This window comes from Micromesistius poutassou (genome assembly GCF_964030765.1).
Source record: "Micromesistius poutassou genome assembly, chromosome: 17".
NCBI classification, from domain to species: domain Eukaryota; kingdom Metazoa; phylum Chordata; class Actinopteri; order Gadiformes; family Gadidae; genus Micromesistius; species Micromesistius poutassou.
Window position 1 is genome coordinate 9613275 of NC_140287.1, and position 70710 is coordinate 9683984.

The 70710-nt window shown below is 47.1% G+C and overlaps 8 protein-coding genes across 9 annotated transcripts in view; 4 read left to right on the plus strand and 4 right to left on the minus strand.

Moving 5' to 3' along the window:
* The window catches only part of LOC311361935 (basal body-orientation factor 1-like), a gene marked incomplete at both ends in the record, with an annotated part of 6645 nt that extends 6280 nt beyond the window's left edge, over positions 1-365 (minus strand). Inside the window, one exon of the mRNA XM_084481728.1 lies at positions 322-365. Within this exon, the coding sequence (XP_084337854.1) occupies positions 322-365 (44 nt within the window). The remainder of the gene's footprint in view (positions 1-321) is intronic.
* A 4373-nt stretch (positions 366-4738) lies between these two features.
* entpd5a (ectonucleoside triphosphate diphosphohydrolase 5a) lies at positions 4739-11086 on the plus strand (the record flags this gene model as incomplete). The annotated part of the gene is made up of 13 exons (XM_084482562.1): positions 4739-5141; positions 5512-5591; positions 5945-6088; positions 6463-6538; positions 7172-7207; positions 7625-7713; positions 7866-7945; positions 8121-8182; positions 8272-8373; positions 9103-9246; positions 9354-9410; positions 10402-10517; positions 11003-11086. The coding sequence occupies 13 exons, from the start codon at positions 4739-4741 to the stop codon at positions 11084-11086; spliced, it is 1473 nt and encodes a 490-aa protein (XP_084338688.1).
* A 1806-nt stretch (positions 11087-12892) lies between these two features.
* coq6 (coenzyme Q6 monooxygenase) lies at positions 12893-24058 on the minus strand. Its single transcript, XM_084482568.1, has 12 exons — positions 23713-24058; positions 23359-23493; positions 22203-22261; positions 19880-20006; positions 18278-18408; positions 17611-17718; positions 16881-16943; positions 16573-16680; positions 15179-15381; positions 14700-14815; positions 13918-14084; positions 12893-13249 (listed from the first exon to the last, which is right to left on the minus strand). Exons 1-12 carry the CDS (start codon positions 23894-23896, stop codon positions 13220-13222), a joined length of 1431 nt encoding a protein of 476 aa, XP_084338694.1. The 5' UTR covers positions 23897-24058; the 3' UTR covers positions 12893-13219.
* A 701-nt stretch (positions 24059-24759) lies between these two features.
* fam161b (FAM161 centrosomal protein B) lies at positions 24760-30458 on the plus strand (the record flags this gene model as incomplete). Its single annotated transcript, XM_084481729.1, has 10 exons — positions 24760-25007; positions 25236-25762; positions 26029-26375; positions 26576-26697; positions 26806-26973; positions 27063-27162; positions 27447-27518; positions 27549-27627; positions 27942-28012; positions 30432-30458. The coding sequence occupies 10 exons, from the start codon at positions 24760-24762 to the stop codon at positions 30456-30458; spliced, it is 1761 nt and encodes a 586-aa protein (XP_084337855.1).
* A 948-nt stretch (positions 30459-31406) lies between these two features.
* ngb (neuroglobin) lies at positions 31407-33202 on the plus strand (the record flags this gene model as incomplete). Its single annotated transcript, XM_084481924.1, has 4 exons — positions 31407-31504; positions 31984-32092; positions 32479-32598; positions 33050-33202. 4 exons carry the CDS (start codon positions 31407-31409, stop codon positions 33200-33202), a joined length of 480 nt encoding a protein of 159 aa, XP_084338050.1.
* A 7895-nt stretch (positions 33203-41097) lies between these two features.
* tmem63c (transmembrane protein 63C) lies at positions 41098-57285 on the minus strand (the record flags this gene model as incomplete). Its single annotated transcript, XM_084481730.1, has 23 exons — positions 41098-41343; positions 41729-41803; positions 41908-42020; positions 42180-42347; positions 43300-43405; positions 43800-43962; positions 44073-44138; positions 44430-44516; positions 46145-46251; positions 46614-46763; positions 47575-47701; positions 48040-48173; positions 48352-48472; positions 48586-48666; positions 48764-48833; positions 49169-49281; positions 49433-49484; positions 50274-50416; positions 51489-51526; positions 52141-52228; positions 53084-53163; positions 55360-55618; positions 57272-57285. 23 exons carry the CDS (start codon positions 57283-57285, stop codon positions 41098-41100), a joined length of 2601 nt encoding a protein of 866 aa, XP_084337856.1.
* A 7984-nt stretch (positions 57286-65269) lies between these two features.
* Positions 65270-66364, plus strand: zdhhc22 (zDHHC palmitoyltransferase 22; the record flags this gene model as incomplete). Its single annotated transcript, XM_084481731.1, has 2 exons — positions 65270-65834; positions 66081-66364. 2 exons carry the CDS (start codon positions 65270-65272, stop codon positions 66362-66364), a joined length of 849 nt encoding a protein of 282 aa, XP_084337857.1.
* A 1288-nt stretch (positions 66365-67652) lies between these two features.
* Positions 67653-70710, minus strand: part of cipca (CLOCK-interacting pacemaker a) — a 3849-nt gene continuing 791 nt past the window's right edge. For both annotated transcript variants that reach the window (XM_084482225.1, XM_084482224.1), the window contains exons 2-4: positions 70457-70568; positions 69929-70086; positions 67653-69151 (exon numbers count right to left, since the gene is read on the minus strand). In XM_084482225.1, coding sequence (XP_084338351.1) covers positions 68342-69151; positions 69929-70086; positions 70457-70562 — 1074 coding nt within the window. In that variant the 5' untranslated portion in view covers positions 70563-70568 and the 3' untranslated portion in view covers positions 67653-68341. The remainder of the gene's footprint in view (positions 69152-69928; positions 70087-70456; positions 70569-70710) is intronic.

Consider the following 70710-nt stretch of genomic DNA (forward strand, 5'->3'; position numbering starts at 1 on the left):
TCTGCTAGGAATAGCAGATGTTATATGGACACTATATGCAAACTGTAGAATCGAACTGATTCTCTTTTTTTGGACGGAATCATAATTTAAAAAATATATAATTCTGAAAATAAATAAAATCGAAATAAAATTATTGATTCATTCAGAAAAGAGCCGTGTGATCATGTGCTGAGAGCTGTCATCAGCGCGAAATAAACCACTTCGGGAGCGCTTCGCCCGTGCCTAAAACCGCCACTGACTGCAACTTACATAACCCCTCACTCAGTCATTGTCCCATACGTAAGTAGCCTACATACTTTATATTAACTGTTACTTACTCACCTGCCTTTTCCTTTCTTCCCCTTACCGGGCTTTTTATTGGGCATCGCTGCGGTGAACGGGTGACGACCAACAATAAGCAATGATTGAGCTGGTTACCCACTTTGAGGTTGACCCCGCATCAGCACCGCCTGCTCGTGTAGGGCATTATTTTGTTTTGAATGTTGTTGTTGCCATAGAAACACTGACACTACAACAGCCTTGCTGGTGTCACTTACTGATGCAGACGGCTCCTGCTGTCCTGAGTAGTTATGGTGGTAGTAGTAGTAGTAGTAGCACTAGCAGCATGGTGGTAGTAGTAGTAGTAGTAGTAGTAGTAGTAGTAGTAGTAGTAGTAGTAGAAGTAGCTGTTGTAGTAGTATTAGTATTATTAGTAATAGTAGTAAATAAGAAGTAAAATAAAGCAATAGTCAATCTTACAGCCACTTCTGTCTTCCTTCTATAAGTTCATATTATATGAAACAACATGTGTGAATGTTATACTGTGAGATAATGAACCACACCGCTACAACATGGAAATATATACGCTTGGCACGCTGGATACTGACGGCAGACTCTACTGTGTAATTATGGTTTTTACTTGTTTGGCTCTATCAAACAAGATGTGTTTGCACGTGATCTCCCACGATATGGCATCTTTCTTGTCAGCAGTTTTGTGTGAGCTGCTCAATTACTTTTCCCCCTATATAGGACCCAGGCCTCGCCCATTCCTTATCTCTTCTCATTAGGCCTCTGTAGCAAAGCTGTTCCAATCAGAAACAACATTTATAAATGTACAAGCTGCACATCCAAAAGAAACAATGTTGAGTAAGCGTGTAGGTCATAATTTCCTCTGTGTCCTGTGTCATTTCGTACAGTTTACAGGAGGAAGCGGAGAGCTTACAAAAGGAGCTCTCCAAATGTCAGGGTGAGGGTACTGTAAAGGCATCATATAGACGTAGGCTGCGCTGGCACGCGCAGAGTTTGAAGACTAAATTTAAAGGTAATTGCTGTGACAGCAAGAAGAGAAAACTGAAATAACTCCTTAAGTTTTCCAAGCTGTCATTATCATTGGCATTGTAATGACAAGGTTTGGGTCTCTTCAATGGACTTTTCAGGGCAGGACACCCACAAACATGGTATTCCTGAGGCAGCGTTGCAGCGTATTAATAATAGATTGCACTGTTTAGATTACAAAGCTGGGGTCCCGTTTCATGCGTTCCCGCATTCTGCTTGCTTTAACAAAACCCCAAAATGATACACATGATACCGCGTCTTGGGAAATGATGTTTGTGACACGCTGTGTCATAATATACAGGACCACCAAACACGAACATGCTTACTCATGGATCAAATCTAGGATCTAATCCCCTCTATGATACAATTATAATACAAATAAGTATATACATTTATGTTATGAATGTAAATCAGAAAATGTACGTATATCAACAGCGATTCCAGTTTACTTAGAAAATTGACATGCATTAAACGGCAATAGGCCTACATGGCAATGGTATCCACTACACATATTGTGTTAGCGTTATCCTAGAGAGTAGAGAGAGAGACTTCAGAGAGTGGTCAGATGTCCCTTCTCCAGCAGCTGGGGTCTTCTGCAAATGTTTCCTGAGTGCATCTGGAGAGTTATAGAGTAGATAAGGTTAGCCTATTGCAAGCAAAAGCATGTAATTATAGAGAGCTATATAGATATAAATCCTAAAAGTGTTTTCTTATTCTGGTGGCCCCCACACACACATATTGAATGTTAGTAACACACACAAACACACACACAAACTGCACGTTAGTAACACACACACACACACACACACACACACACACACACATACCTCTACATGTATGTGGGATGCAGCATATGGAAATGGTTAATGATAAGTTATGTTATGTTAAGATATGTTAAGATCATTTCGAATATTAGATATAGTTTATTGTATGGCTGTTTGACGTCCATACGACTGTTATTTGATTTTACTCAACTACTACTGACTCAACTGTGCCAAAGCTGGGATGTAAGTTTGGAAGAGAGCGAAATAAATCACCTCTGACCGCAGTGTGACACTGCAGTGTGACAGAACAACAGATTGAAAGAATAGGCTTTAGATAGGCTGCAGCGTTTATCGAAAAGAAAAATAAATTGTCTTCTTATTGTTGGACATTTATTTCACGTGAATGTTTGCATTTTAATTAGTAGAGTACTTCTCTTTAAATTTTGAAAATATCAAATTAATTGAATGTCAAATATAACAGGAGCAGGACATTCATGATGTTCTTGTGCCATGGTGGGGAAAACTGATCAGCCATAGTAAGTTAATGTATCTATCTCTATCTATTGCCAATGGCTCACTGATGAAAGCTGCTTATTATGAATACTTTAAATACCATACAAACTTGGTGTCGGTGACAAAACTGCTTGAATCATGGGAAAAATGAACGCTGAACACCAAAACTGACGCCAAAGAGACTTGCTTCCCTTTGACCCAGAAGATGACGCGCCCTAGGCCACCGCCTATATGGCCTATTTCTTTAGCCGGCCCTGATCCAAAACGACCTCTTGGGGGTCATTTTGACCGACCCTTTCCCCTGAGCCTCTCAACAGAGTCCAGATGATCACACTTTCAAACCATGTTGGCGTGAGGCCACGGAAGGTCCAGAGCATGCATGCTTTGATAGGGGTAGAAGACCATTCTGGTGAGCCACAGGATTGGAGAAAGAAAGTAGCCACGGTATTTAGAAAAGAGGAAGGAGAAAGAAAGTCCAATATTTTTAGTCCAAATTACAGTGTTGGAACAGTGCTTTGCACAGTGGAGTGTCCTGGGATCGGAATGGCATGACTGGTGGATGCCGGTGCCAAGCCCCACCCTCCCCACATTGTCCCTTCTGTGGCCCTGTGCTCCGCACTGCCTCGTGCCCATCGGTAGGACCTCCGCCCCCCTTTGCTTCTCAGCCTGACAGCTCATTTACGCCCTCCCCCCCCCCCCCCCCACCCTGCTGGTCAAGGTGAAACGGCTCCACTGATAGACTTGCCACCGGGCAGTGTGGGAACTGAACAACGGTGTGTGACTGAGCTGAGAAACGAGTTAGCTGGTGATAATCACAGCCTGATCCGTTTATAATTGCTACTGCATTTGAGTCTTTAGGTTCACATGACTGTCTTCTGTTCTGAATTAACTTACTTTTTAGTGTGTCTGATTGCCTGTTTGAAGAGCTGTGCCAGCCTCCAGCCTAAACCAAATAAATATTATCTACTCATGCTTTTCACGCATTTGCCCGTGCTCACTTGCCGCTCAATTGCGCTCCTCCCCGAGGCAAGCCTGTGGTTAGTAGTAGAGAAATGTGTGGGAGGGAGATGATTGCTAACATTCTTTCAACTTCTCATGCCCAGTTAAAGTGCAAATCCCCATCGGTGCATCTTTCTGAAAGGTACAGTAGTTTAAAAGAGCACTGCAGTCAGCTTGGTCAGTGATTATACTACACCTCTCTAAGTCATGTAGCATGCCAAGTCAATTATCAGGCAACTTTTTACGATCTTCACTTTAGGATTTGTAACGGCAATCCCTCTTAACGAACCACCAAATGACGGAGCCATGGTGAACTGAACATTAAACAACATAAAAATCACAAACCCGTGCAATGTGAAGCAGCGATGACGCCATTTAACCTCCAAGCGTGCCTTTCACAAGGACCTTTTTTTCCCTCCGTGCATAAAAAAAGAAAGCTTCTAATTAACAAGTCATCAACGGTGAAATAGAAAGTTTTGTTGCATCACTCCTAACTTAAGAGAAATGCCAAAATTGGATTATAAGCACTTGTGTGAGTTAAAGAGTGCAGGCAAACAACTCTCCAACTCTTAATTAAATACACTCATAAAAGTTATTTTTAGAGCATTGCTTGAAGTTTGAGTGTGAGCCATTCATTTTGATGTCCTGACAACTACCCTTTAACCAGTTTAAGGGCACGGGCTCCATGTGACCCGCTGGGATTTGAGGAGGTTACAAAGAAAAAAGAAGCACCAAGCATAAAAAAACATGATGTTAGAAAAAAAAAAAAAAAACGAGGAGGAGGAAAAAAGCTGTTGGTAAGCAGGTACTCCAACCCGCGGAGGAGGGGGTGCCCTCAGGAGCAGAGCAGGGATGGAACGCCTTGGGATTGGCCGAGGGCTGCTGCCGGCGTGGCCACGTGCCATCTCCTTATGTCTTTATATACTGTAAGCGGATGAGCAGACCGTCCTGAGTTTGCATGCTGCCTCTCCCTCCCTAGTGCTCCTCACCCCTCTCAGCAGGCTCTCCCAGCTGTGGTCCTCGGCGCCTCTCTGCAACCATCCGCACCCCCTCTCCGAGAAGGCTCCGTTTTAACAAGAACCTCCACCAAGGCTTCTCCTTCGCTTTTGCTAAAAGTTATCAGCTGTCTCCATCTCTGAGTGAAAACCATGGCTACACTGAGGCTGCTGCTGACCCTCGCCATGTGGTTCCTGGCTGCAGTCCTCGAAGCTGACGCCACATACTACCGCCATCACCGCTTCGTCCCCCACTACCGCTACCGCGAGCACTCGGCCAACACAGAGAACCTGCTGCCCGAGGCCGCACAGCCCGCCGCGCCCACCTACCCCGTGATTCCGGAGGTCTTCCACCCCGCGCCCGAGTCCCTGCGACCGGACCCTGAGGTGCAGCACCCGGCCCAGGAGCCTGACCAGTTCCCCGAGATGGCCCCGGCGGCGGTGGTCCACGCCCTGGCGCCTCTCAGCAGGGGCAAGGTCTTCTACGGGGTGATGTTCGACGCCGGGAGCACGGGCACCAGAATCCATATCTACAAGTTCATCCAGAAGGACCCAGGTAAGGCGTCTCCCCTCGCTGTCTCTCCCCCCTCGCTCTCTGGCTGGCTCTCTCCCTGCGAACGGCTCCCAGAGTGTGTGTGTGTGCTGCTGTTAGGTCATTCGCTGTGTAGTGTTAAGGCAAACATGTGCCTGCAGAGTGGGGAGAGAGAGAGAGAGAGAGAGCATGGGCAAGCCAGAAAGCCTAAAAGTAGCTGTGTTCCATTTCCATGTCTGCCTCCACATTGAAATTGCTAGGCTGCTCACGAAAGCCCATGATACATACTATGTGTGGCTGTCTGTCTAAGATAATAAACATTTGGCAGATGTGCTATGGGTTGACTTGTGCATGGTGTGATTGATATTCTGACCGTCTTTTCTTTATCTTGTAGTTGAGCTGCCGGTTTTGGACAATGAATTGTACCATGCAGTGAAGCCTGGTTTGTCTGCATACAAAGACACACCTGAAGAGGTAATATTACCCTGCCATGCAATCACTTAACGTTCTAAGAACTAAAACAGAATGTACCGTCAGCTACCCACCACAAATATTGTGGGCTATTTCGGGCAGTATAATCATCCATATAATGACTTTTTAATCATATCTAGATCAGTTTCAATATCTGCCTCTCATCTGTGTATTTATATAATCAGTCAACTCTCATGCTCTCTCTCTCTCTCTTCTCTCTCTCCATCTTTCTCCCGCTCATTCCCTGCTCTGTTTCTTCCCTCTCTCTCTCTCTCACTCCCTCTCTCTGGTAATTGCTATGCGGCCACGCACGCTGAAATATGCCGGTTGGTAACCGATTGTTGTCTTGCCTTCAGGGTGGCAACACGGTCAGACAGCTGCTGAACCTCGCTCAGAAGACGGTCCCTGAGGAGGAGTGGAAGCAGACCCCAGTGGTCCTGAAGGCCACCGCGGGTCTGCGTCTTCTGCCCGAAGACAAAGCCAATGCTCTTCTGGATGAGGTGAGGCACGTTCTGTCCCCGGCCACAGACAGTTTGGCAGAGGCCCCACCCGTCCAAGAAACCGCTAAGTGCTTACAAGTATGCCTGAGAAAAAAAAGGCCAGCCTGCCCATTTGGTGGCCGTCATGTGAAAAAAAACAGCTGTTCTGGGGTTCTGTGGAGAAGCATTATATATCATTTGAATTATCAAATCCACACTACTCTTCCACCATAAATGTGGCGGGGAGCACTGTCATTCAGGCGGGAACGCAGCCTGTCTGCCGGGGGGCAGATAGAGGACACGCGCCAATCCGCAGACCAATGTTGGTTTGGTTAAATAAATAGTGATGGTAAAATATTAGCAGTGTTAAAATGTTTTTGTTGGTTTTCTCTCAGGTGAGGGAAGTGTTCGCAGAGTCCCCCTTCTTCATCCCAAAGAACAGTGTTTCCATCATGAATGGCACCAACGAAGGTATGTCGGTCAGCCCGTAAATATCTCTATATTTGTCAGCCCGTTGATATCTCTACACTTGTCAGCCCGTTAATATCTCTACATCTGTCAGAGCAATGGTTTAATGGACCCAGATGCTCTCCTGCAGGTTACTGCCTACACTGTATTCATCCAAGTTGTATCTCATCGACACACACACATGCATGGTGAAACTCTCCTAACAAGAGGTTTTGTCCACACCTCAACCCTAAGAATTAAATAAGCTGGTCGAACACCCAGTAATTTAAAGATATCCTCCACAGTGCTCCTTAAGACACCCTGACCCAGTCATTTCTCATCACATGATATGTGTCGCATAATATCCACGTTTTACGGGTGCAATACCGTGACACGTGTGAGAGAGAGCTGTAATTACCTGGGCTCGCCCTGCGAGTCAGGCAGCCAGTGCTCATTAAACTGCAGACCTAATGAGAGAAAAGGCAAGACGAAACTCAAGTCATCGTTTACAGCGAGCGCTGCCTTCCCTTTGCCCACACATAAATAATTGAGTGCGTGTGATGTCACTGGTAATGAAGTTGAAACAGAGAGAGTTGTTAGGGGGAATTTCTTGATATTTAAATGCTCATGCTCTGCTCCCTGCCTGTGTTGCCGTAGGGATCCTGGCCTGGGTCACGGTCAACTTCCTGACAGGTAAGACATGATTGACTTTGTGTGTTGCTATGGTTATGCTAATGCTGAGCAGACTCACATCTGGGGGCACCTCTGTGCAGAGGAAGACTCCGGTCTCCTGTCTGACACATCGTGCACCTTCCTCCCGCCATCCCCCCCCCATCCCCCACCACCACCTCTGCCAAGCTGGCTGCAATAATATTAGATGCTTCACTCCTGTTACACACTAGGCTCAGTGTTAACTGCATTTAAAATAAACGACTCCAATAGGGTTTTTTGTCCGCGGTGGCGAGGTTAAAACAAACAGCCTGCGAACAGAACAGTATTTTGACCGGGAATGACTGCTAAAAGCAGCCCGTGACTCAGGCAGCTGGGCTGCTGTTTACAGGCTGTTGATAGCAGGCAGGTTGAGTGTATTTACGTCTTTGTTGTCTTTAGGTCACTTGTATTCCAATACAAAGAAGACGGTGGGCATCCTGGATTTAGGCGGAGGCTCCACCCAGATCACATTCCTCCCCAAGTCTCAGGTATGCAAAACATCTCAATTGATGAGTAAGTGTGTTTGGGAGAGCACACACACACACACACACACACACACACACACACACACATGCGTGGGCGAGTGAGTCGACCCTTTTGAGTCACTAACACTAAGCAACATCTGTCTCCGGTCCAACAGAAAACAGTGGTTTCAGCTCCGCCCAGCTACATCGCCAGATTCAACATGTTCAACCACACCTACCAGGTCTACACACACAGGTATGCCTCACTTTCTTTGGGACATCGATACACCCTGAAATTACCCCGGCGTAATGGCTCGCCTGTAAGTGGTCCGATGTAAACATAGAAACGACACATAAAAAAGAACACATAAATCCATGCATTTCCATGAATAACCTTTTCCAACGCTTCCTTTTCCCCGCGCCCACAACAGCTACCTTGGAAACGGGCTATATGCAGCCCGGCTGGCGACACTGGGAGCGCTCAGAGCTGACGGTAAAATACCCACACTCTTCACTCTCCTCCGGTTCAGAAGGTAGATGGGTCAGAGCGAGGCCTTCCACTAAACGACTGTTATTCCTCAGGTCTAGACTGGAAGGTGTTCACCAGCTCGTGCCTGCCCAAGAAGTTTCGAGAGGATGTGACTTTTGGAGGGATCACCTACAAAGTCAGCGGGATTCCTGATGGTAAGATTCAGGCGCTTTGAGGTTGGCTGGCGCCGTCCCCAGTGCTCCCAGTGGACCTGTTGATCGGTGCATTCTCGGCCCGCATGCGGAGACAATAGACTGCAGTGAACCACAGTGAAGTACAGTTTCCCATAACAATCCGTGGGATCCTTGGCGCCAAACCCGTGTTGTCATCCTCTTAACCCGTCCTCCCTCTTAAACAATTACGCTGCAGCCAGCCTGCATTGTGTTTAAGAGAAAGAGAAAGAATGTGAGACTCCCATTACCACAGTGGAGTAGCCCGGGAGAGGCAGCGTTCAAACCCCCCCAGCTGATATTCTTCAGTACAACAAGCGGCTGGATCCTGACCGCTCACAATTATGTGGTAAAAATAGACAGTCCGACAGGCCGTGTTTAGTGTCAGCACATGGTTTCCACAGCCCGTCCCCTGGGTCTGTGTGAAAGTGGACGTTCCGGGGCTTCCCTTGTTAAACTAAACCAGCACGTCCCCGTCCTGAACCCCCTTTTCCGCGTGACCTCAGACGGTGGTGCTTTCCTGACCGACCGCCTGTTGTGCACACTCGCAAGTGCGGGCCACGCGGGTCCCCATCCCTCGCCCGCAATCCTGTGTTTACAGTTCCCTCCACGATGTAGAATTGTTATTGCTGACTACACAACCCCCCACTGCAACCGACTGTCCATCTTCTTCTTCTTCTTCCCTTGCTGCCGTGGCGACTGCCTCTCCTTCAGGCTACGCAGGCTACAAGCTCTGCTACTTCGAGGTGATGAAAGTCATCAAGGGCATCGTGCACCAGCCCTTCGAGGTGAAGGGGAGCAGCGTCTTCTATGCCTTCTCCTACTACTTCGACCGAGCCGTGGAGTCCGGCCTCATCGGTGAGCGAGGAGAACCCCTCTCATTCCGGGCGACACACATCTGTCCGTTAAGTGACCGCTCACTGCAGAGAGAAGGTGTTTATGTGTTTTTTTCCACATTACGTCAGATGGCAGTCGTGGCGGTATGGTTGAAGTGAGGGACTTCAAGAAGAGAGCCAAAGAAGGTGAGATGTTTTCTCCGGGGCCGTACAAAGAGGGCTTGATTCAAGATGTACAGAACCAAAACTCCAGGGAACACACTGTTTGTTTACATGCCCGACAAACGACTATCTTGGAGACTTTGTTTACCTTTGTCTGTATCGTAACAACAAACCCTTTGGGCAAACACGCACACTGGCACTGACTCTCAGGATAAGTGTGTGTTTCACTCAACGGCTCTTTAGAAAAACATGCAAGCCCACATTATTCTGGCATTCTTATGCACAAGGTCTGGAGTTACCAAATGATTTACACAGCGATTTAACAATTGGAAATTCAACACACACATACACATTCACACAACATTCAGACATTTGTGAAACATTGACATTAACACTGTGGTTTCAATTTCATAATTCCACACTCAGCACTCAACACGTTTAGTTATTTTCGTTTACGCAAGTGATTCTATATGGCAACAACAACTCTTTAGTCACATGACCCTGCGTGGACTGGGCTGGCAGAGTCGCAGGGCCAGGATGTCTGTCGGCTCCGGCCAAGGCAGGACGGCACCTGACAGCCAGGCACCAGCCGCGGGTTAACACCTACCGAGACACACCGAGTCTGTTCAGCGCCGCCGCCGCCGCCGCCGCCCACCCACAGCCTCTCACTGACCCGCAGGCAGCTACCTGGCACCCTGCTGCCCGCCCACAAGCCCCACACACACACACACTAGCCCCTATCTCAGCCACCCGGCTCCTCTCTGCCACGTGAAGCAGCAAGAAAACACCTGAAATCAAAACAAAACACAAACATTGCCCTCCTGCAGCTATGTCGCACGCAGGGTAGAAAACGTGTTTTAATATTATAAACACCACGAGACACATGACTCCTGGCGAGCGTTTATGCATCCCAAACGCTCTTTCCTCTCTGTCGCTGTTCTGCTAAAGAGGTGTGTGTGTGTGTGTGTGAACGTCATCCAGTGTGTGACAGCGTGTGACTTGCTTGTGCTCACAGTGTGCAACCAGATGACCAAGTTCCGTGCCATCAGCCCCTTCCTCTGCATGGACATGACCTACATCACCTGCCTGCTGAAGGAAGGCTTCGGCTTCAAGGACAACACAGTGCTGCAGGTGAGAGGCAGCAAGAGCCGGGGTCAACACCGGGTTAATCTCCACATGGGATGGTGGGAAATAGGGCTGCGACAAAATATCCATACGGCGATATATTGTCGCCCTCCGAGAATAAAATACGGCGCTCTAAACAGATTTCCCTGCTCCCAGCATTGTTATTTCATGGCACCTTAAGGAGGCGCTCAACACATGAATGAGGGAAACTTGAACGGAAGTTAACTAGCCAAAGAAGAGTTACTGAAAAACTCAAATTTGGGCCATGAATAAAGACAGAAATGCAGCACTTAACCTTTTCACGGTCATTTTTTTTTTTTTATTCATAGTTATGTATATATATCGTGCTGTACCGTTATAGGATTGTTTAACAATATATTGATTATCGCAGAATCGCTGTATCGAGATATTATCGTACATTGTATGTACGTATGTATCGGTTTGCATGCTGTGGGGCCGAATGCTGACGACTCTTGTGTTCTGGTCCACAGCTGGCCAAGAAGGTGAACAACGTGGAGACGAGCTGGGCGCTGGGCGCCACCTTCGACCACTTCCGTAACCTCAACATCCACTAGGGCGGAGACAACGCACGCAGACACGGGCGTGACGACGCCACGATGACGGACGACGAGGGACAGCACGTGGCAGAGCGTGTCTCCCTGGACACCACAGACAGACCCGACCCTAGAGGAGAATTCTGTCCCATCTATCCCAATCTCTCTTTAACCTCAGCAACCCTGAAATCTCTTTGGGGGGAAAACTACAAAAACAACTTATTTTTGATAAGGCCATTCTTTTTCTACTGTATGTCCAGCCCCCACGTCCAAGTGGTTGGCTCTATTTTTGTAAGCAAAGGTGTTTACATTTTTTTGCTACCTTATGGGTGTCTGTTCTTGGAATTGCTGTTGTATACACCCAGCTTTAAGTGTGAGTGGAGAGTTCCTACAAAGCTACTTATGGAGTCATGGTATTTAGGGAATTACAGGTGCTTGACTGGTCCTGGTGCACACTGTTAAACACAGTGGGATTGGATTGCAATCTTAGGTTGTTTTCCAGATACTTAGAACTCCTTTCCTTTAATTATTATTTACTTTTTGACCTAACATATGAATTATTAGACAGGAAAGATTTGGTTGACATTAGACAATGCACAAGCGTGACAATCTGTTTCAAAATATAATAGTTTGCTTCAACCTTTTTGCACACGTTTGAACACTTTAATGGCAGATATTGTTGCTGCTTGGGTGTCTTACACAGGCTTGTACATAGTTATCTAAGGAGCATTGCATTTGCTGTGACTCAGGGGAACTAGGAAATTGAGTAGGAGAGTTAATTCTCGCTAAAGTGTGTGCTGCATGATGGCCAAATGTGGTGGAGTGTGTGGGATGTAAATGCCTGTAGTTTAGCCGAGTATACTTGTACGGTCTGCTGTTGAATAGTACCTAAGCATGGCTAAGTTGCAGTTACCGTCAGTCTATAACGATATTATAGGCTTGAAGCGATGACTGATCCCTCATCATAGTTTTATACACACACATCTACAGACAAAACTAATTGTTCAAACTCTATCTGCCCAGCGCCTGATTTGTCAACACAGCCAGTATGAGCAATTTGTTAGCAATTTTTTTCTCGTGAATTGTACAAATATTTAAAAAGGAAAGATGATCTAATTATACAGTATTTTAATAAGTGTACTTGTGCTTCATATAACTCCAAATATGTCTGTAACTGCTCTCCTAACCGTGCCTTTTTTTCCAATATTCCAAATATTCAATAACTACTGTTGTAAATATCATGTAAAACTGTATTTGTGAAACACTTTTACTTAAATGCTTTTACATTCCAAATATTGCTCAGAAAGGCCTTCTTGTTAATCAGATGAATCACCTGATGACATACCTATGTACATTCTGTATGTGTGTGTGTGTGTATGTGTGTGTGTCTATGAAACATCTAAATATGTGTGTGCATCAGTGAACTATGTGTATACTATAAATATATGTTTTAATAAAAACACTAAAATGTGCATTGTGTAAATCCGAACTTATTTTCCTTATTAACTTTATGCTTATGAACAAGTGTTTGTGTTTACCCTGGTCAATACAACACGATCACGCTTCAGATTGTGTATCAAACTCGACAAATATTGGACTGAATCATATTTACCTGACGGTATAAAGAGGAGGCCTCCTATGGTTATTAATTGAAATATGGTTAATATTGCTACTACAATAAAGTGTGATATTCATTTAATATCCATTAATTACTACTTTGTAAGTAAGTGTACTAATGTAAGGGGGACAATACCGCCTTATTCATCTAAAGATAAGATAAGATAAGATAGTCCTTTATTAATCCCCCTTAGGAGAAATTCACCAGTGACCAGCAGTACAGTGGGAAAAGAGAGTGCAAAACAAGAGTATATATACAAATAAATTTACCAATTGAAATAAAATATAATAAAAAACTATTTGAATAAGATAAACATACTTTATACATGTAACTGTCTGTTTGTAGGTGACTTGTGCATTAAAAAATAAATATGACTATACTATGACTAAGTATGTGCCAATGTGCAGGGTTCCTGAGGTAACCTCTGCTCCCCTGAAGTAAGAAAGGCTCAGTTTGTGAGTAAAATAACATTTTATTTACACCTTTACATTCCACTCGCAAAGAGAAAAGTCCACTGGGAGTCCGGCATTCGTTCTTCACTTGCTCGCAAAAGATATGATCTGCTCCTGTAACGAGAAAAACAAACAAACGCAATCAACAGTCGTTGACCTTAACAAGCATATCCGCACCGCGTTCACACTAGCTCCCTGTCCCTGTACAGTTTAACCACCGTTTCTGTGGAGTCACTTTATCTAGTGAAAACGATCCAAGGTTGGGCTACAACACCATCAACCTGGCAGCGAATCGCCTCTGGACCAATCAAAGTCCTTCTGCTTCTGCATCACTTCGCTGGGAACGAAGCCATTTCCCATGGAGTGGTCGGTAATAAAAGGGGTGTGAAAACACGAGCCAACACCACTGTCCGCTGCCCCGAGGGCCAGCCCTGCACAACCCCACCCACAACCTTTCGCTAACACCAAATTTGGGGGCTAAACTTAGACACCGTAGTAGTAGGTTCGGAGCCCTTGGAAATTATAGATGTCGCTGCAGTAAGCTCCATGTAATCAGGGCCGCTAGTGGGAGCAGGGTGGGGTATCACTGGTACGGGGGGGGGGGGGGGGAGGGGGTGAAGAGGTGGGGCTTTTGCGTTTGACAGGTGGCCGATGCTGGTGCTGAGGGGTGCACTTTTGCGGACAAGGAACATGATGAGAGGGCCGGGCGCCTGGCTCTTGAGGTCGGCATGGCGACAACGAGGGGGGAAGGAGGGGGGGGGGGGGGAAGGACGAGGGCTCACTTTAAGTGGTGGCAGCATGTTGGTGGCCTGCAGGCCGAAGGTACGCAGGAGGACGGCGGGGGCGGCGTTGGTGGAGTACAGGCGCTTCATGAGGTCGATGGCGGCCATCATGGGCAGGTTGTGGCGCTGGCGCTCCGTCTCGTACTCCAACAGGTGCTGCATCGCTCCTGGAGGGGAGACGGACAGGATCAGCATTACATGGTCAATGGACTGCATTTATATAATGCTTTTCTAACCAGTGGCCACTCAAGGTGCTGTACAATATTGCCTCATTCACACACCGACCACGGTGTCAACCATGCAAGGCGAGAGCCAGCTCGTCAGAAGCAGTTAGGGTTAGAGGTGTCCTTGAGCAAGACACACTAGGAGGAGCCAGGGGTCAAACTAGCAACCTTCTGGTTACCAGCCAACCCGCTCTACCTCCTGAGCCACATGCCCCCCAAGGAGCGGGCTCTGTCGAGACAGAGGCGTCTGCCGCCCATTTTGCTTAGATTTTTTAGCAGGATAATGACATCAATCAATACATTTACGGATGTCAAGTACATTTACGGATGATGTTTCCCCGGAACAACCAGGTTTTTATGTGTTTTTGAAGCACTAGGCCACAGAGCACTGGGCGCACACACACACACACACACACAACATCAAACCCCTTGTTTACTTAAACCAGCCTCAACCCTGTGCACTGTTGCACTCAGGGCTCCGGCAGTGGCCAGCTCTCCTGGCTCTGGCTGCAGCGGCTCCGGCTGCAGCCCAGTGAACTGTTTACAGTGCTCACTGACCCAGGTCCTTCCCGTCGAAGGCTGCGCTGCCCAGGACCTGCGACAGCAGCGCCACGTCCCCAAAGCCCAGGTTGGCTCCCTGTCCCGCCAGGGGGTGCACGCGGTGGGCCGCGTCCCTGCAACACACGACAGAACCCTCAGCGGGACATGGAGGAATGATGGAATACCAGAATTATTACATTAAAGTTGGAGTCTGACCGAGCTCGGGAATCCAATCAAAAACAGATATTCTAACCTCATCTGTCGTATTCCTATAGCTCGCCTGCACGCTGTCCATTTGTCTATTTAGGAAGTTGGTCAAAACCTGGCAGCAGCTTTGCAGTCGCTCCGATTTTTGGATTGCATGCTTTGATTATTCTCGGCCGCACGCCGAAGCTGCTTCGGATGGCAGTTTCTGCTAGAGCCGGCTATCATTTACTCACAACGAGAGCCTTTAACAGCACACCAGATTAACCCCTGCGCCGCACCACCCAGCTCACCCGATGAGGGCCACCCGGTGCCTGATGTACTCGGCGGCGTGACCCACGCCCAGGGGGAACGTGAGCCGGCTCTTGGGCCCAATCCCCGCCACACTGGGGGGCAGCTGGCGCGGCGAGCCGGCAGATGGCATCAGCACCGAGAGGGCGTTGCGGAACAGAGAGCCGGCCGTCTCCACCAGCTCCGACTGGTTCTCGTTACTCCACTGGGGACGGAGGGCCAGGAGGATGGAAAGAGAGGGAGATGTAGGTGGAGAGAGGGAGGGAGAGATGCAGGTGGCGAGATTGGGGGAGAGAGGGGGAGAGAGATAGAGATAGGGGTAGAGATAGGGGTAGAGATAGAGACAGAGAGAGACACATGACTGAGTAGCTGAGTTGAGTTACAGGAAACAAGGACCAACTATAGAGATTGTTCTCCCTCCCAAGTGGACCAAAAAGGATTAGCTGACAAGAGGAGAAAAGCCATTGTGTGCAGGCCAGAGTACTTTTCCTTTCCCCTCCGTATGGTTTGGCAGTGGCCGGGCAGCAGCGCTAATTAAAAGAAGACGCTGGCCGGGCCTTGCAGTTGAATTAGCTCCGTTTGAAAACATTCCATGCAGTAATGGTCGACACTGGCCGGCCACAGGTTTAATTAGCAGACCAGGCCCGAAACCGAGCGTGACTCAGCCCGGCTGACCCCGTCCACTAGCAGGGCCCATAAAAATAGCCTGCTTGGGAAAAGAAGGAGTTTCTCCCCACGGAGGACGAAAGCGTAAGGTACACTGTATTGTTTGAGAACAACACATCAGCATTGTGTTGTGAGGGGGAGAAACCGAGAAACCGTACACGGTTCTAGTTAAAACGATATATTGGTTTTATGGGTCGTATTACGAGGTACATTTGGTGAATGTAAATTTGTATCGTCAGACCGTGCCTTTCCACCCGTCTTAAATGTGGTGCGCCATGTGTTTTTTTACTGCTTTGTTCAAAATGACATGTCCTCACTGTTCTGCTTAACACAGCGAATGAGGCCAATGGAGAGAGACGCTTTGGTGTCTCAGTAGTTTGCATGACTTTGAACAAAAGTCAGAGCTGCAGAAAAACAAATGACAGCGCAGGTTTAAACGAAAGAACATGACATCACCAAAGTCATTCATATTTTCGTATGTCTGGGGCCGAGCTTTAATCAACCTTGAATAAGATAAGATGTGCTTAAGATAAGATGTGCTTCATTAATCCCAGACAGGAGATTAATTCAATCAGTATTATAAAGTTCCCTACCGTGAGTTTGACCCCTTTAAAAAACAAAAACAAATTCCCATTCATTCCGTCTATCGCGGTATAAGCGTGTACGGGTTCAGTACGAGTCATTCTCCCTCATGCTCATCCCTGAGGTGAGCAGACGCCAGGCTCCTTACAAAGGCAGAGTTGACGGCGTCCACGAAACTCTCGTCATCCAGCGCCAGAAGATCCTCTGCCTGCCGGTGGCTGGTGGACCACACCAGGGAGCTCTGAGTGTCCGACAGCTGAAACACACACACACACACACACACACACACACACACACACACACACACACACACACACACACACACACACACACACACACACACACACACACACACACACACAGAAGTCACGATCACACCCCCCCTCCCACAAGGACACAACAATGGCTGCCATTGTGGGACAGGGATGTTATTCTGGGGGTTGGGGGGGGGTTTACCGGTAACATGGCGATGGGTCCGGTGGGGAGGAACCTCTGCCATGCCACATTGTTCTCTGTGGGCTGGAGGAGCAGGACCAAACAGAAGGAGAACACGATGGTGAGTAATTACACGCCGGGCTGGGCTGAATAGTCCAGGGCTCCTCCTGCGGCTCCCAGGGAGGAGCGTCTGCCTGCTAGGCTACACTACATTGTTCTCTGTGGGATGAAGGAATAGCGCGCGGGGAGCGGAATCGCTGCGTCCCAAATTACAGCTTGTGTGATTGTCCTCCTGCAATCAAAATACACATGGACGGGAGGAGCAATTTGTCTTGTTTTGGTGTGTGTGTGTGTGTGTGTGTGTATGTGTGTGTGTGCGGGTGTGTATGCGTATGTGTGTGTGTATGCGTGTGTTATGTGTATGTGTATGTGTATGCATGAATGTGTGTGTGTGTGTGTGTGTGTGTGTGTGTGTGTGTGTGTGTGTGTGTGTGTGTGTGTGTGTGTGTGTTCCCCATTCAAGGTCCTCCTGGGGTCAACTTTCAGGAACCCAAACCCTAAAACCCAACCTTATTCCTAAAACCAAACCCTCTCAATAAAACCTAACCATGAGACCACACCCTGTGATTGTGGTGTGTGAATGTGTGTGCGTTTGTGTTTGTGGGCGTGTATGTGTGGGCGTGTCGCTGTGCGTGTGTGTGTGTGTGTGCATGCATGTGTGTGCTGAACGGGGTCATCGCCGGAGCTTCACCTCTGACAGGTGCAGCACGGCGACCACGGCCGACTGGTCGTAGTTCCACTTGACGGTGGGTATTCCTGAGTCCCGTCTCACCATGGAGTTGGGCCCGTCCGCCCCGATCTGAGGAAACAACATCAGCTGAGGACGAGACAAATCCATACTCTGCATGCCTGCCATCTCCTGCAGGAGATGGGAGGCAGAATACACTGTTGTGCTTCTACTACACCCTACCACTACTATACCCACCAGGAGTCTGGTGTGGTGCCACTACACTACTATACCCACCAGGAGTCTGGTGTGGTGCCACTACACTACTATACCCACCAGGAGTCTGGTGTGGTGCCACTACACTACTATACCCACCAGGAGTCTGGTGTGGTGCCACTACACTACTTTACCCACCAGAAGTCTGGTGTAGTGCTACTACACTACTATACCCACTAGAAGTCTGGTGTAGTACCACTACTATACCCACTAGAAGTCTGGTGTAGTATCACTACTAAACCCACTAGAAGTCTGGTGTAGTACCACTACTATACCCACTAGAAGTCTGGTGTAGTACCACTACTATACCCACTAGAAGTCTTGTGTAGTACCACTACTAAACCCACTAGAAGTCTGGTGTAGTACCACTACTATACCCACTAGAAGTCTGGTGTAGTATCACTACTATACCCACTAGAAGTCTGGTGTTGAGGGTCTCCCCGCTGGCCAGGGTGACCTGGACCCAGGGGACGCCGTTGACGGACTGATAGGGTGTGGGCCAGGTGTACTGGACCACCCTGGATCTGTACTTGACCTTCACATTGTCTGGGGAAAGAACCAGGAAACAAAGGTGGGAACTGGTGAGAACAGAATATATACATTTACATTTAGGGCCTTTAGCAGATGCTTTTATTCAAAGCGACTTACAAAAAGTACATTTGTCAGAAGAAAGAGAAACAATATATCGCGGTCGGTACAGTCAGGATGTTCATAGAACAAAGTGCCAAGCACAAAAAATTGTTAGGTTAACCCATTCAAGTACTATTTTTAAATGCAAGGTCATACAACATACAATAAGTGCATACATTACGTGCCAGGACGTACAACATACAATAAATGCGTAAGAGGGGTGTGGGGGGGGGGTGTTGGGGGGGTAATAAGGAGTCTGTGTGAAACAAAAGCACCAGAGCTCAACTGGTTACCAATCACGGTTTCTGAAACCATAATTCTGTGTCACATCCTGGTCACACTTCGCTATTTGTTTCCCTCTTAAGAAAAGAAAACGTGAACAGAGCTCAGGGAAAAAGATTGCTAGACGTTGGCCCGTAACGTAGGCTGTGGAAGATCTATAAACTACCTCGTAAAACACCATTGGTTTTCTTTGCTGGCAGAGCGCAGGCCTTCCTAATGACCTTGGCCTGCCGCACTGCATTGACTAATAGTGTTTATCCACTGACACGCCGGGCCACACTCGACACTCACTGCCAGCTCCTTTGGGGTTTTTCTGTGCGCTAAATTACGCCCCGGTCTTGCCGGCTTGGAGCGACGCCTGTCCGCAGATCGACTACCGGTTCCCCAAACACGAGGGGCAAATACTGGCTAGCGAGTGACTTGAGCTCTGCATGTTCCTGGCTTCACGACGGGACGTGCGCCACGTGAGGCCAGGTCGGTTGCGCACATCTGTTGTTTGGAGAAAGTACAGCAGAAAAAATATTCTGTTCTCAAACGCCTGTTTATAAATATGCCGGTTCCACTGTCAAGCACGTGGCTTGGAGGCAATTATTTGTTTATTTTTAAGGTTGGGTTTCTGACCGCGTAAAAGGTGGCTTGATTGAAAGTACAATACAGTGTGGCGCACACAAACAAACACACACACACACACACACACACACACACACACATACACACAGACAGGGCTTCCAAGGTGACAGAGCGGGGAAGCACATGGCGTCTTTAAATAAGTCCCCAGACCGCAGCAGCACGTGCGCTCCTGTGGGGATGCCAGGTCACCGAAGGCCCTTTGAAACGGCTAGGAAGAAATGATGTGCCTGATTGAAATAGCAGGGAAAACAGAGAGGGCTCCAAGAGCTGCTCCAGCCCTTCAAAACAGACACTTTGTGGGAAAAGCATAAAATAAACAAATTTCCTTTCGGGAGACAGGATGGGAGGAAGCGGCTGAAGTTGGCTTCTCTGGAGGACTCTGCCCATTAAACCTTAATGGATAAATCAAAAGGGAGGACTCCTCTCCATTACAAGTGCTGGGGGCCCGGGGGGGCAGAAAGGAGGCTTTGCTTACCGGGGAGGCTGTCCAACTGCCTGGTGAGTGCGGCCACAACTACGTCGTTCTCCACGATGTATGCCATCTCATCCTGCAGGTCCTCCTTATCGAAAGTAATCAGGGCATCCGAGCAGGCATCCCAAACCTAAATGAGAGGCCAATTATCCCTGCGGTTCCACAACTCTATCCTTATATTCTGTCCCTTTTCCCTATATATAGCCGGGCTGCAGCAGCACCGACTCATTGAACTGAACACATCAAAGAGGCCGCTGTAGGAGGCTGGCGAGAGGCTGCCGCCGGCAAAAGGATAACATCTCTCTCTGATGCCTGTCGCCAGTACTACGCTGCGAGGCCTAACTGTGGCAGCGGACGCTTTTGTTTTGATGTGGCCATGTTTGAGTCGGGACATGCTTTTCGCAGAAACACAAATATAAAAAAAAAAATACATATTTGTGAACATTACGGTAAAAACAGTATATGTGTCCACAAACGAAGAGAGGGCACGATTATGTTGTCATTCTAAATGTATGTTAGTTCAGTCCTGAAGACACTAAATGATTTGCACCGGTGTGTGTGAGTGTGCATGTATGTCTGTGTGTGTGTGTGTTTGTGTGTGTGTGTGTGGTTGTGGGTTGTTTGTACAAGACTAATCCTCTCATGGCCTGTAACTATAGCGACAGACCCCATCATTCTGCAGCAATATGGTGCCACACTCCTTTTCCAACGTGCCATAAAGCGGGGGGGATATGCCCTCCAGAAAACCACTAATGGCTGTGGTTTTCCAACCTGCGATAAGTGGTGAGGAAAAAAAAGATTTATTGTCAGAAACCACAAAATTCTTCATTTCGTGTGAAGGAAACCCCATGTGAAAAATAAAACTTGCTAACTGCCGTTATTTATCACTTTAGGGAGAACTTACACATTCCTCGTTACTGCGTCCAATGGGGAAATAGGATTGGAAACGAGGGCCTGATAAACACAACAAACATCTGATCTTCATTCTCACAGTCGATTCGCCCTGTGTTTACTACGCGTGAGACGGTTGGAAGTGGAGCGACCGGTCGGTTGTGTTGTGTGGAAGGACTTTAATTTCACGGTGCCCTTAATTCCCCCCAGCACCCAGCGGCCCGGCACAACACGTGGACGACTGGGGCCAAATTGGCGGTGGAACGGGCTAAGGAATTATGGGAGAGGTATATCACCATAATCACCGTACGGTACTCCATGATAACATCCTGTGCCAGGAGAGAGAAGGCCGTGCGGTCAAGTGTTTGGTACGGCCTCGCCACATCTTAGCGGGCACGGAGCGATCCTGAGCCCTCAGCTGTTAAAATAGGTCTGAGCTCCAGATAGACTTTCATCTCCGTCCCGTCTTTCACATGAGCTCTCGTAATTAGAAGATGCACCAGGGGAATGGAGTCCCAAAATCCAAAAAAGATTTATTTTTCATAACAAACATGATTTGGATAAATAAACACCGGTATGCTGTGGGCCTAAATGAGAGAGAGGGCTGAGTGCAATGCCAGGGTTCAGTCTTTTATTTAAATAACCCGAGTTGTCCTCTGGGGCTCAGAGTGCCATGTTGATTCCATTTGCATAGCCGCATAATATCAATTTGAGCAAAAGAATTGCATGCATGCCAGTTTAAACCGCCTGCTATGTGTTTGCAATGTAAATGTAAACAATTATAAACCTCAGCCAAATAGCACCATGTGACTGAACTGATTGAGCGGTTGTTTTAATGGCCAAAATAAATTCCTGGAGAATGCAACCATAACATCGAAAAAAAGAAAATGATTAAATTACTGCTTAAAAAAGGTGAAAAGAAAGGCTTGTTTTGGAAGCTTTTTAAGAAGCTTCTCTTTGCTGAACTATTTTGAGCATTTGTAGACTAATTCAACAGAAAAATGAAGAAAGCCTCACTAGTGTTTAACAAGTGACACTGTTGCTTTCAGATCCGATTGGGTTTAATAACCCAGTTTACTTGACAGAAGCAGCACTTTAAGCTCCGATGTACAAAATACTCTTTACTGTTATCTAACCCATTATCAAACCACCACCACACTTATGACACATGCACCTCCTTCCACTTCAATTATGCTCCATCCCAGGATAATAGTTTCAAACGATCCCCACAACAAAAACACGCTTATATCTTCTGTTGAAGAAATAATAAACAGTGGAAAATGTTTTAGCTTGTGTCAGCTGATTGAGACCACTATAGATGATCACTTCCTCCTGATGATAAATAAGGAATATATTATACTATGCTGTACTGTCTTGTTTCTTCATTAAAAACAAAGCCTTCAAGTCAAGCACTGTACACCCAGAAGTGACATACCTGCATCTTCTGATACGGTTTGCACCTCATTTTCATGATGTGGTCCCACGCTCCAATGCCTGTAGGTACAATACATGTATGTTAGTTTCACACAAATCTTGCCATATATTATATTAACATTATAATTAAGACAAAAGAAAAAAAAGGCAAGTGACTGATAAAAGATCCATCAACTAACAAACACTAATAGGAAAGAAATAACTTGGTTAATAAAGTGGTCATGTGGTCTGCATTAGGCAGGGCGGTTTCGCCACTTCAAATCTTTTCAACTTTACAGAGAAATCAATGCATTATTATTAAATTGAAATCTTGAATGGAGGTGGGGAGGAGTGAATATTGATTAAATGATACACACGCACACACAAACACACACACGCACGCACGCACACACACACACACGCACACACACACACAAGATAGCTTTCTTAGCATCTTACTTCTTCACACATTTACAAGTAATCAATAGGGAACAAAACATAGATCTAATCCTTCAGATTTGATTGGGTCATGTAAAAGGGACAGCACACCTAGCCAGTTACTGTACACAGCAGGAACACAAACAGGTTGATACAAAAACAAAAAACAGTAATAATATTTTTACGTAAAAATAAAAAGTCAGCTGTAACAAAGGTTATGCTGATCAGATTTGGCAATATCCAATGACCAGAGGCTAAGTTCCCATACTTTGTTGAATAATAGGAATAAATGTAACTTAATAACGTCTTGGAAGGTGATGGGAAAGGAGCCCATCCATAACTCACATGATGACTGCCACACCTGTTCCCTGCTAATTCTATCTGACCAGACAGGGACTGACCCCTGCCTGTGTGGTGGGAAATATTTAGCCGATAGAAATGCTCAACCATAATATCAGGCACAAATCTCATAAAACAACAACTTTTAAATACAAAATGTTCCCGGCATTGATATGAGGTTTACTGGTCATTTATCAGATAAATGAATGATGACGCGTCAGTGATTGCAGTACAGGTCAAATAAATGAGCAGGTATGGGTTAGGTTAAAGACATACTTACTGAAATTGAAATTGAATACTGCTGAAATTGAGATTTGAACCAATAACCTTTCAGCTGAGAATCAAACCACCTTTCTGATATACCCATATACGTTGTGTTCATAAACTGTGAAATACCGTACTGTTGAGGAGGGTAGCAGAACCGGGGCTGATGGAGCTCACTCTGGTGCTGTAGGTGTCAGGAACTCTGTCCATTACCTTCTTGTTGCCCGCCTCAAGCAGCAAAATCTTCCTACCCTCTAGGTTTGGCTCCATGCCTTGAAGTGGGGGGAGAATAATCGAAACAGAAGTGATGAGACGTTCAACGTATTTTGCATGTCTTTTTAAAATATATATGTATATTAAAAGGCAATGAGATGTAGATATTATAATAACTCATGCACTGCTTTATAACATAATGCAATCTGTGTATGAGTCAGTCACAAACACACATAGATTATTGGCACATAAGACAATTCAAAGAGTGCAGCATTCACCCAAGGAACATGCCATGGCGGATCCAACCATCCCTCCTCCGGATATAATGACATCATAAACTTCATCCTTGTCTCCGGTGTCGGTACCCACTGCTCTACGACCGAGGATGCGACTGACAGCAGACAGTTGCTGTAATTGAAAGAACTTATTTCGCACCAAAGCCGCTTTTGCTAGACTGTGCATTATGGTTTCAATACGCAGTTCAAGATGTGTCCGACATTTGAAATAAGTCCCAAGGTAAAGATCGTTTTATTCAACTGTTTTGGACGTGTCTCCTTGAATAGGTCCTATTAATACCTGCTAGTAACCTTCTATAGTTCTGCCATGTTGTGTTGACATAAGAAAGAGTGCGACGCTTGAGGAAGTACTTCCTGTATCTGTTATCCAATCAGAAAAGCGTATCTTGCTCCTGCAATACTCTATTTGGCCACATGTGGAGCGAGAACGCTGGAGAGAGAACGCTTTTATCAGGTCCTTTGCCTTTTTTTTTAATTCTTACTCCAACTATTGGAACAATACCACCCATACCAGACACCTTTTTCGAATAACTGTCTTTCCTAATCTGGAAACGATTCTGTGAACTGTAGATTGCGCTGGAGAGTTTCCCATCCATTGCACAGGTTCGTTGGCTATCGTTATGCTTTTTCTTAGCTTTTGATTTAGAATTAATGACTCCGTTAAATGATGTTGATTTGATATTCAGGTCTTAAGATAACGTTTGGTCACAATATAAACTATTAATACATCCAGTCTGCCTCTGCTGGATAAACTTTCTCTGCCACATTCGCAATGTTGAGGAAGCGGATACTGTCACCATGGTAACCAGTCTGCTTGGTTTATCTCTGCTGGACACTGAGTGTTGATGTGGAGATTCATAATGAAGCTTATTTCAAATACAACTAAACGTTTATAAATCGTGTTCTCATTTCTGTGTATGTATCTATTAACAAATATATTACAGCAATGATGAATGATTACAGCAATATAATGAATATATATATATTTTTTTTTTTTTCATTGACACATTATGTTTTCTCCCTACTAGTATGCCCAATAAGAATATAACCACCATGAAGCTGGAGGCCATGCTGGTGGAGGGCCTTAAGGCGGATCAGGACTTCCAGCAGCAGCTGCAGGCCCTGAAGGAAGCCCATCTGAAGCAGCTCCAGGAGACACAGAGGAGACAGAGTGAGGAGCTGGAGAAGAGGATTCACAGAGACGCCCTGCTCTCTACAGACAAGGAGGACACGTCTGAGGAAGGCCGCAAATTAAACGTGATCTTCAGGCCGTCAAGGTGACAAACAACAGCCACACACACTTTTTGTCCCTTGTGTTTTTTTATTGTGTATTTGAATGATGTTGAATGCATTTTTTTTTTATTCATCAAACAAAATTAATATTTGTAAATGTGTTAACCCTAACCCAAACCCACTTTCCTGTCGGTCTTCAGTGTCCCGTCTCTACAGGACCAAACACCCATACAAGTATATTAAACCAGTTGTTCCTCCCACACATGTGACAGTCTAAGGAGATCCAGTTCCACCTCGGCCCTGGCTTCAGGCAAGGGGCCTCTTCCAGAAGACCAGCCGTTAAGAAGACCTGCCCTATCCTCCCCTGCCCGGGTCACCTTCCTGACCGGCACTGCTCCTAGCGGGACACGCCCCACGCAGCAGACCCCCCCGTCTGTCACACAGTCCTCTCATGAGCACAAAGAGCTGGCGTGGGCAGCAGAGTGCCAGAAGAAGTTCCGCGCCCTCCCGGTGCCGAGTCACGTGACTCTGCCGCTCTATCGCCAGATGACAGAGCTGCGGGAGACCAGGAGGAAGCAGTGCCTGGACCAGAGGAGGGACTTCCTGCTCTCCTCGCAGAAGCCCTTCAGCTTCCAAGAGAGGGAGAGAGAGAGGAGAGAGAAGCTGATGGCCATGTTGAGTCAAGTCGCGCTGGATAAAACGTCAAAACTGCAGAAACTGACCGCATCCACCGCCACTGCGGGGACCGCTGCATCGGTCGAAAAAGCAGAGCAGGCTGACGTTTCTCCTCCTGACAAAAGTGAGTGGATGTAGGAGTCATTGATTGATTGGGTTGTGTTTGTTTCCAGTAAGAAGATAATAGTTTATTATAAGATAATACTTCTGGGTAATGAATGAAAAATCTAAATATTTAAAGGCTTATTTGTTTGTTATGGCTACAATAAAGGAGTAGGTAGGGGATAGTACTCCAGTATGTCTAGACTGGAGACAAAGGGGATGGAAGCCAAGCACAATGTGTATCCTAAGCAGTGATTCCATACAGTTATATGTTGTTTTTCTTTATAGATGAGGAGCTACGCAAAAAGTCCAACAACGGCATGTTCCCACCTCATGGTGGGAACATTAAGAACTCCACAGCACCAAACAAGACCAGAAACTCCCCAACCAGCAGCTCCAAACCGCGTTGCTCCGACCAGACCAAAAAGCAAATGCTGGGTTTTCTGGACGAGAAACCCAGCTTCCAGCCCCGGATCAGCCAGCAGGTCCCTGACTTCAGCAGCCGACACAAGGCCTTCCAGATGGAGGCGCTGAGAAAGGCCGAGAGGAAAGACTCCACCAAGTGTCAGCCCTTCCATCTGCGGACCTCGGCGCTCTCTCTGAGGCAGAGCGTGGCAAAGCCCGCTAACTCACAGGTGCGATAGCTCCACACCTGTCTCAGAAATCTGTATTTTATATCATTTTAATGCAGATTTTATGCAGATTGCAGTATTCAAATTTTCTGTTGTGAGTGCTATAAAGAAATCATAGTTTTACAGTTTAACCCTAAACTGATGTATTTGATAAATAAACAAAAGGACACGCTTTATTAAAACAATGTATTCTCATATTTTAGGAACCAAAAATAGGAAACCATTTAAGGAAAAGCAAGTCATTTGGCTGCTTAACCTCGCTGTCAACAGAAACACTCCCCACATACATCAGCGACGCCACGAGAAAGCGTGGGATGGCCATCAGGTTTGGAACATAGTGCATTGAGTGCAAGCCACAGCCACAGTATGAAAGGCAGATATATTTACAGTATCACTGCATGGTTCTCAGTATCTCCATGCTTTCCTTCCCCAGAAAGACACTAGAGATGAAAGAGAGCAAGAAAGGACAGAGTGCCGATTGGATGAGATCTTTCCAGATGAGATCTCAAGCGATGCAGAAGACCGTCACTGTACGCGCAAAGGTCACTGACCCCCACAGCAGCCTCAAGGACATGTCCCTTGAGCAGCTCCAAAGACACAGGTGAATAGGACAGAGCACTGAGTGAGCACAGAGGAGCCATCACTAAACAGAGTTGTGAATATCTGTTGTTGATGTGGTTGAATGCACAGGGCGGCAGACCAGCAGAGGGGGAAGGAATACATAAAGGAACTACGGGACATGAAGGAGCGGGTCTCACAGAGGCCTTACCTGTTTGAGCAGGTGAAACAGGTAAAGCACCTGGGGATTCAACAGCTGTACATATACATACAATGTGAGGTGAATCGATACTGTACACTACTGTCTTAGGTGGTAGTGGTAGGGTGGTTAAGGTGTTTTACTCCAAGACGAAAGGTCCTGGTTTCAAATCCCCAAGTCTGAGGTGTACATAGCAAGATGCCCAACCCCTACCTGCTCATTAACAACATGTAGCAGAATAAAATGGTGGATTTGTTGTTAATTAGTAAATAGTTCTATCTATGGTTTTGTAATCATTTTGGCGTTATTGTTTCCAGAAGCAAGCCAAGGCCCAAGTAGAACGGACATACAGGAGGAAGCTTCAAGAAGCCGGTTTGAACGAACGTTTTGTTGAAGCGACATCTTGATCAACATGTCAGCGACAGAGACACTTAAATACTGAAGTGCACCCGAAGAGGAAGAACGAGACCTCAGCAACGACACGGATGTCCAGAGCAGGTGCACGGCACCAAACACACATGTCTTTGGTTCCACAAAAAAACGGTTGAAACTCACTTGTTTTAAAGGGTAAACTTGGACATTTTCCCTTCAAACAGCATGTTGTACCACGGCGTCCGGGTAGTACACGAATAGCAGCGGCTCAGAACAGCCAAGGCCTCTGTGTGCCTCGGTCATGTTAATGTTACATTACATAACATGGCGGGTCTGCCCCACAGACTACGGTCAAGAACACGCAGCGATCTGCAGCCAAGTCAAAGTTTGATGTAATTACACTATAGACATTTTGGAAAACCAAACATGTCTGACTTTAGGGTTGGAAAATGTAGACGAAGGGAAGAAAATTGAAGACACCGATGAAAGAAGCGTGAAATTCAAGGGGGAAGTAATGGGATGAGCCGATGAGGGCTCAGGCCGCCTGGAAGTTTTGTGGCCGTGTCTGCGAGAAAACAACATGGTTTGCTAAAATCATTCATGTCAAGACGAACTAACTGCACCAGACATCCCATAGTTTGGGATGTGCTTCTCTAAATTATGGACATTTGGTGTCACCAAAAAGAGGTCAGAAATGTTGTGGGAGGATGAACACTCAGTGGTGGAATTACAGCGCAACCATGTATGTTAATGGAGTGCCACTTTATGATGAAATTATAGTAACACATTTTATAATTACAAGCATTAATCTGTCTAGCTGGAATGTTGATGATATATATTCTGGATAAACCCAGTATGTTCATACACAGAGTACATATATCGTAGTTTTTGCATATTTTTCTTGTTAACTGGTACAACATACCAAGCATTGCGGTTTGAAACATACGTTTTAGCTTGGCAACCTTGTCATACAAGTTTTAATTCAATTTAATGCGTGACTGGATACCACCAAAAAGTCTTCTTTATCGTCAGAAGGCCTAAAAGTGTTCTGATTGACAGGATAGGAAATGCAATGGTACATTGCTGATTTAGTTTGTGGTCTTCAAACTGGTATACCGCTGAGTTGAATGACTGAATCAAATAAATATCTTGTCAACGTACTGGTCCAATGAGGCCAGCAAACATCTGAAATAAAGATTTTGACGGTTTGGTTGAAATTCCCTATTCGCTATTTCTAGAAACAGGCTGCCAGTTAAATAACCAGCCCTCATCGTTCCTCTGCCATCACAAAGAGCATTTCAGTGCAGAACTCGGGCCCCACAGACCCACATCAAATGGGCTTCACAGTGGCCTCCAGTGTGTGGAGCTCCTGCTAAGAAGCCAATTTCCTGGAATTTGAGGGGTTTCTTTTCTTTTTTTGGCTGACCAGATGCAGAAATATGTATTCTGCCGGACCTCGCCTGCCCCGGTCAGCTAGACCTATAGCCAGTGACCGCTCGGTACCGGCCCACTGTCATTATACATCCACATTTTACGTGTTACTATGGAGACGAGTGGAGTTGAACATGGTTATAGGTCTAAGGTAATTGTTCTTTACCCTCACGTCAGAATGATGGAGTATGATTGAGTTTTTTCAGGGGCAATGCAACCTCTGTGTAGAGTCCAGTGTTTGTATATGTTAGCGGGCTGGTGTAGAGATAATTCTGTGTTGCCAGACTGAACTGCCATCCTGCGACGGTATTATCAGTGTTTGTTGAGTTCAAGGACGGTCCTGCTGGCTTTATTTCTCCCGGCTGGCGGCAACTCTGCGAGTTCTCAGCTCGCACGGCTCTCTCCCCACAGAGTGCCAGCGTGGAGAGATGATATATAATCACAGGGGAGCCTTTCTTGAGCTCTCGTACATCACATGACAAAGCTTCAAGGGCTCCGGGAGGGTTGTCATGGGAACCTTGTATTCATCCCCATGCTGCCTAGTGGTCCCTGAGGAGTGTGCTGCACCACCTCCTATTCCCCCGTCGAGTGGCTACAAAATAACCAATCTCACACACACACACACACACACACACACACACACACACACACACACGCACACACACACACACATGCGCGCACAAAATCTTTGATGCAAATTAACACGATGAGCTGAATCCCAGGGCACAACAAGCAAAGCACAAACATTTGTGTGTTGCGCAGGTGATCTATGCATGTGTTGTGCTTTGTTATTTTAAGCAAGCTCTTGTGTTTATTGTGTGTGTGTGTGTGTGTGTGTGTGTGTGTGTGTGTGTGTGTGTGTGTATGTGCGTGTGCGTGTGTGTGGGGGCAGGATTACATTTGGAGCTGAAGGTCTCATTTAAATCAATGAGAGGCTGTGCATGTGCCCCAGCAAATGTTATCATCAGGGCTTTTTGAGGAGCACATAAACAATATAATTCCTCTGGTTCAAGGTGACACGCTGGGCTTTCATTACACGGCTAACGCCACCGTGTAATAATGAAGCTCCCACTCATTTAATGTTGGAAGTGTAGAGTTGAAGAGGCCAGCCGACCATATAGTGATGCACAGTTATTTAAATAGCACCTTTCAAACACAAAAGGCCCTTCAGTGGGCTTCACATGACAGCTAAAGGGCACTCATTAAAAGACACTTAAAGACAAAAAGGAAAAAGGGAAGAAAGCTACACACACTAAAGCTAAATATATACCATCTGAGGCCTGAACTACAGGAGTCTAGTTTAAAATCTACATTGAGAAATCTACATTGAGATGCTACGGGCAAAGTTCATGTTTTCCGTGGGTGCGTGTATGTGCATGTGTGTGCACGTGTGTGTGTGTGTGTGTGTGTGTGTGTGTGTGTGTGTGTGTGTGTGTGTGTATGTGTGCGTGTGTGTGTGCGTGTGCCCCACTGTGTTCTCCCCCTGGGTTCACCTGTAGGAGGAGCTGTGGCTCGTCTCGGTGTAAAGACCACTCTGTCTATTTCTCCTCCAGTGCCACCAACACTAACCCCCCCCCCCCCCCCAACCCAGCGCTGAGGAGCGACAGAGCATATCAAGAGAGAATCAGAGAGGAGAGAGGGAGAGAGTGAAAGAGAGAGACCAAGAGAGAGTGAAAAGGTGAGAGAGAGAGCGACAGAGAGAGAGAGCGATGGAGAGAGAGAGAGAGTGAGAGAGCGAGTGAGAGAGAGCGCGAGGAGAGAGAGCGAGAGAGCGAGGAGAGAGAGAGAGCGAGAGAGATAGTCAGTCAGTGTGACAGATAAGAGCGTGGCGGTGAAACTCTCTTTTCCCCTCTCTCTCTCTCTCTCTCTCTCTCTCTCTCTTTTTCCTTCACTCTCTCTCGCTGACTGCACTGTGGACGGAGGGGGGATAGAGAGACGCAAGTGCACACTAAGGTGTCAGGCAGAGACGCTCCTCAGACTCAAACAAACAGACGCACACTCGCTCAGTCCCACACACACTGACGCACGCACACATCCAAGGATTCCACAGCCCCGGCCGGACCTGCCAGAGGTGACCAGAGAAGAAGAGAGGGACGAGAGGGAGATCTAACTCAGGTACAGTGTCTCATCTCCGAGCCGTGCCCGCCTCTCTTTCATATGTGAACCCATTTCAGGTCAGTTCCCCTCGCACTCATGTGAGACTGGACTTTGTTTCTTGTTTTTCCCCAGGTGGGTTGACCGGCACTTCCTCTCTCTCTCTCTCTCTCTCTCTCTCTCTCTCTCTCTGTCTCTGTCTCTCTCTCTCTGCGTGGATTCTCCCTGAGTGTTGTGATGGGACTGGCTTCAAACAGCTCAGCCTGATCCTGGTCCAGCCGTAGAAGAAGAAGAAAAAAACAGAAACCAGAGATAAAAGCTGTTGTTGTTGTTATTGTTGTTGTTGTTGTTGTTGTTGTTGTTGTTGACATGCAGGCAGGATGGAGCTGTTGACGGAGAAGGAGAAGGAGATGATACGAGGCAGCTGGGAGAGCCTTGGCAGGAACAAAGTTCCTCACGGCATGGTCATGTTCTCCAGGTAAGTTTCCCTCCCCCGTCCTCCCCCCTTCAGACAATTCACTCCCATCCAAGCAAAAAAAACACTGGGATTCGGCAAAGCTTCCATGAGGGAGTCTTCCTGAGTTGTCTTTAACGTTAGGGGGAAAAGGACAGCCATGGTGTTTGACCATGTCCTAAAGGTACGAAGTACGAAAGGGGAGATCTTATACTCCGGCCAGCTTCTTCATCGCACACTTTCCCTCACTCGCAGAGACCAGAGGCTTCATGTGTTGCTTGGCGACAGGCTGCAATAGTGTTCAATTTACTTTGAGGCAGATGCTACTCAGGCAGGCAGTGGAGGAGAGGGGAAAGGAGAAACACGGCCGTTTGAACATCACATGTCGAGGCGGTAAAGATGGCCGGGTGTAAATATATAATGTATACAATCTGTGCACTCCAGCTATAGAGGAACAGGGTTGTGACTGTGCGTGGTGTGTGTGCGTGTGTGTACCGAAATAGGCTGTTTGAGCTGGAGCCGGCTCTACTTGGGCTCTTCCAATACAACACAAACTGCGGCTCCACACAGGACTGCCTGGCCAGCCCTGAGTTCCTGGACCATGTCACCAAGGTGAGTTTCCTGCTCACCACATCCACCGCCACGACATGCATGCATGCACGCACGCACAGGCAGGCACGAACACACACACACACACACACACACACACACACACACACACACACACACACATACACACACACACACACACACACACACACACACACACACACACAGACACACACGCACACGCACACACACACACACACACACACACACACACACACACACACACCATCCATAAATCTGCTAAAACTTGCTGTCAGACAGCGGCTCAAACTGTTTATGTTTGCGGAGGGGCGGTGTTGCACGGTCCTGGTGTGAGTGTGTGACGACCAGCCTGGTGTGAGTGTGTGGCGGCCCTCCTGGTGTGTGATGCTGCCCCTGCCTTCCCTCAGGTGATGCTGGTGGTGGACGCGGCGGTCAGCCACCTGGACGACCTGCTGTCTCTGGAGGACTTCCTGCTGAACCTGGGGAGGAAGCACCAGGCGGTGGGCGTGGACACCCAGTCTTTCGCCGTAGGACTCCCTCTCTTATACACCTTCCTCTTTTTTTAGCAAAGCTTCCCCACCAAAAATAAGCTCTTTCTCCCCCTCGCTCTCGTGTTCTTGACCTTGCCTTCTTTGCCTTGTGTTCTGTCCCTGTGCTCGTTGTTGTCGTCGTGGCCATGTGTTGTTGGGTTGTTGTGTTGTCGCCGTGTCAATGTGTTCTTGTGTTGTGTTGTTGTGTTGTGTTGTTGTGTTGTCGCCGTGTCCATGTGTTGTTGTGTTGTGTTGTCGCCTTGTCCACGTCTTGGTGTGTTATCGCCGTGTCCATGTGTTGTGTGTTGTTGTGTTCTGTTGTTGTGTTGTCGCCGTGGCCGTGTGTGGTTGTGTTTTGTTGTTGTCGTTGTGTGGTTGTGTTGTCGCCGTGGCCGTGTGTGGTTGTGTTGTTGTGTGGTTGTGTGGTTGTGTTGTCTCCGTGGCCCAGGTGGTGGGGGAGTCCCTGCTCTACATGCTGCAGTGTGCGCTGGGTCCGTCCTACACGGCGCCGCTGCGCCAGGCCTGGCTCAACATGTACAGCGTGGTGGTGTCCGCCATGAGCCGTGGCTGGGCCCAGAACGGCGAGCACAAGGCTGACTGACGGCGCCCGCGGTTCCAGACACGGGAAGTTGTTGTCGCTTCAATCACCCCCGACCCCCCCCCCCCCCCCCACCCCAATCCGGGGTTGTCATGCTAATGCGCTACTTGTGTAACGGTTTTCAGTCGTTCCCTCCGAGTACAGGGTGCCAGCATGGTGATGGTGGTGGTGGGGGTGGGTGTATGGTGCAGGCACACTTGATGATATGTGATCGTGGTCGGATCACGTGAAAGTGGGGGACGCTGAGGGGATGGCATTGTAGCCGCCGTGCAATGATGCATTCATGCCAGAAAAGGGGTTCTTGAGGCCCTCGTTATTGGGCGAAAGATGCGGAGAGTAGCCTATGGAGGGTGAAGAAATGCTTTGTAAATATTGGTGTTGATATATCTACTCAAATAATAACGACTGTGGTGATCTTTCGTGATTATTCTTAGCACAATTGTGAAACCCTGGATGTTAAAACTTAGGCATCACGTGGTGTTTAAGCTGTGATGATTACTGTGACCCAAACAGGCGTTTCTAGGTCATCTTTGGATACGGTGCCCGCATTTTAGGGAAAATGTTGGGTTGGAAATAACCCCTGTTTATTGTTACCTCACTTGGATCAACGATGGATCATACAGATATACATCATACCTCTTGTTTTTTTGCATACAACTTTGCTAGATGACTTTACAGTGACTGTTAATCTATTGACAATAGAAAACTTTTTAAATGACGATGAATAGTTTCGGACGAGAACTGTTATTCTTTGATTACTTGGGGATATTTGGCCGTTATTACGCCACTGTCGTGCGCACCTTCTCCTTTTCAAGTGTTCACCAGGCCTGAGCTGTTGGAACTGTTGACTGCTGACTGTTTGCTAAAAGACTGTTATTACCACTTACTTTAAAGTTTGAAAAAGCCAAACAATGAACATCTTCGCTTGAAGCCATTTAAAAACAGCAGCTAATTGGCTCTTTGTTTTAGTTTTTTTTACTCCTGGTCAACGTGAAGTGGTTTGCCTGGGACAAAGAAATGTTGTTCATGTGAAGTACTTAATCCGTCAGAAAAAGCCAGCGGTACCTCGTCTTTAGTTGTGGGGAACAGATAGGCTATCTATATCTATTTTTTCTAGAGTTATGTATTTTATGTTTCTTTGATTATGTCAAGGACAACCGTACTACTAACTTTGCTCTCCTTTTATTGATAGAGGAGACTGTCATACATATATACAGTATATATATATTTATAGAAATATATTGTTTGCTGAGATCGTACATTATGTGTTGCTGCTATAAAACTGTGTGTTTAAGATTCTGAATTACTCATAATGCCAAAACAAGTAGTTTAAGCAACAATATGCCAAGTATTTGAATATAACAATACAACTGTATATCCAAGCTGCTGATATGTAGATATTGTTTATTTTAATTTCTATGTTTACATTTACAAAGGTTATTTTTGTATTCTGATCTGTATGTTTTGTAGTATGCTTGTATGCTAGTATACTTGGTTTACCAAAACTCACACACGCCCTGTTTGTAGCTGTTGTTTTTACTATTGTCTTACTGGTAAATGGACCGATGTGGAGCAATAAAGTATGATTTAGATTATTTTATTTTCATTAATTAAATTAGTAATTAATTGTGCTGTCTTCAAGGTAGCAAAGGCATAAAGAAATCCTGGTTGACACTGGAAGGTGCTGTAAGCAATCCTCGTTTAGGCTAACTTCCTGTCCGTCTTTGCTGTTAGCACTCCCTTTCCTCCTCCCTACGTCACCATAAATGTGGGTCTTGTTTGGCTCTTTTTCTTTTTACTTCTGCCTTTATTTTTTGCTGGGCGTGGTCATCAGTGTAAGCCGTTTCTTGAGTGCGCTGGAATCAGTACCGTCGCCTGTTCTGCCATTGTCAGTCAACACTGAAATCGTGCTGCCTGCCCTTTGACCCACAGGAAGCACCGCCTCTTGGTGGGGTTCTCGCTCCTGATTGGATAGAGTTGGGAGGGAATTCCAGCACATTTATTTTCTGTTTAGAGTGGAGGGCCTGAGAGGCCCATGTGACTGATATGGGTCTATAGGCTTTGATCAGTGATGAATATAGAGCTATTTAACACTTCTTTTAACAAATAAATATTGCTTACAGCACCTTTGATATTGGTTCATTTTTGTATTTGTATTGTATTTTCCATTTGCTATTTTTGTTTTCTTTAGTTTGTGACTCAAAGATTTTCTGCCATAAACAGTGGTTGAACTGTTCCAAGTGTAACTATGATATATTTTCACTGTGTGTGTAGGTGGTGTGTTTAAAGTCTTGGTACCAGTAATTTGTCCTATGCAGATGGTTGTTGTTTTGCGTAACCTATATACAATGAACTTGGCTTTTTGGCAGCTGTGTTCACCAACCGCTTCGTTTGAAACTTCTAGAGCATCCAAGCGTGCTTCTTGGATGTGTTGACGTCTACCTCATCTTACCCACCACGACTGAAGCCACGCATTAACATTTGAACCAAAATAATGACCTCCCATTGGACAGCTACGACGCAAAACACACATCCCTCAAGCCCATCAGCTTGTACATCGGATCCCCCTTAAATACAAGTTGAATACAACTATTGTGTGTATGTGTGTGTCTGTGTGTGTGTGTGTGTGTGTGGGTGTTACTGAGATTAAAATAAAGTAAACATCTGTGACCGTTCTTCTGTTCCTTCTTCCACTCGTTTGTCACGTATGGATAACTGACCCTAACGATGTCTTGCACCGCCGGCGATCTGAAATCGATCATACCACGGCTGATTTGCCTCCCGCTACCAAGCTGCGTTACATAAGAGACTGGCTGCCTCCCCTCAGCCATGAAGACGAAGAGAAGTATATCTCAGATAAAGTGTCAGAGGGATAGACGCATTAGTCTATAATCATGCTCCGGCACAAACACTGTCGCACGCATCAGCAACAAACACTGTCCCAGAGTCAGGATTGGCCTTTTCAGAACGCATGCTAATGTTGCTCCTATTATACCATTATTTCATAAAATCAAAAACACTGCGACATATGTTGACGAGAACCTCCAATACGGCATGTGTATTGCATTCACTTAATAATGCCGTTCAATTTCTATTTCATTACCCATCGTCCTAAAAAGCAGGTCTCAGGCTAGCTGTCTGCTCCACTGCTGGAGCAAGGGGCTGACATGGCCCTAATCCGGCTCTCCTCTCAAGCCCTGTCCCAAAAGTAAGACTTGCTTAATTCAGCCTGGCACAATATGCCGTGTCCCGCTTCGGTCCACACAGACGCCAACGCAAGACTTGTCTTGGCAGGGTTGGTTTTTTTTTTTTATTCCCCTAAGAGAAGCATGTTGAACTTGTCTGAGGCCACGAGAGATGGTTAGATAACCCGTTATGTGAGTAACATTGTCACAGGCTCGTCATTGAGACCACTCCTTGGTTTTGCATACAATGTGCATCTTGTTCTTGCATAATGAACTATCGGATTGCTGTTCTAGTAACTCCTGAATACTTCAGGCGTGAATCTGCTGCGTTGACGTTGGATGGCTGCATGATTGGGTCTGCTTGTCTGAGGAGTCTGAGAACTGGCAACATTATTATTTTTAGAAAGTCTGCAATGGTCAAATGAAATGTGTGTGTGTGTGTGTGTGTGTGTGTGTGTGTGTGTGTGTGTGTGTGTGTGTGTATGTGTGTGGGGGGGGGGGTGGCATGGTTGAACGTCGTCATGGCAACTGTTAGGTGACAGTCCAGAGTGGTGTGTTTGTTTGTTTTTGTTGGACAGGGGGGGGATGGGGGGCTGGGCTAGGCACCACTCATATGATAAATCATATTGTTGGGTGCCGGGGGTTGCAGATGAACTGCCAAATAGGTCGGCGTTGACCGCTTTCTTCCAGCCACTATCCAAGATAGACACTCTGAAATGATGGCACCCCCCATCACCTGCACACTGAAAGCAACAGTGTCCCTCTTTGGATCGTCCACAGCCTCGGGAGGGACTGAATAACCATGCAGGCTGCAAAGGACAGCAGTGGGGTGAATCAGAGCCCAGTGCCAGGCCAACGCCACTCCCAGCACCTGCAAATTAATAACAGATTCAAGCTAATGATACTGGGAATAGACTCTTGCAAAAGAAAGAAGCACATCTGCAATGGCCCATATAACCGTTCGTGTCAAGTTATACAGTGTCTGAATCAATGAGTTAGAGGCACCACAACAGGGGATAATTGCCCCCAAACAAGCTGCTCACTTCAGAAATCAACCGAGAACTTTACTATAATTAGCACAAATATATATATATATATATATATATATATATATATATATATATATATATAATATATATATATAATAATATATAATATACACTTTCCTTTTCTTTGACGAGCGAGCATCTGGGCAGGAGTGAGGGAGAATGCTGCTCGCACCCAGAGGAATTCACCTTTCACTAATCAGTTGCCAGGGGTGACGGGGAAATGTCATGCACTGCAGACATAAGTTTATGCAACGATTAAATCAAGAATGCTTGTTATGTAATCGTGTGCCATATGCTTTGTGTGGATTACAAATTAATAGAATTTAACAGGGAAGATGTGTCGCATGTGGCTCACATGTCCAATGGTCATCCGTCGACAAACTGCCTGCACCCTACTTCTCCATGTTGGGTTTTCCAGCAGGGTCTGTGGGCTTGTTTTAGTAATGGGCCCCCGTTCAATCCCCTGCTGTGTGGACCAAGGAGGTGGGAGGTGGGGCGCTGTGCAAGTACGCCCACCTCAGGCCTTGTCTGTATTCAGGAACACTACCTCAAGCACCAGGCGAACGCTGACGTCTGCCCCTGAATACCATGCTCCTGCCAGCCCTCTCTATAGGGGGGCTTCAGCTCAGGGGTCTCTGCTTCAGGGAGACGGTCTGCTGTTGAGAATGACAGCCAAGACCGAGACAGAATGCACTGAATACTGACTATGGACAGATGATGACAATATATGTTATATATGTATATATATGTGTGTGTGTTTTTCATATCATAACAGTTGCTGTCGTTGTCCAATCGTACAGTTTGTGCAAAAGACGTCCTCTTTTACACATAAAGATTCCGGAAAGCCACAATAATGTGACTAGCGGGTTCTCTGTTGTGCTTCATAAAGAGAAGCTCTGATGAGCAGTGGGCTGGAATAGCAGCAAAGAAAAGACACGTGAAATCAACACGTTTGACTTTAATCTGAGAGCCACATTACTTAACGTTTGACCTTGGTCTCTGACGGAGGTCGATCACACAAGCTGTGCCCCTGTTCTCTGTCTTGAGTGAGATGATAACAGGCATTAACAGCTCAGTCGGCAGGAGGAATGTACTGTATGTTCATATCTGAGTGCGAAAATCAACGGTTTAAAATAAATATTGGAGATAAATAAACAAGAATAGTCATGAATTCAGAAGAAAGGCGTGGAGCAGCACAGGACTGACATATAGCCATAATGCTAAGAGATTAATACAAAGTAAAGTTCAGGTCAAAATAATAGCAGAATAATATTTAAAACATTAACACTAAATGTATACATTCATAAGGGGCATCTGATTTTTTAAAATGAATAAACCTCATCGAACTAAAGGTCACACATTACGAAAAAAGGGAATAAATACTGCTAATGTCTGCATTAAACATATATATGTAATTAGAATCACAATAACATTACATATTAAACAAAGGGCCCCAAATAATTTACAGTCCAACTGTCATTACTTGCATTGTGGTTGAGTTTAAACAGCACAAGTCTTGTTTCTATAGTTCCTGGTTAGTTTTGGGTACAACATTGAAATCTTTGCCTTAGAATAAGGGACGTATACACATTATTGAAGGAAAATAGGAAATTTTTCATCCTTCTGTTTGTCACCGAATAAGACAGCCAAGAACAGCAAACCGTGTTACACAATAAGTCATCTGACCAAAATCAAAAAGCCTGCAAAAGACAAAGTCAAATAAATAATATACAAGTCGAATAACGAAAATGTAAAAAAAACCAAATCCACTGCGAATACAAATACTATAGAAAACAAACTATTTGTGAGAGTGATGGTCACAGTAATGACTGGCATTGACCTGCCTTGTGTTGTATGGTGTGGAGGGGGACATAAACCATAGTGTTGAGATACATTGGTGTCTCTATATTCCACTTCCCTGCACTTTAGTTCTCGGTCCATGCAGCATATTTCAGGCCATGCTGGATTGTCACACATAGGATACAATTAGTCATCAAGGCACGGCAACAGAGCGATGGGACCAATCCACACGATTCTTACAATCAGTTTGGCAAGTACAACCGTTCCATTCGAACAAAAAAGACTGCCTCATACAAAACTCGGAACTATACAGATTATAAGTATAAAACATTGGCATCAGCGCATGTTTCGCTACTGTACTTGGGTTGTTTTGAATGTAAGCAGATGATTGCATTGCTTCACACAAAAGGAACATGCAACAGTGTTTTACAGAGAGTTCATTGAATACCACCAGACCTACACAGGAACATTCTTGGAGTGAAATAAAAGCACTACTGTATAGAGCCACGCCCATTCTAATGTCCCCTAAACTTAACTTATTTTGGAATAAATATGTATAAATATGTCTATTTTTAACCCGGTTGATGTGTGCCATGCATTACCCATATGATGTTTTTCCATTTAAAAGATTCTCAACAAGTCACATTTTGGCGTTAAACTGTTAAAGTCGGTGACGTAACTAGTAAAACCACACCGCCAAAAAGGGTGTCTCTCAGGGTTGAGAAACATTCATATTTTGTCAGAAATAAGCTGGAAGGGACGCGACTTATCTATACTGTATCAGAGCAAGATGGACCATAGTCCAAGCCAGTTGCAATTACGCATTAAATAAAAAAATAAAATTATATCGGTCTTTTAATGGGTAAACAAAATATTTTCATTCATGTTCAAATGTTTGTGTTTGTGGTGACTTCCGTTTTAATACCAAATATTTAAGTTGCATTAGCCTTTTCATTTTGCGATTTTAAAAAAAAAAGAAAGAAAAAACTGACAAGTCCACGGCGATGTGAGACTATTATTACAGAGCCCTTGGATGAGCTACGATGAGACAGCCCTACACATGATGAAACTAACCCCAATAGGCACCCACCCACCAAAGAAAAAACTAAAAGAAAACACAAATCCACAATATTAACACGACACACATCCAATTGAATAGCAAAATAGTGGCCCTTACGTGGCCGACCACAACAACCCACCCTCACTAATGCACTCCATCCCTGACATGGCTCATGTAAAGAGGGCATGTTCCACCATCTCTCGGAGCGGTCCGAGCCGGCCCTCCTTCTGCTCTCACTGCAGATGGCTCCGTAAACCCGTCGCCCTCACCCTCGCCCTGCCACCCAGGAACCAGATCTGCCCGTGCCAACGCCATCCTGCCGGGCGTGCTGGGGCTCTGCACAATCACACACACACGCGCTTCTAATGGGAACTTTCTGATCACCTCGAGTGCGAGCCACACAGTCTGACAGACAGAAGACTCTCCTCTGAGCGGCAGAGGCCTCATCGTGACGTTCCCCAGACGCAAACAGAAGCGAACCAAAGAGTCTCTCCACCAGCTTAGCTTAACATATGTTCATGTATCAACTCTAGGCAGAAAGTCTTGGCTGTGTGTTTTTTATTTAGCTTTTTTGGGGTGGGGTTAGGGTGCACGCATCTTCTAAATGCGTTCCTATTGGGCGAAGGGCAGCAGCTGCTCAGCGGCTCTTGAGGCGGGTTGACCGGGCTGGAGGGGGTGGGGGGGGGGGTGGGGCGGGGCTTTACAGTGAGAAGCAACACACGCAGCACGGTGGCCGCACCCCTTCCTCTCTGCGTCCCCGGGTGACGGGGAGGCGGCACAGGGGGAGGGGGGGAGCGACGTGGCTCACTGGTAGCCCACCGGGCTGTCCATCACAGCGCAGTAGGGGGGATCCTGGGGGTCCTGCAGCCGGGTCTCGTGGGTCGCCGAGGGCCCCTCGCCCTCCTCCTCGCCCTCCTCCATGTCGTCCTCGGCTGGGGCGTGGCTGGAGCGGCTCTGGGAGCAGGCCAGGGCGCCGTAGCTCTGGTGGGCCGGGGAGGGCATGGGGGTCAGGCCTAGCTCGGGCTCCAGCAGCACGGACGCCACGAACAGCTGCAGGGGGGGGGGGGGGGGAGAGGGACACAGGGCTGGTGGACGTTGTGGTGGAGCACATTGTGCGCTGTGTTTGTTCACTGTGTTAGGTTAGCTGTGGGATGTTCATGACGCTTCATCATCAGCAGCCTGATTGTGCTTTATTGTTTTCAGTCTGTTTCAATGTCACTAGTGCTAGTGTACGATCTTAAAAGATCTCGACACTACATAAACAAAATAAATGTTTTAAGGGGAATTTGATGATGCTGACAACTCTAAGGTCAGGAGGTTTCAAGAAACACACGCACACATGCGCACGCACGCACACACAGACACACAGACACACACACACACACACAGACACACACACACACACACACGTTAACAATAAAACATGGTACTGTACACTGGAGGCCGTGGAGGGCGGGGCTGCGCTCCTCTCTCTGTCACTCAGAGTTGCCTCGGTCGGTTGGTCAGCCATCTGAGAAGCAAAATAGTGCCGTTTACTAACACCACCCTGCTGTCACAGTACACACACGGAAACACACACACACACATTCAAACATCCAGGGTTCAATGACCGACCGGGTAGCTTGACGACTTGTCCGGCTGCTTCCTGAGGAACAGGCGGAAGAGGGCAAAGGTCACGCAGCAGACCAGGGACGAGAAGGTGAACAGCGTGATGGGATGCATCGGGCCTAGAGGAAGAGATGAGGAGGGTGAAGGGATTAGTGAATAAAAGACTGTACGAGATACAGCCCGCTGGTTCACTGAGGCAGAAGGAGAAGGAAGAGGAGGAGGAGGAGAGGGAGGAGGAGGAGAAGTACAGACAAGGAGAGGCAGCAGTAGAGCGGTACCCAGTCTGAGCACAGAGAAGAAGAGGAGCCAGAAGATGCAGAGGATGGGCGCCACGACCACCTGGGCGATGGCCGCCCGGTGGATGCGCTGGCTGAGCCTGGTGGGGACGTAGGCGTAGTAGATGTTGTAGCGGTCCACCGTGTGCTTCAGGACGACGTACAGGAGCCCTGGGGAGGGGCCATGGGTTAAAGGGCGCACACACCCGGACACACACACACACACACACACACGCACGCACGCATGCACACACACACAAGCATAAACATACACTAATTAGCACACAGCAGTAATTGCATATTTATCCTCAGTTTGATCATGAAGAAACAACCCACAGAGGAGCAACAGGGAGCCACTGTTCCTGGTGAAGTACCCTATATCTCGCTGATCTGGGTGCAGTAGTAAATAGAGGCTTGGTAAGCTCTGGGCACAGACAGGAGTAGAGTGGGCGTCTGGCTCGCAACCCGTAGAGTCTGAGCGTCTCGGACCACAACACATTCACACGGTCTGCCACCGGCTGGCAGGCAGCGGGGGGCAGAAGGTTACAGTACCAGCAGAGACACACACAGGCTGACAGACAGACAGGGGGACGCGCACACAGGGGGCCAGGCAGGCCCCCAGACAGTCAGGCAGGGGGACAGACAGGAGGACAGACAGGGGAACAGACAGTCAGACAGACAGGCGAACAGAGCGACAGACAGTCAGTCTGGGACAGACAGACAGACAGACGGGCGGGCGACCAAACAATCAGACAGGGGGACAGACAGTCAGACAGAAAGTCTGATAGACAGACAGACAGGGGGACGGGCGGGCGACCAGACAGTCAGTCGGGGACAGACAGACAGACAGTCAAACAAGGGGACAGACAGAAAGACAGGCTCCTACATATAGTATTATTGTATTATCTATATCTAAATCTATGTGTATAAGGTTGACCAGCTACAACAAAAGACACAAATGATGTGGAAGGACTTGAAAAGTCCAATGAATCAATACTGAGGAATAGATAGCAAACACACAAACACAGGCATACACATATAAATAAACATACAAACAAACACACTCACGCACAACACAAGCTGAATGCTTTGACGAAGCCACAAAGCAAGCGGCCATCCTCACCAAATGGCATTATAATGGGACAGGTGATGCTGTAGGTCATACTGACGGCAACGATACACATGGTCCACGCATACTCCAGACCAAACTGGAACTCATAGGCCTGGCTCTACAGGGAGAGAGAGAGAGAGAGAGAGAGAGAGAGAGAGAGAGAGAGAGAGAGAGAGAGAGAGAGAGAGAGGTGGAGAGAGAGAGAGAGAGAGAGAGAGAGAGAGAGAGAGAGAGAGAGAGAGAGAGAGAGAGAGGGAGGTAGTGAGTGAGAGAGAGAGAGAGAGTAAGGTAGAGAGAGAGGTACAGAGTGAGGTAGAGAGAGAGTGAGAAGGAGACAAATAAAACACACAATAGCCACAGGAAATTGCTATTCAAACGATTGTGATTACATTTTCTTTGACATGGCATCCATTACCGCATGAGCGAGACTTATCTTATCGTCACACCCATCTATCGTTTACATCTACCCTTTATATGAGGGGTGGGACACAAGATGGGGGGGGGGGGCTGACCCTCTTGAGGTGAATGCGCTCCGCTTTGGACTTGGCGAGACAGAGGCGGGCGGTGTAGACGGCCAGCGCCGGGATGCGGAGCAGCTCCATGGCGGTGCCGATCAGGCTGGCCGTGATGACGTAGTTGACGAAGAAGGCGCCGTTGTCGGGCAGAAACACGCACCTAGGGGAGGGGAGGGAGACGGACGGAACAGGGAAAAGGTCATTGGGGCTGTAGTGGAGGGCAGCAGAAATAACATGGACTGGGAAGGGGAGTGGACAGGGAAGTCTTACTGGAACTTGACCTCCCTGTCGTCCAGGAAGTTGACGTCAAAGAGCCATCTGAAGAACAGGTTCAAGCTGTTACAAGAGAGGGAAGAGAATTTAGATGCTACTCCTAGCACTACTACTATTACTATTACTACCTATTTACACATTGACATTTATTGATTATTTTTTATATCCTGTTGCAGATTCTGCAAAATATACAGCAATTGACTCATACGTAATATCTGTATCACGCATCTATGTGCTTTAGAAGAAATACATAAAATACAAAAACTCAAAAATATGGATCAAAACAAAAACATTTATGCAAAGGGGTTGGAAGGAAGCCAGCGAGGAAGACGAGGCTGAGAACACGGTGGCTACCTGGAGAGGCCCAGGGATGGCAGGATGATCACCATGAAGACCAGCAGTAAGAAGCACTTGTGCATGGTGATCTGGTTGGCTCCAGACCTGCAACCCATCAAGACCAACCCACAGGGGGAGGGACCGTCATCAAACACACACATGCAAGACACAACCTCTATAAGGGCTCGGTAGTCTGGTGGTGGGTGGGGTTTGACTCCCGCCCGGAAAGGACTGTGTGTTCAGTGTGAGTCGTGGTTGGATGAAAGTGACTTGACTGAATAGATGATTTTATAAAACGGGTGGCTTAAATCAAGCGATCTGATTGGTTCCTAACTGTTGTACAATGAGCATATACACACAGCTATGACGCCCATTCAGTTTACAGAGTTCCATATCACTCTGCGCCTAACTTGAACTGTTGTTTATTTATATATAAAAGCAATAGCATAGTTTACTGAAGCCTAAAAATATGTAGGCACACAGTGAGTGAACTGCTCGATAGTAGGCTAAATTGCCGGCGAACCAAGCTACCGTCTCTAGCCTTCTCTCTGAAGGACGCTACAGTGTTTTGCATAGCAACCGCCGCGCACTTTGCAGGCAGCCAGGAGGGACTACATTTTTGTATTCGTTATAAAAAAGCTTTTCCGACTTTCTTGTTTTTTCAAAATTGAGGGTGTTTATGACTTTCATTTCTCCATACTTACTTAACCGTTTTATAAAAGCAATATATCACTTCAGTCAGTGAAATGTACTCATTATACCACAGTTCAGGGGCGACAACGCCCCTGAACTGTGGTATAATGAGAACATTCCACAGCCTGTCGTGATCTATTGCTTAATTATAGTACACCTATAGTACATCATTCACACCTATAGTACATCTATAGTACATCAACACATCTAAAGTACACCTATAGTACATCAACGCACCTATAGTACACCTGTTGTACATCAAACACCTATAGTACACCTATAGCACATCAAAAACACCTATATTAGACCAATAGTCCATCAAACGCAACTACAGTACATCAGACACCTTTATTACACCCAGAGAACAGAGAGATGAAACACGGCGGTGTAATACATCGACCTCCTGAGAAGTCAAAGGACGTCTCCTACGAGGCTGTCCCTCGCTCGTTAGCGCAAACTACCGTTCTCACACCAGCAAACACTCGATTTGCATTCGCTTGGCGGCACATCCCGCCTGCACACAGCCCGTCGGTGGGGGTGGTTATGTAATGACCGGGGGGCTCCGCCGCTCCGGGAGCCACAGTGCATATCATTATCCCCGCATGGCGATCGCTATGACAACCTGCCTGGAATAATGTGCTTGTGTGCAGACATGGAGACAGAGGGAGGGAGGGAGGGAGGGGGAGGTGGGTTAGTGACAGAGAGCGAGCGAGAGAGAGAGAGATTGGTAGAGAGAGAGAGAGAGAGACAGAGACTAGTGAAAGAGAAAGACGGAAAAACTGCTGGACAGAATGACATGATATAAGATATAACAATGATATAAGACTAATATATCATAATATATAAGAGTGATATCGGCTCAGCCAGACACCCGACCAGGCAGGCGACCAGACAGACAATTGATAGAAGATAAATAATATAGACCAGGTCAACCCCCACCCCCACAACCAAAACAAACAGAGCGTGGAGCTAAGAGGTGGAGGGGCAGCAGCCTAGGACGGTGAGCCCGTCTCAAGGAGCAGAGGGGGGCGGATCATCACCTGGTCCAGTGGGACTCAAAGAAGGACGAGTAGTAGACGATGAAGGGCAGAAGCACGGAGAAGGCCCACAGCAGCAGGGTGGGGAGGAACTGGGTGATGACTGGGCTCTGCATTAACCAAGACAAAGACAACAGCATCAGTGATTCACTTCTGTTATTCATGTGGATGGAAGCCCGAGAGGCCCAGATGGAGGGGCCAAGACGTTGCATTAGGGTTGTTAAGACAGACAGGCAGACAGGCAGACAGACAGAGAGATAGATAAATAGACAGACAGATAGATAGATTGACAGACTGACAGACAAATAGAGAAATAGATCGATTAATAGATATGTAGACAGTATGAAAGTATGAAGTATGAAGTATGAAAGTAAGAAAGAAAGAAAGAATGTATGAAAAACAGACAGACAGACAGGAAGTGCTTTTCCTGGGTGAACCCCAGCAACACCCAGCTCAGGTGTAACTCGCTGACCCTGAGACTCTCCACAGGCCTGGTGACGTTGAACTTGTCCATGGTGTTGACGATGATGGCCGGTGTGGTGAGGAAGAAGAGCAGGAGGAAGAGGAGGATGTTGAGGAGGACACAGCGGAGCCACCAGCGGGAGCCGCACAGAGACAGGTTCTCCCTAGAGACAAGAGAGAACCAGAGAACGGATCCGGCCAATCACAAAGCATGCAAGCCAACATGGCGCTCGTTTGAAATGGACGTGCGCTTGGAAGTGGCCGTGTGTTACGACATCATCCTGAATCGGCCTGCTGTTCGATACTCGACATGCGACAGACGTGTTGTATGATACAGTTGCGTTTCTTGGGCAGAGAGCTGCCTTCTGTGTGAATCAGTAGTCCACACGAGCGTCCCCTTTTCAGTTCAACACACATTCAGATTGTGGCCATACATCCATACAGCGCCCCCACACACACATATTGGTCACGCACAATTGTGACCAATTAGACACGAAGGAGAGACGAAGGCTGGGTGCACTCGTGTCGGTGTTGGAGCTGTGGTACACATACATCTCTCGCGTGTTACGTAAGCTCAGCAGTGTTGCTTACGCTGCTGAGATAACATGCATTACGGCTAACCCACTAATTGACTTATTGCCACTGAATTACAAGTGACCCATGCATATTGATTTGCAAAAAAACAACAGTTCAACGCTTTCCATTCCAAACCCTTTGTCACCAATTATTTGAATAACACATTCTGTGTTTACATGGGGGCATTTATCTATGAAATGCAAGTGTTACATCACAACAAGCACTCTAAATGTATGAATTGACCTGGAAGGGAAAAGTATGTGAATCGGTGGACACACTATATGACAGACAAACAGAGAGACAGACAGACAGACGGGGAGACAGACAGACAGACGGGGAGACAGACAGACAGATGGACTGGGAGACAGGCTGACAGACAGACTGACAGACATCACTGACCAGATGATGTCACTGGGGGCCGGGGCGTAGGTGACTCCCCAGTTGTGCGACTGCACCACAGTGGTGATGCTGGACTGCTGGGCTCGCCGGCGGCAATGCACGCGGCTGTGGTCCTTGACGATACTGAAACGCAGCAGCATGTCGAGGAACAAGGTGACACAGTTGGCACATCATCAGACACACCATGCTCCATTAAGCTGATTAACCAAAGCAATCGACTCCGTTTATTGAGTGGATGGGCTCAGGACATTTATTTTCTTCATGCTGATGTTCCCCTCTGCCTGTTTGTGACAAAGTTAAAGAGTTGGGAAAATAAGTCATGGATGATTGTGTCTGAGGCCCACAGCTCATTGGACAGCTCATCAGATAGTTGACATTGGACTACGCAATAAGATTTATCTTCTGCGAGATGAGTTCTGTGAGATATTAACTTAAAGTGTTCAGGCCGTGGATTCACTCACACTGCTGTCATCCTGTCGTCGCGGAAGGTGACGAAGGCGATGCCCAGTCTCTTCAGAGAGATGCGATTCTTCTCTGCGTTAAATTCATCCGTGAGCTTTTCCTCTAACTCACTGTAGTACTGCTCTGCATCCACCTGCAGGGAGACAGAGCCTCCATCAAACCAGGGTTTGAACATGAACTAGCTTTATTTGACGTAGGTTCTGAAAACCTAGGTTTGGATCACAGCGCCCCCCAGTGGTAAGATGATAGCAGTGCAACAGAATAACGCAAAATCGTTTTTTTTTGTTCTTTTTCAGCCGGGAATTCTGTACCTGTTCGAAGCCACAGAAGTCACAGCAGAAGATCTGTGCACAGGGATGCGTCTTGATCATGATCTTGCCCTCCTTTTGCGCCTTTGTCGCGAAATACAATCGGCCTTTCATTGCCTTTCTCCTGTCAACCACACAAACACAAAGAAACAGGTATCACAACAACAACATCAACAACAACAACAAAAACAACATCCTAAGCGTTGTGACGTCCTCAGACCCAGCAGGGGACTCTACCTCTCCAGGTCCAGCCTCATCAGCTGGTTCACGTCAAAGCAGAAGTGGATGTCGGTGACGGTGCAGCTGGGGTAGGCCTCACTGGGGCGGGGGGGAAGACAGAGGCGGATCACATGGTTAATACCCAGCCCAACAGGGGACAGATTCAAACTCAATGGTGAGGAGCGCATAGACTCACTGGAAGTGTTTGGTGATGAGTCCCGGGTCGGAGATCTCTCGAGGGATGGAGGTTATCATCAGGGTTCTGGCTACCTGCAATGCAGCATTTTGAACCCCCCCTCCCCATCAGAGGTGAGGCAGTGATGCTGGGAGTTTGGAGGTCAGCTTTAGGACCTCCAGATTTAAACTGATCTGTATTACTGATTAGTTGATAAGTACAATATATAAGTTTATTTTGTGAATGTAATACTCCAGATTGGGCCAATAGCTGGTTGGTAGTTGAATGGCGGTGGGGCAGCACAGTCAACTCCGTTCATGCATGCAATTAGGGGTCACCATGGGTAGGCCTGTCCTCAGAAGGTATCATGCACTACATTGCCCCCTCGGGTTAACGGTGACAGGAGGCAGGCGAGGTGGTGCTCACTGACCTTCTCATCCTCTCCGTACTGCAGCTTGGCCGAGTGGTGGAGCATGCAGAGCACGGTGATGATGAAGTACAGCAGGGCGAAGACGCTGTGGAGCCACAGAAATCTGTCCCTGCACGGGGAAAGCCCCAGATGTCAGAAGTGGTGTCCGCGGTGCGCTTATATTGACAATTAACATGAACCTTTTTCTTTGTAGTTGCTCTGTGTAACATCATCAACACCACCACCACCGCCACCGCCACGGCATGCCATGCTAGACTTACTTCTCATTCAGATTGGCCAGTGTTGCTCTTCCAAAGTTTTCGGGACTGTCTCCTGTAAAAAATAATAAAACGTGACAATTTAATAGTTCAACATTTTCCAGCGGCGTGTTTTCGGAGAACCCGGCCCACCCAGGTTAGTGAAAATGGGAACAAATGAGACAATTCTAAAATTAAAGTCCCCAGTATCTTAGATACCATACTTTGGCCCTGCTTTGTTTACAGTAACCATGCCACTGTGAGGGTGTTGGTTTTTATTCTAAACAGTGAGTGACACAGCCCATAAGATGAGGGTCATAAAATGGCGGTGAGAGACCCAAGTTTTACGTCGCTGCTTTAATGGTCGCCCTGTACATTCCACCATGGACGGCTCAATGTATGTGGCTGGAATAGAAGCCAACTGCCAGCGATGCGTTTTACTGCGTTTCTCCCTGACGTCAAGACACGCAAAGTGGAATCGTTAGACTTTATAACCCTTGACTATAGAAACTCTCCATTCAATACTGCTGGTGTTTCACAGATAAAGTCCTTTTCTTTTACTGAGCCGCAGCCCCTAACCACTTCTTTCCATCCTGTCTATAGCTTGAGCCGTGGCTGGATATAGACGTAGCCCTTATAAACTAAAATATCCACAGTATGTGAGCGAGACTGTTGAGCGTGTGTGGCCTGTCCACGAGACAGAGATGTTCCCCATAATCCACTCTCTCTCTCTCCCTCTCCCCCCCTCTCTCTCTCTCTCTCTCCCCCTCTTTCTCTCCCCCTCTCCCCCTCTCCCTCTTTTCTCCTGAGGTTCGGAAACCCCCCACGACGGACATGTCCCCTGGCGGTGCGCGCCTCAAATCACCCAGTAGGTCGCCGGAGAGGTTGATGGGCAGGACCACGGCCAGGGAGAGCAGGCAGACCACGGCCATGAGCAGGATGACATGGCGCTGGAAGGACAGGTAGGTCACGGCGTCCAGGCCACACTTGCTGCGGATCTCCTCATCCCTGCAACCGCACCCACAACATCAACAGCAGCACACGCAGGACATTTCATCAGAGAGGAGGACGCGGAGGACCGTGTGACTGGTGCTGCTGGGTCTAGCCGGAGATAGCCTCAGCGAGGCTGGGATGTGACTCAGGAGGTAGAGCGGGTTGGGTGGTAACCGGAAGGTTGCTGGTTCGATCCCCGGCTCCTAGTGTCGAGGTGTCCCTGAGCAAGACACTTCACCCCAACTGGCTGTCGCCTTGCATGGTGACGCTTTGAGCGCTTTGAGTGGCCACTGGTTACGGTAAGGGTTAAAGCGCTGTATAAATGTGGTTCATTTGCCATTTATCGAGGTCAGGTGGAGGTGTCTGACTGGTGTGTGGGATCTAGACGGAGACGGCCTCAGTGGGGTTGGATGGAGGTGTGGGACTGCTGTGTGGGATCTGGAGTAAGCCTCAGAAGAGTCAGGTCAATGTGTAGGGTGAAGCCCGCATGGACATAATGATACCTAAAGAGTCGTAGCATCACACGCCCCGGACGCGTCCTTCTGATAAATGAGTGCTTAGACGCTCATGCCTCATCCTAAGTTTAAGCCGTGCTAAACACTGTGGTCACCGGGGAGAACCCGAGACAGGGGACGCTCTGGGAAAAGCCAGGCTCATAAATGGAAAGAAAACAAAGAAACACACACAAGGCAGGAGGAGGACGCCGTTCTCACAGGAGGCCACACATTGAGAACACACCGGGTGGGTTCGCCGTTTCCCAGGGATCCCTGCGTAAGTCACTCGCACACAAGCTAAAAACAGACAGCTTCCAGAAACTCTAAAATAATACCGTGGAAACCACGCTGGAAGACATTCTTCCTTACGGCCCTAAATTTGGCCCGGGGTAGACAGTCTCGAGCAAGTGCAAATATCCAAAGGGAGGCAGTGGCACCAGCGGTCCTGTGAGGCCAGACTGGTTTGTTTTGCTTGCTAGTGAGATATAACGCAGTTGGCATGTGATCATGACATCAGCTTTGAAGACTAGCAAGTCTAGCTTTGAAGACTTGCGGTGCCGCAATTAAACGGCCAATTTCTTTGAGTTACTTACTTCATATGGCAAAGTGATGCCAGCCACGCGCAGAAACCCTGCAAGAGGAGGAGAGACGTTTGCATTACTTCATTTAAAGACCTACATTGATGCATACGATTTGGAAGCATTCGGGGGCACATCTGGACAATGGCTCCCGTGTGCTATTTACATAAGAATGACTTCCCCAGAGAGAGCTGGAGAGGGGATGACATGTTAATAGGTCTAGCCGAGAGCACTTTGAGGTTTGTCCCCTGCCACAGCCTCTGGGAAGGCCCTTTGACTCGCTGTCCCGCACCGCTGTCAACACGAGGGTGGTGACATCATCTCCTGTTACTCAGGTGCCCCGCAGTCACAGAGGGAACGGTTGAGTCAGGAGAGCATCACTGGGGGCAGGGGGGGTGTGGGTGTGGGTGTATGACTCCCAGCCCGAAAGGTCCTGGCTTTGAAACCCAATGTCCTGCAGACTAGAGCAAGATGCCAAACCACTACCTGCTCATTGTGACATGTATCGTAATCCACTTTAAGTCCCTGTTCATGTTGAGGTATATAGGTAGGTATGTTTTTCTGGTAGTGGGCCATTTTGTGATATTTGTCTGAATGGGGAAGCATTTAAGGGGGGCACAGCAGGGGGGGCGTTACTGTGCGTTTGGCGTAATAGAGCAGAACTCACCATGTCTTTGATCTCAGACTCGGACGGGCTGGACTCTGAGGGAGACTTCTCCTTCTCGCTGGGTTCTCCATAGAACAGGGACGTGAGACTAACGGCCATGAAGTGATGTCATCAGCACGGTTGTAAAGACATAAGGCATACGTCCATACATGCACTCCTCTATGCAGGAGATTCATGGAGATAATGTTATAATAATATCATATATGAATAATCTTTATCATCATATTTTTCTTATATAATTAACTTAGCGAAAAAGAGTGGTATTGCTGAGAACATTCCAATCACTAACAGGCTCATAGCAGGCTGAAGGGTGGAATTAAAATAATTGCAGGGTGGTCATATTTCAATATATTTCAGTAACAATTGAGTTTTCCCTCCGCCTGAACTGAGCCGTGTTAAATCAGCCTCATACGTCTCAATTAGTGACACGCTAAGCAAACCCACAGACGCTAGGAGCCCTGGGGTGCTATGAATCAGGTAAAATTAATCTATTCTGATTCACACTGCAAACAAGTTTCAGATGCAGACAGAGACACACTGACTACAATCCAATTTGCACTTCTGGGGAGAACTCAACAACAAGCATTGGGATTATTTCTATGTGCATTTATTTGAGTGTGTTTGTGTGTTCTGGTAGGCAGTGTCTGCCCAAGTGACTGCATCAATACAGATGGATGAACCCCCAAATATGTGCCTAAGGCAGTAGCTTTTGACCAACCAAAAGACAAAACAAGAAAATGGATATTGGCATTCCTTGGACTTTAGAATAGCATAGCACAACCGTATATGGCCAGGAGAGGGCGCCAGAGGTAACAGCAATTAAATCAAAGTAATTTACATCAAAGGCAATTAGGGCTCCATCTGGATCGTGGACCTTACCCAGAGACCTGACAAGCATGTCACGTGATAAGGGTCCACTGGGATATCGAGCCGGAGGTTCTACCTGTCGTTCTCCATCAGCAGAGCCAGACGCCCGTAGTCCCATGCAGCCTTCCTCAGACAGGAGAAGATCAGCAGAAGTAACTGACATACACACAGAGTAAGACACACACACACACACACACACACACACACACACACACACACACACACACACACAGACACAGACACACACACAGACACAGGCACATGCACACGCACACACAAAGGCACAAGAACAATCTATTATTCAATTATTTATGAAGCTATACATTTAGCTTTAACATTCAATTTTTTTGTCAAACTCAGCAAAGAAGTTTCCATTGTTGGGTGCTATGAAAGAGAGAAAAGATTAAGTCGTATGCAAAATGTACATTGAACGGTTGGAAATAGACAGGATTAACAAAACTCATTTTCTACAGTTTTTAAAGTTACATAATGAAACCTCAGCAAAAGAATGAATAGAAGCGCACATAATTATCTTTCCATTGTACAAATGTACATCTTCCTGACTTGTTTCCACATGGGTTCAGAAGCAGCTAAAAAATGATGTCTTCTGACAGAGGTTTTCATTCATACTTGAGCCCAGCGTGACTGATCCACACACGACACAGACGTCAACGTGACGTCACATATCGTTTAAAGAAACCTTTTCAAAATCAGTTAATTCATCTTAGAGCCCTTTTGAGATTGCAATATGAAGAAAACAATTACTGAAGAAAACAAGACGTCATGGAAGATGTATTGACAAACCAAAACGGGAACGAGAGTGAGTCAATGAATATCTGAGTAGCGTCATCATAAATCTTGTACTAATTTCATGGTAGAAGATACCAGTTCTCCTCTGCGATTGATGAGGCAGACAACGATACAAAGAGAGAAGGGGGAGGGGGGGAGGGGCAACCTCTAACAAAGCTGGAGAGAGATGCATCAGAATCTGTTCGTCACGGTGATCCAATGACTACTAGGGATCTGCCATCTCTCTAAAATCCACAAGTGTGAAGTAGAGAGCTTCTCCTGCTCTCTCTCTCTTTCCCTCTCCCACTCTCTCTCTCTCTCCCTACATCCCTCTCCCTCTATCTCCCTCCATCCCTCTCCCACTCTCCCTCTCCCACTCTCTCTCTCTCACTCTCTTCCTCCCTCTCTCTCCCTCCCTCTCTCTCTCTGTGGGTCCCTCATCTCTAAGTTGTTGTTACTTATCTCTTGCCAGGTTGTTGTGTGGGAATATCTCTCTCAGTGTCCCACAGATGAATTATTAATGTTGACTGTGGAGGAGAGGCAGAGCCATGGGGGGGGGGGGGGATTGGAGTAACAAGGAGGGGACAGGCATGGGGGGGGTTGTGGTTGCTGTGTTGTCCTGACAACCGTTCCACGATCGCTAACAAGGTGGTGGAAAAGCCTGTGGATTTGGTAGGTTACGTTGAGTATCAGTACACAGAGGGAGATCAAGTATGACACAAGCTGACAGCCAGAACAAAGGAGCCGGCGCCTCAGAGCTCGAGCCCATCATTATTGGAGAGACGGATGATTAGCATCAATGAGAGTGTTGGTAAACAGAAGCCACATTGTGGAGGGGAAGAGAAAAGTCAAAGGGAGAAATGACTCTGCCCCTTGTGTTCTCCAGACAGAGGTGGCTGAGCATGATGCATGATTCATGTCTCATCAACATGGCTTTGACCGGCGATCGTTAAAGCCATAATTTGGCATTTCCAATAAATACATGCAAAGGCACGTATTGCCATTGGCTGTCAGATCATGTCACGCAGGTCACTGTATGTCGGCCCCTCGATGGACAATAGAGAGACGTATCCATCGATGCGGTAGGCTGCTGATTGAATGGGGGTTCAGATCTCAGGAAATCGAATCAGCTGTGAGCAGTTTTCTGCACACGGCCAAGGCCGGTGCCCGCGATGACAGACTTAACCTTTAACACATTTATAAAAATGTAAGTGTGTGCGTATGAGAGTGTGAGCCCTTGGTTGTTTGTGTGTGTGTGTGTGTGTGTGTGTACAAGCGCATATAAATACATGTGTTTGTGTGTGTGTCCCTAAATGCATGCATATTTGTGCTTGTGTGCATGCACTTAAGTGCATGCAGGCGTGTGTGTGTGTGTGTGTGTGTGTGTGTGTGTGTGTGTGTGCCGTTAGTGCGTGAGTGTGTGTTTTCATGTGTGTGTGTGTGTGTGTGTGTGTGTATGAATGTGTGTGTGTGTGTGTGTGTGTGTATGAATGTGTGCATGCGTGTGTGTGTGTGTGAACGTGACTGTGTGCGTGTACACGTGTGCGTGCGTGCGCTGCCTACCATCCACAGCACCAGGTTGATGGCCAGCACGGTGGGCACCCCTCCGAAGGGCAGGCCCTGCAGCACGCTGCTGCGGGAGTGGGCCCGGTAGCAGCGTTCCGCCGTGCTGTTCTCCGCCACCAGGGACTCCAGGAAGCCCAGGACCTCCAGGTCCGCCTCCCAGCCCTGCCCCACAGAGGAGGAGGGCGGCCGGGTCACAAACAGCTCAGAGTCCGCCATCAGTGTCTCTGGTCGGGGCGAGGCGGAGCAGCAGGCATGCCTAGAGAGGAAAGCGGGCCTAGCTGTTAGCGGTTAGCGGTTGAGTGGTTACTTAAAGTGACAGGAAACAGAAATCATTATTCATTATAATCATTAAAATCATCATAATTATTTTGGTTGAATTATGTTATTGAGTGTTATCAAGGCGTACATTAGGTATGAGAAAAGGATGTGCCACGATGTCCATTCGCGGGTTCAGTCTATCGATTTTGTATTCCTTCGTGTTGATTTATGGGTGGAGTCTATTTTCCTACGCCTACTCGCGGCGATTTGGCCACACCCCTACAATCCTGTAGTTTATTAGATGACTTTTCGAATGTACAGTATATGAATGTACTTTTTAGATATTCAGATGGTGTTGTATTTGATACATCCCTCTGTGATTTGTTACGGTTATTTTATGTTTTTAGATCCTGCCCACATGAATGGTGGCAAGGTCCTACATGAGGCTAAAAACACCTGGACTACTTTTTGTTTTGGAGAAGAAATGAAGCAAATCCTTTTAATTGATCCTGGGAGCCGGCCTGTTTGTCTGATCCACCACAAGAGAACACAATATACATTAGACTTCATGCTCTCTCTATTGGTTCAGCCTTGTAATAATCTCTCTTTGTTAACTCACTGGTTATGGACGGTTGACATAGCGGTAGACTTTGCTAGCATGCTGCTGTCTGTATGGCTCTGTGTTTGTATATCGGACCCATAAAAGCGTCTGAATGAGACTCCGGTGCCATTATATCCACGGCTAATGTCTGCAGTCATCTCGGTTATTGTTCTCAGAGTGGCCATTTTTAGCACACAACGATCCCCTAGTGTCACCCAGAGTAACCTGCGCCGCCGTCACCGTAGCGACCAACCCCCATCCATTAGCCAACAAATCGTGACAGAAGCACGGCAGCCCAGCAATAGGCCACGGGAGCGGACGTTATCCAGTCAATCGAACATATTGATCCATCCCCATGTTGTCACTGTGTTCGCTTCTTCTGCTGGAAGGGAGAAGGTCAATGGAAAGGCCTGAGACCGGCGACTGGCTCTGTGGGAACCGGACTGAGGGCTGATCTGAGGAGGACCCGGCCGTCCCACACTAACGACCCCCAGCGCTCTCACCATCCAGCAGCAGTAGTCTGCACCAGCATAACATTTAAATGTATGCTTTTATCCAAAGTGACCAAGTGAGCCATTTATACATGCGGTCACGGCAGTCAAACCATGCAAGGAGACAGCAATTTGGGTTAAGTGTCTCTTGCTCAGGGACACCTCGACACACAGCTAGGAGGAGCCGGGGATAGAACTAGCAACTTTCTGGTTACAATCAACCCTCTCTACCTCCTGAGCCCCCTTCTACTAGTCTACACCAGCATGGACAATATTCTGTTTCTATTTTCTAACAAATACATTTTACTTTAATTGTTCAACTGTTTTGCTTATTATTTCCATGATGGCACCCATTGCACTCCTGACCATCCCTGGAAGAAGAAATTCCTCTTTCTGTGTTCTGTCTCAAGGTTTTGTCCTTGAAGAGCCTTTCCTTGCCCCCCGGAGGGGCTGTACAAAGACCATTGACCTGACCGCCTGAATCCAACAACACCATCCAACAACACCGGCTGATGCAGACCTCCTCCTCTGCTTCATTAAGAGAGGCCCATGTCCTCACGGATAGCTGTTCATGTCTACCCTCACAGGGAATAAGCATGGACACGAGGCTTACACTTACACGCGTTGACCTTTCGTTTAGAGACACGTGCATTCGTTCTGAGGCACTGGCGTGAGAAGCTTTTGGCTGCGTTCTCGGTCTTTCTGGGATGTTGAGTATTGCATTTCAATGGGAAGCTCTGTCAACACACACTGTGCTCTGTGGTAGTCCGACAGAATTATATTACAACCCTGATTCAAAATTGTCTTCTACTGGCACGGCTATTAGCAGAGACAAGGTATGGTGGTCAGCAAAGGGCAAACACAAGTGGGGGAGAAAGCAGGGACAGCAGTATCACATATAAAGACTCACTGCTATTGTGTTTCACCACTCTGTGTTATTTTGAAACAACAAGTTTCAAAATAAAAGCCCTGACTAACTTTAAATGACTTGCTGTTATAGCGACAGGGAGAGGAGCACGGCTTAGTCTATTGTGGTTAATGTGTTTTTACCGCCCAGTGCTTCTGATCCTCCCTGAGGAGTCTCCCTCTCTCTCTCTCTCTCTCGCTCTCTCTCTTTCCCTCCCCTACGGGAGGAGCACAGTGTAGTCTGTTAACATTCACAGCTCTCTGTAGAGTTGGGTTTCAACAGCATTGCTGGCTAGAAAGAGAGAGAGAGAGAGACACACACACACTTTGTCAAAACAGGACAACAGTCCTATTAACCTGTACGACCCAGGGACGGTAGTTATACACCCACATGGGCTAAGAAAGATAAATAACATAAAATGAAATGACAACTTTTAGTAGCTTGGTGTTCATATGATGATCAAAGTTGATTTATGAAGCACACCTTCGCTACAGATTAGTCAGTGAATAAAACACACCTCCCTTTACCTTTGAGGCCAGGACACCTCAGAGGGGTGAAGCCCCCCCCCCAATCCATTAATGCTGAGGACACCATTTGTAGACACATGCAGTTAATAATCCTTGGCCATTGAATACCCCATCCTAAATCATGGTGACACCATATCAAAGCCCCAGAAGAGCTCTCATGCATGCTCAAGGTGACATTTTGGACAATATAGGTGTCCTTGCCCTGATGAGGACCTGAATGAGATAACTCCTGAGAGAAAGGCTATATCGGGAGTGGGGTCGTGGCCCTAGCTTTCCCTGAGGCGTGGGGTAAGGTAAGGTAAGGGTGTATAAACCGCCCTGAGGCATGGGGTAAGGTAAGATAAGGGTGTTTAAACAGCTCTGAAGTGTGTGGTAAGGTAAGGTAAGGGTGTATAAACATCCCTGAGGTGTGGGTAAAGGTAAGGTAAGGTAAGGGTGTATAAACCGCCCTGAGGCATGGGGTAAGGTAAGGTAAGGGTGTATAAACGGCCCTGGTGCTGGTCTCTTTCTGAGTTTGTTTAATAATTATTGGTAAAAAAAACAGTTATGCAGCTTTATGTTGGGAAATACTGCTGGACTGAAACAATATGGAATAATTTAGCAGACAGAAAGTGCTCAAGCTGTTCAGTCCACCAACAATACACCCTTAAGATTACAAAAGGGGGGATTCAACAGGTGACACTTGGTTCTGATTGAACACCGTTCATCACCCAATGCTCCCTAGAACGGAGACGAGGGGGCGGTAGGGTGGTTTAGGGTGGTTCCACCACACACCCAGGACCCCGATACATGATGATGATGGCTGCTCTACTCCTCTATGGTCAACGATTTAATGATGGGACGTTAGTGTGTACCTTTCTGCTTAATCCTGCTTGTTGTATAGAGCACTCACTCATGCACGCACACGCACGCAGTCACACTCACACACACACACACACACACACACACACACACGCACTTACTCACGCATGCACACATACGCACGCACGCATGCACACACACACCCACGCACGCACTCTCTCAAGCGGACCATTTCGAATTTTCCAGACTAATTTGTACGTTCTGCAAGTCCTCATCCGACCCCCTCCCCCTGACTCTCTAGGTAAATATTTGGTGATAACTTGAGCAGCCTGCGGCTCACTCCAGATGAGGCTTGGGCTGAGAGACAGTGGAGCAGATCAGATTGAATGCCTGGCTCTTCACAGAGTCTATGTTGACGGATGGCGGATGCTTCGGTCAGTGGAAACGTTGGAAAGGTGATGACGGGACACACCTTGTTTTACGTGAGTTTCAGTCACAGGGGCAGAAAAAATAGCCGATGTGTGAAAGAAAGGAGTAAAGCTGGGTCGGGCTAGCTAATCTGCCTAATGCACCAGAAAAACAGCACTGTGTGTGTGTGTGTGTGTGTGTGTGTGTGTGTGTGTGTGTGTACGTGTACGTGTGTGCGTGTGTGCGGGCGGGAGAGAGAGAGAGAGAGAGAAAAAGAGAGGGAAGTGTGTAACCCACAAAAATAAATATCAAACCAACCCATAACCGATAATAACAATGGTATAGATAGAGGAGAGAGAGAGTGAGATAAGGAGAGAGAGAGAGAGAGAGAGAGAGAGAGAGAGAGATAAGGAGCAAGGGAGTGAAAGACAGAGCCAGAGAGAGAGAGAGAGATAAGGAGAGGGAGAGAAAGAGAGAGATAGGGAAAGGGGGAGAGAGAGAGAGGAGTTTGAGCTAATGAGAGAGATAGGGAGAGAGAGAGAAAGACAGAGCCAGAGAGAGAGAGATAAGGAGAGAGAGAGAGAGAAAAAGAGAGAGAAAGAGAGAGAAAAGAGAGCCAGAGAGAGAGAGAGGAGAGAGAGGAAGCCAGAGAGAGGGATAACGAGAGAGCAATAAGGAGAGGGAGAGGAGAGAGAGAGACAGAGATATGGTCCTGTCACCACAGTCAAGTGAACCAGAAATAAAGTGTGAACTTTCCTCTCATCAACTGTCAGTTTATGAGGAAAAAAAACAACCCCACCCATGTGCCATCTTTGTTACCGATGGTAACAAACAACAGTCAGGGCGCTGTCTGCCTGCTCCCTTGTTGACTGGTTCCTTGATGTGAACCAAACTCTGACTCTAGCTCCTCTCACAACGCAGCTAAAGAAATACGAAAATAAACCGTTTTTATGGCTGACTGACAGGTCGAATTTGAAATGTCGTGTCAGACCAGGTGGGGTAGAGAGATGGGGGAGAGAGGTGGGGGAGAGAGATGGTGGAGAGAGATGGGGGAGAGGGATGGGGGAGAGGGATGGGGGAGAGGGATGGGGGAGTCATTCTTCCACCAGGATGACTAAAGTGAGGAATTTATCTGACAGCAGCTTTGTCAAACAATCTTAAGAGAGAGAGAGAGAGAGAGAGAGAGAGAGAGAGAGAGAGAGAGAGAGAGAGAGAGAGAGAGAGAGAGAGAGAGAGAGAGAGAGAGCGAGAACAAGAGCAAGAGCAAGAGAGAGAGGGGGATTAGTGCACTGGGCTAAAAGGGAAGCCTATGATTAAGAGGTGGACATGTGATGACTTCACGGTCTAGCAGGTCCGGTCCAGCAGGTGGTGACACCCTACTGACATGTGAGTGGGAGCGGCAGTTGGCCCGGGGAACCTCCACCGGGGACGATAATTGAAAAAGAGAGACATTTTTTCCATCACAAACACACATGCTTGCACATACGCACGCAGATGCACACAGGCACACACACACACACCGCACACGCCCGCACAGACACACACACCACACACAAGGGGATGGGTAAGGGATGGACTTTCTGTTTGAATCTCTCTTTGTTCTCCGGTCATGCTGCAGACCTCCCGTAATCCATCTGGATAAGGGCCTGAGGTGGAGATTGACTGCTGCAGCTCGAGATGATCAAAGAGGGGAAGTGATGAAACGCTGAGGCGTGTAGTGATGCATCACCCAGCAGAGCATCAAGGATTGTAAACAACAACCACAGATACAGCAACACTTTGTTTCCTGTGTTTTAGTTCAATGGTTATAGAGGTCCCGCAAGTGTGCTTTTCCTTGTAGAAGCATATGAGTTGTTTCAACAATTCTAGAGACATCCATGCTGTGTGTGTGTGTCTCTCTCTCTCTCTCTCTCTCTCTCTCTCTCTCTCTATCCAACACATGGACACTGGAGTGAGTCCTTCCTGGTTAGGCTATTTCCTCAGCCAAGGAGGCAGCCTGTAATACCGAGAGCTGATAGAGCACCAACATAGGCCCCCTCACCCCACCTGACACCTGGTTCCCCCCCCCCCCCCCCCCCCCCAGTCCCCCTGGGAGATGGGCAGGCTGTGTCTGCCCTTCTGCTGAGCCCCTCATTAAGACCTGTCTGGTGTTCCCGCTTGCTGGAGTCTCACTTGCATCTAATCAACGTGTGCTGGCAAAAACCTGGAGGCCAACGCTGGTCAGGAATGGTAATGCGGCTCTGGTGATTGGAGAGGAGAGAGAGAGTGCAGAGAGGGAGCAGAGTTCTGGTGAAGAGCTCTGTTATTGCCAGCAGTGTCTGAGTGGAGCTGCGGAGTCATCGCATGGGACGCTGCCATGCAAACTGTTTGATTTAAATACGTCTCCGAGCATCGTGTGGTCATTAACGGAGACAGACGAAGAAATGTGTGAAAAACTAAATCCTGTCGTTCTAGTCCACCGAATCCTCTCTGTGTTTAAAAATGTAATCCATCTAAATGGGAGTGTAATCAACTGTTTCAACAGAGCGCTCACCAGATCCTACTGCTAGGGAACAGTCTGAACCAACATCCAGGGTGCAGTCCCTCTGTTTAATATTTACACAGCACTCCCTACCAGAGGGGCAGTCAGCCCAGCCATCACAGATCTATTTATCTACTGTTGTTTAGACCCAGTAACAACGCGCACGATGAGAGCATGCTCTCATGATTCTGATTATTTTGCAACAATTACAACTTACACACACACACACACACACACACACACACACACACATAAGCAAGCATACAAACACTCGCACACACACACACACACACACACACACACACACACACACACACACACATAAGCAAGCATACAAACACTCGCACACACACACACACACACACACACACACACACACACACACACACACACACACACACACACACACACACACACACACACACACACACACACACACACACACACTCACACACACACACACACACACACACACACACAAACTAAAATCACCACAAAGTTTGCGACACAATAACCACAGAACCAAAGAACAGTGTGCTGCCTCTCAGATCATTGGACCATTTTAATGAAGCTCTGTTCGGGGGCATTGTAAAGTTAGTCATAACCCTGCTCCACCCTGCTGAAAGAGCAGCTTATGGGGAGCTCTGGTCACTGCAGTCACACTGCTAAACAGACTTAACAAAAAACTAAGGGAACATCAAACCCTTTGAGGGGTTTGATGTTCAATGACACAAAGCCTCTTTATGAAGCTATGGCAGCCTGTGTGTCGTTTCTATACAGCTGTCTTTATGACCACTCTCCTGTGTCTACTAAAGAGCTGTCCAGTGCTGAAACCAAGAGAGGCACATCAGCTCATACTGCTTGGTGTGCATCTGTGTGTGTGTGTGTGTGTGTGTGTGTGTGTGTGTGTGTGTGTGTGTGTGTGTGTGTGTGTGTGTGTGTGTGTGTGTGTGTGTGTGTGTCTGTCTGTCTGTCTGTGTTTTAGGTTCAACCATCATCCAGGCCTCTCTTATTCCAGTGTGCCTCATTCGGAGGAGAGGAGAGATTTATTTCAATCACAGCCGAGAGTCTTCTGAAATATTGATGGCCTGCTGACTTAACAGGACAACAGGATTAAATTGTGTAGCGCTCCGATTGATATCGGTTCAGAACGTGCATTCAAATTGGTGCAACTCAGAATCCAGACCAAAACAAAGAGACTATCATAAGAACAGGCTTTACAAAACACAACAACAACAACAACAACAACAACAACAACAACAACAACAACAACCCATAAGCTGACTGCGCTCTGATCAACCCGTAATATTGTGGAGTCATTGTCCGCATGAACTACACGAATAAACATAACCCCTTTAAGATCGATTGTATTTGGCATTTGGTTAAATGAATATAATGAAATGATCAAACCAATTACAACAACAACAGTGTTACAAAGATGTGTAGATTGTGCATTGTAAAGATGGTTCACACTTTGGAAAGGTTAATTGCATGGATAGTTTAAATTCAAATAAGTTAAAACACAAAATAAATCAAATTCTCATTACTATGCAGCAGCTCTATGTCCAGTCACAGACTAAACTAACCATGAAAAGAGACGAGGCAGTATTATAAATGATATAGCCTATCCATGATTGAAATGCATGCCACGTTGCCAAGTATCATAAGCCACTTGTTCCAACCAAACATGGCGATAATAAACTATTGCACTTTGACATCACTTGCCAAAGGTATAAAGCAACACGATCCGGCTGAACACATTCTGCAGAACAATTCAACACTAAACTGAAAGGATTGCATTGAGTGAGCCTAAAGCAATTGTTATTCGACAGAATCTCAGCATTGGGATGAGAGATCCTGGTTAACCACGTTTCCTTCAACAGATTCGCGAGTGTTTTCTAGATGCGCCGTTCACCGCATCACTACAGCACCACCAAACAGTCAGACGCCCACCTTACACACATCCCCACAACTTGATTCAAACATGTACGCCACGCCACGCTACGAATAGCATCATTATAACTGCTGGAATATGTAAACTGATATTACCGTGTGTAGGCCTTCACCGTAGCTCCAAATGCACAGTGCTTACCTTACAAAGACCCTTATCGTTGCGTCTGGTGGGGAGGATGCTTCTTTTTTCTTCAACACCAAGAAAGCAGAGAAACTCCCACCTATTTAGGGGCCGTCTAAAAATAAAACCACTCTCCGCGAAGGTTGGCTGAGGGGACGTCTGCATAATGTTGCCTGGTTGCACGTTTCGCCTTTCATATCAAATAAAAGTATTTATCAGCCTGAACACCAGTGGATAATCATAGCCTGCTTCGTGAATGGTGCATTTTATTTTATGGGTAGCTTACGTATTTTTGAATAGGCCTACTCTAGCTAACAAATGTCAATAATGTAGTTAGGTGCATGATCAGCTTGAATCACACAAAGGAAATCGAATTAATCATAGAATGTATTTTTTTTTTTTTAATATATACATATCTGTAGGCATATGTCCCTTTCACAAACGGCACGTTGAAAAGATCCAGAGGTAGGCTCATCGAGCTTTCGTATTGCCACCTGGTGGTGAATCGTCTGTATTGCAGCACCCACACGTTATTTTTTATCTTATTATTCTAAACATTTTGGAACTATCAAATATAGGTAGATCTGTATGCTTATGGCCGCAAGCCAAATTACAAAAATAGGAAATAACCGACCCCCTCGAGCGACCCTGCCTAGACCCGCTCAGTGATGAAAGACCACTTCCGGGGAGAACACCCAGGATTCCCAACAGCCGGTGCTTGAGAGGAATAATCGCCCACTTTACTGCTGCTGCAAAAGACAACGAGGCTCGATCACCATGAAGGAGAGAGTCAGTGTCATCGCGTCAGGCTCCATCTCTCCCTGAATGAGTCGCTCGTAACGTCGTGGTGCTGAAAGGACAGCTCAGGTATGTAGATGATTATAATGATGACTCGGTGTGGGATGTGGATGATGTGCTCATGGTCGTTGCGATGCAAATGCATTATTATGCTGTTTTGGACCGTTTCAATTGCTTATGCAGCAAATTATGGCTTTAAATGGCTGTCTCTAAAGACATGGGATGGATTTACGTTATATCTGAAAAGCCAAATAAAAGCTCTATGTAGTGTGGCCTAATTCAACGACAATTATCCCCATAAATACCCCTGAACTAATTATCCAATCCTGCCCTGGGAACGCAAGCTATTCTTTCACCTCCCAACCCCCCATGTAATCTCATTTGTTTGCGTTGAGCCATCATCTCCGTACTGGTAAATGGGCTTAGCTGTTTCGAAACCATAACCCCCTTTAGCACAGCAGATCTGACACCTAGACGCTGTCATCGCTAACCGCTGGACGCCTCCTCCTCCTTCCTCAGGGATGCTCGCCAGGATGCTGAGGTTGCGGCTCCTGAACGCAGTGGCTCCCGCCTACTTCTTCACCGCCACGGCAGTCACCTTCATACTGCATTTCGGTTTCTTCCTGCCTACCATTTTCCCAAGCTCAGGCTCAGAATCGCCACTGAAGGGCTCCACGCTGCTGCACACCGCCGTGTTCCTGTTCATGATGCTCAACGCGCTGGGGAACTACATCATGACCATCAGATACCCCGCGGAAAGCGCCAACGACCCGGTGGTTATCCCGGTGTGCTCACCGGATTGCTCGGACAGGATCGACGCTCACTACCTCCTGAACGGCCGTCACTTCTGCAAGCTGTGTAAGAAGATCATCCTGAAGAGGGACCACCACTGCTTCTTCACGGGGAACTGCATCGGCAACAGGAACATGCGCTACTTCATCATGTTCTGCATCTACACGTCGTGCACCTGCCTCTACTCGCTGGTCCTCGGAGTGGCCTTTCTCACGGTGGAGTACGCCATCTCCTTCGAGAACCCGTTGACCTTTCTGACCCTTCTCCCCCTCTCCACGGGTTACTTCTTCATAGGTAAGTCGTTCCATAGATGATGCTATGGCCAATGAAAACGTAAGTGGTGGCAGAATTATTGTCACCGTCTTAACGGGGTTGTGTCCACTGGGGGGCCGGGGTGGCACGTCACCCTACTAAATCTTGCGTATCAATATTATTCCGGGCCATCCCTACTCAATGAATCACGCCACTGCGTCTCATATAAACTGTCATTGAAATGTTGTTGTTCACGCGTTCTCACCCCCCCCCCCCCACCTCCACCAGGAGGCGTCTCTGGGCTGCAGCTGTTCCTGGTCATCATGCTCTACGTGTGGCTCGGCATCGGACTGGTGTGTGCGGGCTTCTGCTGCCAGCAGGTGCTGCTGGTGGCCCGCGGACAGACCTGGTGTCAGCTGCAGCGAGGCACGCTGGTCCAGAGCCGCAGCCCCTGGAGGAGCAACCTCCGCGACGTGTTCGGGACGCGCTGGGGCCTGGGACTCGTCTGGCCCGTGCGGACGGTGGAGACGAGCGCCGAGGAACACACGCACCCCAAAGCGCACACCGAGTGACTCGCGCTAAGAGTCACCGCTTTCCACTAGGTTAAGGACTTTAGGGTATAACGCTTTTGGCGGATATATTACATAATCATGAGCTGGAGTGTTTTTCCACCTGCACAATTCGTCCTTCGACTCGGAGTCAGAACATGTTTGTTGGCCAGGAGCAACACAATTATATAAGTTAATTTATGTGGCATAAGGTACAACATATAGGCCTTTCTATGTTTTAGACCGCTGGAAATGTTCAGCTATTTTGTACATGACTTTGTCATGTAATTATAGATCTTCAAATCATTATACATATCCTCACTTGCACTTTCTACAGTATTACTGTTTGTTGCTCTTCCCTGTACATAGGACAGTGAACTTAGGTCATAGCTGTTTGTGATTGGGCTGGTAGACCATAGGGCTGGTGTTAGAAGATGGGAGAAGAGCAGGCACATTGAATCAAAGACTGGACAGCCTCATGTGACAGTAACATTGCTACTGCATTTAAAGGTATTTTCTACAGGGTTTTGCTCTCCAATCAGTCGAGACATATCTGCTAGGCTACTGCAGGTGAGAAAATTATAAATATAAATATTTTAGTATTTTTCCACGATTCTCCATGTGCCAAATATAACTTTAAGGTTTTTCAGACAGGCTGTTGCGCAACATCATTACAAGCTACAAATATTGTAGATGTTTAGTGTAAATCTTTTTGATAAAGAAACTGTTTAGATAGCAATCTGTATTATTGTAACATCTGTTTTAGTCGCATAATGCCAAGGATGTGACGAAGACAAGAGTATTTAGGTTATTTCATTCATTGATTGAATTGAGTGTTATAGTGGACAATTACATTGTATTTTTGTAACCAATAGGTTTTACGTTAACAACAAAGGGAACACGTTTGTTAAGAACTGTGGTGCAGCTAGATCAAAAGGTTTAGCATCGTCTGCAGGACCTTTTAATAAGAAGTGTGTCTTTAGAGCCTTTTCACTGTACTGTAGCTACATAAGTAGCAGTAATCTTAATGGAAACATCTCCATCGATTTTTAAATAGGGGAAAATGGGTATATTCTGAAACAAAGGTATTAAGAACGGTCTTTTCTTTGCTTTGTAGAAGAAATAGAGGATGTCCCTCGCGATATCCTAATAAAATATGAAACCATAGTTATGTCTATTGTTGTTATTCACACTGCTTATCATTAATCACATTATCTCTCAGATAGTTCTTCACATATGCAAGGTGTAACAATACAGAACTGCTTTAACCACAAACCTCCTGAGTAAGAGCATATTATTTAAATTGTTTACTTATTACGTTTTGATTTAGCCACTAAGAACAGGAAAACTGATAAGCTGTCTTATCTTAGGCTAGACTATGAGCAGATTCACAGACATTTTTAAAGGCGCATGATCCTAAACCGAATTAACAGATCAAATGTCTTCCTGCCTTCTACAATGCTTTTTAATTTTACAGTACAATCTGAAATAAGTAACATTAAATGTTTTGAATTCTGTTTCTCTTCGGATGGTTAGCATCATCATTAGCTACTACATAATATCACACACAGTAAATTTTAATCTCTACAGAGGCAACTTATCCAAACAGATCTAATTCATGTGTCACTGTGCGTTTGACGTCATATTCTTCATGTAGCCAAGACTTCAGTAGAGTCTATGTATCTCATAATTAGCAAAACAGAAAGACGATATCACCTGTATAAAACAAGTTTGGCTGAACAAAACTCTACTGTACTCCATAAATGCCTTCTCTACAGGAGTCCCGTTCAAAACCACTCAGGGTCACCCTACACACCTCCATGATGGTAAGGTAAGGCATGTATTCATTGCTCGCTCACCTGGGTGGCCAGTAGCCCTACTGCCAACGATACGTGCAATTCTGTACCAGCCAAAGGCGGGATTGCTTAAAGGGCAGGGCTCTCAAAAGAAGCCCGACTCATTCTGTGGTTATGCTGCAGCTTTCCTCCATCTACCTGTACCTCACACAGGGATGCCCTGGAGGGCGCCCCCTAGCTGCGGCCCCTCACACTGTGGCAAGGCCTTGTCCTGCATGGCGAGCTGCAGCCGGGTCCAGATCCGCGGGTCTCCCGTCCTGAGTGCCTCCATGAGCAGGTCGGTGTGCTCCTGGAGCAGCTGCAGCTGGCCCTGCGTGCGCCGGTTGTCCCTCATCAGCTGCTTGGTGCGCAGGGTGATTCCCAGCAGGCCAGACTTGTTGAGGATGTTACAGGTGTTGCTGAAACGCTTCAGCTTGTTGCCGTGGTCGGAGAGCGCATCCTGGGGCACGGCGTCGTGGCCGTCTTTGGCTGCCAGCAGCGGCGCCAGGTCGGGTGGGTCACGTGCCGCTGCGGCGCCGCTGTCGTCGGTGAGCAGCAGGTGGAGCTTCTCGTCGGGTCGCGGCGGGCCGCCGGCGTCCGGGGCCGGGGAGTCCAGTCGGGGGAGGGCCTTGACCTGCGCCTGGCGTATGGGCGTGGCGCTGGGCGAGCTGTAGGGGCGGCGGCTGTGGTGCTGGTGCCGCCTGTGTTTGCTGTGTCCCGGGCCGGACCCGGTCCTCAGGGGGGTGGATCCCTGGCGCTTCGACGGTCGCTCCCCAGGGTGGGGCGCGATTCTGGGGTAGGACTTGAGGATCGGCAGGTAGTCTTTTGGTTGGGTGTTGTTTTCGGAGGTGGTCTTCACGGGAGAGACGCTGCAGTTGGACACCATCGGCTGGAGGAGCACCACCTGGGATGGAGGCATCACCTCCACAGACGAGGGGAAGCTCCACTGCTTCTCTGGCGGGGTGACGGAGTTGGGCTGCAGAAGCAACACAACTTGTAATACAAACTACAACATGAGGGTGAAATAAATCTGATGCATGCCATCTCTCTGGCAGATTCACACCTGCAGCAAGCAAACACAATACATGAACATCTGATCTTAAATAGACAATTCAATGACAAGAGACCAAGCAAAAATTTAGCTTGGAGAGTCGGCTGGGCCCTTTTTCATGAATCTGGGTTTACAGGTTAACCAGATATGTCAGAAGATACAAAGTTTAAACTTATCCCAGTTCGGTTACCATGGCAACTGATGATGTGGGCTCGACCTGGAGCAAATCTTGTACATAGCGGGTTAGCTCAGGCTAGGAAAGCGCTTGCCTAAGTCAGAGTTCTTGTTGAGGCCTAAACATTTCCTATCCTGATCCTGCTGTGTAGACGGGCAGTCATGTGTTCTACTACCACTGTAGAAAAAAGAATCACGTGGATCACAAAGCATCATGAGCTACTCAAGAAGGAACTCAAGTACAGTGCCAAAACATGTTAACCCCAGAAGTAACACAGTCGATGATAACATGTTAACCCCAGAAGTAACATAGTTGACAATAACATGTTAACCCCAGAATGAACACAGTCGTCAATAACATGTTAACCCCAGAAGTAAAGTTGACACCTACCTGACAGAAAAAAATATCATGTTACAAATCGCTTAAATAAAAAATAACCAAATACCTGAAAGATACAGAACAATAGATCTAGATCTATATCTCAGAATGTGAGATTGAGGCATTTCTAGTGGTGTGCGGCCACATACCTGCTTCAGGACAAAGTTGTTCATGATGATCATGGGGTTGATTCCCGGGTAAGAACGACCCACCACAGCTGTGTGGTCCAGGCCCACAGTGGACGCGGTCCTCCCGCTCTCCTCTGAGTCAGTCAGGTCCACGGCACTGAGATAGCCGGAGCTGGCGTCTGAGACGGGGGGAAGAGAGCAGTGAGCGGCTCCATCTCAGTACACTCAGAGGGGAAACCGATCCTCTCCTTTCAAACAATAACACTGTCAGAGCGTTAAAGCCATGGGGGCCGTGCCAGAGATAACCGTCTGGTGTAAATGGACACGGTTACACCAGCCGTAGGGGAAAAACAAGCTTTGCACAGTTAATCCTGCTCTTCAATTTCCCTTTTGAAACCGTTTTCTATTCTCATGTGGATGTAAGAGGGGTCTGTTCTAATTCAAAGGATAAAAGGTGGCACCTTTTCTACAAAAACGGAAAGCTACAAAAACGTATCCCACAGGAAATCACAGGTGTGTCACAGAGCATATTCATTAATTCAGCCGAACCTGAACAGCCAGAATCCCTCTCGGATCCGGCCTTGGATACACCTGTGTGGGTCGCCATGGTGATTCTTGGTCTCCTGGATCCCCCTGGCTTACCTAAGTGGCTCATGTGTTCCTGTAAGTGGAGAGGGAGGGGTTAACAGACAGCTACATAAGTTGTTAAGTTATCCGGGTTACTCCATTCTGCATGAGCAAACACTAGCCGTTCTGTTCCACACTAGCATATGATTCTTACAGGGATTACAGAAAGTTTTACA

Bases quoted from the DNA above. Each gene is read 5' to 3' on its own strand.
- coq6 (XM_084482568.1), bottom strand. From the start codon at position 23,896: ATGCACAGTCTAGCAAAAGCGGCTTTGGTGCGAAATAAGTTCTTTCAA. The intron at 18,409-19,879 runs GTAAGCAAAGCC...TTCTTTCCCCAG, and splicing joins GCAGTTGGACAGCCTCCCCG to ACAATGTGAAGGTCAAGTAC. The intron at 17,719-18,277 runs GTGGGTATAGTA...TTGTTTCCTCAG, and splicing joins CCCTCAACACCAGACTTCTA to ATCGGGGCGGACGGGCCCAA.